We start from the raw sequence: 60,948 nt of genomic DNA, 5'->3' as shown, positions 1-60,948 counted from the left end.
AAGCAGGAGCTAGCCCATTTAATGATTTGAATACAAGTAGCAACGTTTTAAATTCTGAAGCTGACCAGAATGTATTGATGAATTGATGAGAGTACTGGCATAATGACTCTTTGTCTCACTCTAGCAGCGGCATTCTGAACAAGCTGTAGCTGTGTGATGAACTTTTGAGAGAGGCCAGTAAGGAGGCCATTACAATAATTCAACAATTTTTTTTTCTATCACAGGGGAAGAAGTGATGTAAATCTAAGCAGTTTTGTTGTCCTGCTGGATTTGGCCTAGTGGGAGCATGTAAAGGTTAAAGAGAAGCAGGACAAGAGTCGATCCTTATGAGACCCAACATCAGGGAGGTTTGCGCTGATTTTATAAGTGAACAACTCAGTCGTTTTTATTCAGAAATGTTTATTCCATATTAAACGGAAATAATGCATAGAATCAAAGTTAAAAAAAATCCTGATCATAGAATGTTACTGCAAAATTAATCTCCTAAAATGAAATGTGTTAAATTTGTACTTAACGCAATGATAAGAACCAATTGTTTAACACACAATGAGGTGTGTTAATCTGAAATCAGGCTGCACATACACATGTACATACATACACATGCAATTTGGAGACATACACATGCAATTTTGAACTCCTATCTCCCTTCAACCCCAAAGTACAGCTGGAAGATTTCACCACACCCCCTGTCACTGAGGAACTGGAAGAGCTGCCCAAGGTCCATATGATTGCCCCTGTTTCCATGAGGGTCAAAAATGGCTTCCTCGAAGCCGGCGAACCTTCGAAGCGAGTCCACTTTTTCAGTCTCACTGCTGCCGGCGACAGCCGGGTCCAGGGGAACATCCTCTCTGTGTCGAATCATGATCCTCTTCCAGGTCAAAACTTTCACCCTGTGCAGACAATGGTCACGTTAATTCATGTAGGCCGGTTGCTAAAGCGAGGGAGGCTCCACCATGCTGCTAGAGGTCCCAGCCTGCAGTTTAGACCCACCCATCACATAACATACCTCATCCTACTAAACGAGATCTTTAGGACCATCTAAAAGATCTGTGTCAGGTTTATTAGAGTTGGGTAAATCTCTAATAGAGTTGGATGTACTTGAAATAATTTTTAAAAAAAGACAGCTTGTAAATCTATGAGAGTATTGTTTAAAATCTGGGTAGCAAGTGATGCAAATTAAACTGTTGTTTGTATCATCTATCTGGCTAGTAACTTCAGGAACAAATGTCTTTAATGAATATACATATTTTATAAAACTATACAGTTCTTTACTTAAGAATGCCTGTCCATACCTGGCCCAGAACGCCTCACAGGCAGGATGCAGCCCCTCCACACACACAATGCCTGGCTTTCCCGGCATACAAAAGCCGGACAGCTTCATCTCCTTAGCCCATTCCAGAATGTTCTTTCTCTTGCTCTTATTGTAAATGTGATGGCTGTAGATCCAGAGCCTGGTGAAGGTTTCCTTTGTCGGTGCAGCGGCCGTTTCTTTCTCGGAGGCGTTACAGGTGGCACTCTTGCTGAGGTACTCGAGCGCGTGATCTTTAAGCCACTCCACGGCAGAGAGCGCGCACACGTCTCCGCTGCAGCTCTCGCGCAGGTAGGAGGTCAAACGCGCGACCAGGCGAGACTGCTGCGCCCGGCTAAGCTCGGTGCACCTACAATGCAACACAGACACGGATATACATGCGTTTAGTTTGTGGTTAAAGTTCTAATGACATTACTCTAGGTGTAATCAAAAAAAAAAAAAAAAAAAAAAAAAAGTAACAGTGTTAACAATAAATACCTGACGGCGATCTCTGGCAACACTTTTGGATAGTTGAATGGGTAGGTACAAGATAGTGTAATGTTAGTCTGTATAAAAGAAAACAATGGTAGGCTATGGATGCCAAGGACTCAGTGGTTGATTCACATTTAAAACCTTTATATTGCTAGTACTTCAGTGTGTTCACCTCTTTAATTGTCGAGGTGTCTACCTTCAGCTTGATTGAGAATTCCGGTCTTGTGCTTGGCGGAGTGTCGCTGGTTCCTTCCACATAAGCTCCAAGTTCTGCGTGGGCAAGCTGGTCAAATACAAATTCGTCTTCGCTTGGGAACATACTTCTCATAAGTTCTATTTCTGCTAGTTGAGCCTCTGCCTCCTCTGGACATGCCATGTCTGCATATGATGCAGCATTTAACAGCGACCAAAAGTGCAGCTTAGCTAACCGGCGACAAATAGCTATAACTATACTATAACTACGGTTATAGTGCTACTATAGTATAGTATAGAACTACTGTAGATGACTAACTAGGCTACCTTGGGCGTTACTAGCTAACAATTAACTAGCTAGACCACACGAGCAACGTGTCACAAATATAGCGAGGTAGCTTTAACTTTGCATATCTGCTAGTTATATTGAACAAAGTTGACTTAATTTGCGGCACATAAATGATCACATGTACACTGAATATAAAGTCAACGCGTGTAACTAACTGAACCTGAATAAAAATCTTCAAATCACTGTGTTATTATGCACTTGGGCTGTTCTGCAAAGAACCCAGATTACACTCGGGTGAAGTTAGCTATACCTAACATGACACTGCATAACATTTCCTGTTCGAAAAGTTAACGATACTTAGGAAAATAGAAATATCGTGATAACAGCTAGTAATTTCATTAAATAATATCTAAATATTCTAACATCGATTAACTATATAGAGAGTATATGAATAGATACCAAAGTTAAAACTTTATTTTACAGCTAAGTGAACAGAGCGAGAATTTAAAACTCTTATTTTGACGTGCGTGACGATTCTAAGTTGAAACCGGAAGCGGCCGTACGCATACACACGTTCACGGTTGTTGAACTTGTGTAGCATGGTAGCTGCAGCTATATATGCAATCAAATTTAGTTTAAGGGACGACGATCATAGCTAACCATTTGTTAAATTATTTTTCTATGTTATACGTTGCTCGAACCGGAGTATTTAGGTTGACATGTAACATATTAAAAGCTATGCAACTGGGAAGTCAGAGGAAGACTCCACATTCTATTCACTTCGATTAGCTAGCTAGCTAACCTAAGTAAGTTAACTGGTAACTAGCATGGACTCTTAGGTACTGTAGTTAAAGAACATTGCCTCGTCCTAGTTTAATTCACATTTCTTTTTGTAAGAGTGTAATATATTAATATTTGCAGTACTTCCTCTCTGACCATATTATCTGTTTAACCTACTTCATTGTTTCTTACAGTTGACCATATTGTAATTTTCGCGCTAGTATACGACAAAAATATTTCTTGATAACTATCACTTAACTAGAGTAGATAATGTAGCTATCTTGGTACTAGTCTACGAATGCCAAACTACTACTTCTGTCCTGTTACTGTCTCGTAGTCCGTGTCAGTTAAAGATAGTTTATTCGCGGAGTTATTGTGCCAAGTAGTTCATGACTTGACACGTAGTGAGTATAGTTAAGGTAGCTTAACGTTTTATCTGTGATTAGGTTAGGCGTCCATCGTCATACGCTGTAATGGGCAAAAAGCGAGCAAAAGACAGAAGTCCAAGAGAGGATGACTCTATGGACCTGTCAGGTATGTAACATCTGGCTCCCTTTTAAGCATGATACTTTGGTATCTTTAATCATAACTTGTGACTTTGTTTTTCATTATGTGTTTTAGGTGTTACCTGTACCCATGTCCGTAAAGGAATAGATCGTAGCTTGTTAAAAAAGACAGGCTTGGACAAGCACTGGGACACCTGCCAGGTGTGTTTAAAAGAGAGGGGAAGCAACCGTGACGCTGCGTCTGAAAAGAAGACAGTGCAGGAGTCACCAGCTGTATGGATGTGTCTCAAATGTGGGCACAGGGTAAGCACCGAAACCTCCCCGGGTCCTACTAGTGTCATAAAGTTAACTTGTGCTTTCGTCCTAGTGATTTCCTGGGTTTATTCATGTTGATCAGCAGCAGTGCAAGTATGATTTGTTTCTAATGTACTCAGGGCTGTGGGAGGTCATCTGAGGAAAAGCATGCCATCAAACACTATGAGAAGCCACACTCAGAACCGCATTGCATAGTGCTCTGCCTCGACAACTGGAGTGTGTGGTAAGAGCACAGATCAGACGTTATGTGCCTGTACTGATCTGTAGTTATTTTTTTTTACCCATGTTGTAGTAAATATTGTCTGACCCAGATGCATACTGATCTAAGAGGACCTATGCACTCTCTATGAGCTTTTGATGTTGGTCTCTAGATGTTTAAAGAGCACTTTGTGGGTTTTGCCAAGGTGTTACATCTGCGATGACAACGTGTACTGCTCCGTCACGGGGCAACTAGCTCAGCTGGTCTCCAGCATTAGGAAGCAGGTGCTGGCTGATTCAGACCACAAGGCTTCTGCCAGAGGTAAGTACCAAAGCTTACTGCAGTACAAGTCTCTACAGGAAGGGCATGGCACCTCTCACTTTAGTATTCTCATGCCCTTTTGGTTAATAATCAAGATCTTCATAATTACTACATTACCTGATGTAGATTAATCGGATAAGTCGTCAGTTCCAGTAAACAGAAGTAATATTGCTGTAAAACAGAGGTATTTAGCTCTGGACCTCAAATATAATTTCCAGACCTGGGCTTTGTAATCACAGTTAATGCAACTCATTTGTCATTACATGTGAATCTTAAAAAGAGGGTGGAAAATCTGCAGTACTTTGACTTCAGGGAATATCATCTGAACACCAGCATTTTGAGGCATAAATAACCTGACATTAATTTCAAAATCCAGATCAGGCTTTGAGGTCCAGTGTTTGAACTCCTCTGCTGTAAAATGTTTTGCTTTATTTATTTAGTCACTCCATGGTGTAAATGCTTCAGTAAATGATTAAATGAATCTAGTCACCTGTACCTGTCATGTTGCCATATAGTATCTGTAACAGAACCTTCTTCACATTGTGTTCCCATTAAGAGCTTGAGGAAGAGAGTGGCGATGCAGCTGTGGGCATGGCAGAGAAAGAACAGGAAAACGTGGCCAACCAGAAAGAGCGCAGGAAGGGCTCGAGGCAAAACGGCTCCCTGAAGGAACCCGCTACGGCGTCTACGGCAAACGCCGGTACCGTGGCAGTGCGAGGCCTCAGTAACCTGGGCAACACCTGCTTCTTCAATGCTGTGCTCCAGGTGAGAATCATCTTACCAGGCTAGGAGCGAACAACCCCACCAACCAGTCTAAGAGCAAGAAAGAACAAAGAACATCATATGCTGTCTGTGAAGCCCTTGAGTCACATTTTGGACAGCTGTGAAAGATTATGCAAGACTGTTATTGACGAGAATGGCCAGCACTGAACACAGATCCCTTTTGTTCTCAGTCCATCTTCTGTGATCACCAGAAAGTGATCACAAGCCTACTTTGTGGTTTCTGCACATGCGAATTCAATCAGGTAATGAACTCATAAACCTTCCCGCTTGCGGTTTCAGAATCTGTCCCAAACACGACTGCTGCGTCAGCTGCTCAGTGACCTGAGGGATGAGGAGGGGAGTCTGTTGCTGAAGCCAGTACAGTCCTCCATGCTGGTAGGTTGACACTGCCATTGTAATCTGTCCACTTCCTCTTTGTGTGGACACCATGCAGTGTTGTTGACAGGGGGACACTGTGGTGTTCCTGAACTAACGCACATTTCAGCTCCCGGAGGCCTTGGTAATTACCTTAAGTGTTAAAGACTGAAGCATCATCAAGTGCTAGTGTAGCTCACTTTTTAGAGTAGGTAGAGCAAGGTGCTAACAGCATTATCCAGGGAGAGCATGTTCTTTCATACTGTTAAAAATGTAATGAGCTCTGGATAGAAGTATCTGTCAAATGCTGTAAATGTAATGTAGTCCAGGACCGAGACCCCAGAATGAAACGGCACTTCCTGGGTATTGTTTCTATTCCAGGAGCCTTTGCAGGTGCGGTTGCCAAGACCCGGGGCCCTCACACTGGCCATGTGTCATCTGCTTAACGAAATCCAGGAGACCAAGAAAGCTGTCGTGACTCCTCGAGAGCTCTTCACCCAAGTGTGCAAAAAGTAAGGTCAAGCAGCCAAAACCTCCGCTGCTTTTATGAGCACAACTTTCTGTGTCTAAACTTTAATGCAGCTTGCAAGAAACAGCAGCCATATTTACTGTGCAGTCAGAAGTTCATGGATGGTTTCGCCAATACGTATTAAATACAGGTCTGTGAAGAAAATGGAAAAAAGTAGAATCTAAGATGGAGTGATTTTACATTTAGGCATTTAAAATGGTCAGTGAAAAATGATAATCTAGAATGTAGTGATTATATCTAGGCATTCTGGTTTTGACACCTGACCTACTAGCTCGGAGAGTGCGGGGTGCCTGTTTTGGAGTGATTAGTAGTGTATCGCTACCTGACTGTGTGTGTTTGTTTGTGTGTGTGTTTGTTTGTGTGTGTGTGTGTGTGTGTGTGTGTTTGTTTGTGTGTGTGTTTGTTTGTGTGTGTGTTTGTTTGTGTGTGTGTGTGTGGGGGGGGGCACTCTCCCTAGGGCAGCCAGGTTCAAAGGCTTCCAGCAGCAGGACAGTCAGGAGTTGCTGCGCTACCTGCTGGACGGCATGAGGGCGGAGGAGAATTGTGTATGTATGCTACTGCTAGCCCTCATGCGCTGACACTAGCTGGCATCAGACAGGCATAGTATGCACTCGTGCTAGCCTACATGCTAGTGCTAGCACTTATAGAGAGATTGGTATGTATTTGTTATTGCTATTAAGTGGAGCACTGTATATATGCTAATATTTTCCCTCAAAGTCCTATCCTTTATGAAAATCATTACATAGTATTATATGCTAATGCTAACCCTTATAAGTATATGTTAGTTAATGCTAGACTTTATGCTATGTATGCTAATAACAATTGAACAGTACCACCAAACACTGCTTAAAAGAGAGACTTTTCTAAAATGTTGGTGAAGATTGACAAGTAGCGGCCAAGAGATGATTGCATTTGTCATATTGAACACGGCATATCACGTTAGTTATAAACCTTTTATTTATTGTGCAGTGACCTCATGGCAACCTGTACACACTGTTGTACCTGTGATATTTACAGCGAATAACTGCTGGAATTCTGGAGGCACTGAAAGGTTCTGGTACTTGTTCTGACACAGAGCAGAAGAAATTAGTGAAAGGTGAGTTCTTACCTGCATGGAAAACTGCGCACAAATTGCAGACAGATGCACTTTCATCTGGGAAATCCTTACACAGTTTCAGAATGCTTAATGTGCTATTTTGAAAGCTTTGAAATTTGTTTTTTTAGCAGTGCTGAAATTAATATCTCTAAGCCTGAGTAGTTGACATCCATAAAGACACTTGAAAAAATTTTTTTCTTGCAATAAGCGATTCTGTTTGAAAATACTGTTTAAACATTTTTGTTTTCCAAGAGTATGAAAGAAACGGTGTAACCAAGAGCTTTGTGGACCATGTCTTTGGGGGAGAGATGACCAGCACTGTAATGTGTAAAGAGTGTAAGACTGTTTCCCTGGTAACTGAAGTGTTTCTGGACCTGTCCCTACCTGTGGCTGATGAGGTACTGCCTCTTGGTCGGGAATACATGGTTAATACGATGCTATAGGAAACATCCTTTCCATAACTGAAAGATGATACGCAAATGTTAGGATGAACCACTACATTTGAAAACACTTATTTAAGACATAAACATATAAACTAGCTATTCATTCCTTTCTCCATATGTACCTATGTTTAGTTAACACTTCTTGTATAAATTATTGGCTTAGAAATCAGTTATACATGTGTTATAAGTGTGTAATAAGATCCTAATTAAGTGTGTAATAAGTAGGCACCCTTAGTGTTGCTCTGAATATATAATACTGTTAAGGGTATCTAGTCTTCCATGGAACATGTGAATACTATTGTTCAGATGTCAGTGATTTATTAGGTAAAGGTGACACTTGTGATGAAAAGCAAGTGACCGGCTTCCCAAGTTTATGTTGACAAAACCATTAGAAAATAAAATTAAAAAATTGCTCCTAGGTCATTGATTGGGGAGGTCTTGGCCCTTGTAGGCTTACAGGAAGAAGAACCAGAAGAAGGGAGTTCAGCAGAGGAATAGTGTCTGTGAGGATGGTGGGCAGGACACTCCCCTGGTCAATGGGACTGAGGATATGCCAACTGGGGCAGGCAGCAAGTACCAGCAAAAGAAGGCCAAGAAGCAGGCAAAGAAACAAGCCAAGGTAAACAATCACACACCAGTGCATTATCAAACCATTTACTCTCAGCTGCAGATTTTCTGGGACCTTTGTCTGCACAACCTGATTGTCCCCATGTAAAAATGGATTGTGACCTGTATGTGTTTAACCTTTTTAATTTTGTAGAGTGTGTATACATGTGTGGTTATTGCTGTAGTGCACAAATAGCATGTCTAAACAGACAAATCTGATACACTGAAGTAAGATACAGGTCTGATTTGAGCATTATTCTCTGCTGCTGCATCTGTGTCTCTAAATGGACTGAAATGTGTAGTTCCCATTTGGCATAAATGGACCGGTATGCGTATGCTGATTGTTTTTCTTTGTTTTTGTTTTTTTGTTTTTTTACAGAACCAGAAGCGACAGCAGAAACAAGGAGCAAAGATGACACTGGACTGTCTGACCAATCAGAAGACAGGCAGCCCTCTGGAAGTTCCGCCTGTGGGTGCGGACGGACAGGTGTTCGCTGACACTGAAGGCGGGGAGGACCAGTTAATGACCCAATCCGTGATCACCGATCCTGCAGAGCAGGAACACGACAGGCCTGGTGAGGAAGAGGAGGAGGAAGAGAACATCCACGACAACCTGTCTGTACAAAGCACTGCCTCTACGAATGGTAAGTGCTTCAGCGCCCTGTCAGAGGAGAGAATGTGCCTGGACATGCCACTGGAGCAGAAGAGAGGAGAGGAAGAGGAGGAGGAGGAGGAAGAAAAAGAAACGTGCACGGGACTATGCGAGGAGACAGAGGAGTTAACGGAGGCCGTGGAGGCCCTGACGCTCCGGGCAACTTCCGAGATGGAGAGGCAGGGCAGGGAGGCGCTGGGCGACTCCCTAGAGTACATAGTGGTGAACCGGGACCCGGAGCTGGCCTTCCACGCACTGGCCAGCAGGCCAGTGCCAGACAAGCAGGAATGCTCAGTGGAGTCATGCCTCTACCAGTTCACAGAGGTGGAGCACCTGACGGAGAGTAACAGCCTGCTATGTTCAACCTGCACGAAAAGGCAGACCAGCCACAAAGCCTCAGACGGTACAGCACATGCCTGCATAGACATTGCATAAAATTAGGCCATTTCTGCACAGGCTGGTAGAGTCGCTACCGTGGCAGTTTAGGGGCTGCTAGAAAATGAGTGCAGGAGTTTCAGATTTCAGTCCTAGAAAGCATGCTGAAGTTTAATGCAGGCATTTTGAACCCTCAGTCCTAGAGGGCATTGCAGGGTTTTGTAATGGCAAGTATTGGCTTGTGTTGCATGTAGTACATCTCCTTGAGGTTCTAATTAATACTGAGTGGTGTTCACATTTCCAGGATCCAAAAAGAACATTTACAGAGATGCACTGAAGCAGATGTTAATATCTTCCCCTCCACCTGTGCTTACACTGCACCTGAAGAGGTTCCAGCAGGTAATTCCCCTGGCCCTGACACCACCCCAAAAACCAGAACACTCGGCTTAGCCTGAGCCAGGACATCGCACTGCACAACATGAGTTTGGCCCAACTCTAGCACCTATTTATAAATTAGGTGTCTGCCAAGAGTGTTTTTCTTCTGTAACGTTTCCTGAGTGGCTGTGTTCTCTGCCTGTGTGTGTCTAGGTGGGGTACAGTGTCTGTAAGGTCAACAGGCATGTTCAGTTCCCTCAGGTGCTGGATCTTGCCCCATTCTGCTCCCTAATTTGCAAGGTACCCCATGTTGTCTCCTGTCACCTCACTGACTCACTTATTCTCTGTTTTTCTGTCTGTCTGTCCATCTATCCTGTTTTTGGTTTTGTTTTTTTAATTTTTTATTTTACCAGTATGAGCCTTAGAAAATGGTTCATATAAAATCCATGTATTCATTATTCATATTATTCATGTAAACCAGTTTTTGCCAATTATTTTTGCTTGTGTGTTTTTGGTTGTAAGGGAATATAGAAATAATTTTACATGTATTTATTAATTTTAAGTGCAAAATCCAGGTGTAAGAATCAATGGTAATCTAATGTTTTAATACATCTTACACAAAGCTTGATAAGGCAGACCAGTGCAACCAGCATTATACACTGTACTGCACTGCACTGAGCTCTGACTGTGGGTAGCCAGCTTTTTGAAGTGTGTCCTATGATGTGTAGTTAGCTGTAAACCGTGTGTGTGCATGCGTTTGTATGCGTAGGGGGTTGAGGAAGGAGAAACACAAGTGCTCTATTCTCTCTATGGCATCGTGGAACACAGTGGCACCATGAGGTCCGGCCATTACACCGCATTTGTTAAAACGCGGCCACAAACGCAGACTACACTGCATAACGGAACTGCGGCAGGTATGAAACGACTGCATTCTGTGCACTCCTCCGTCAGCCACTGTTGGTCAAACTCCTGCTACTCATTACACAGCCATCTTAGAAGCCTAAGTTGAGTATGGTAAAATGGTCACAGCTCACTGCTATTGTTTATAAAAGAAGGTCACGTCTGTTCATGCATTTGACAAAAAATGGGTTGCACAGACATAAGATTTTAAACTTAAAAAGCAATATTTGGTAAGCTACCTTGTTTCTAGTCTCTGTGGTGCTTACTAAACTGAAAATGAATGTTATATCATAAATACAAGTTTTTGATGTGTAGGTGAAACAACACCAACTAAAGGATGCTGGTTCCACATCAGTGACAGCAGTGTACAGCCTGTTACAGAAGCCAAGGTGGAGAATTCCCAAGCCTACCTCCTGTTCTACGAAAGAATCTCTTAGATCACTTCAGTCAGGTCCATGATCTCTTTGATCACTGCAGTCTGCCACGTCTAGTCTCACAGGGTGATGTGCAGAGTCAGACATGACTGCTGCTGATTCTTTTACATGATGCTTCGCTGCCAGAGAGCTGATTTGTATTTGATGCTATAATTGTAGGAAAGGAAAAACGGTTTATTTTTCTGTGGATGGTGCTCTGTAGTGATGAAACATGTAATTAATAAGATTCCTGGTTTGAGATTTTGTAATGGTATGGAATATGAAAATAGAATTATGATGAACTGTGTTCAAATCTAAAAAGATGGTTACTGTTTTGTTACTAGTAGTATTGCCAAACCCTATTAAGAACTTGGGAGTGCCCCAGTGTTCAGCAAAAATGATCTTAAGAAAACCTCAAACTCAGAACATTCATTGGTTTGTTTACTTTTTATTAAGTTGGTACAATTTTGTCATAAATTGTTTAATACAGTAATTATTGATTTAACCCCATGTTTTCATTGTCTTGTATGATCTTATATGTTTGAAACATGAGTCATTCTCGTTCAGGTATGTTCCTAAATGTCACTATTTTTAGTTTACTATTTTATTTAATTAAACATTAAAAGTTTAATTACAGAATTAAACTGTTTGTGGCCATTTAAAGTGGGATTAGGATTTTACATATATGGACGACGGGATTCTAGTTCACTGACCTTTATTTTGAAGTGAACAGAGTCGGCTGGCTTCACAATACTCCTCCAGCGCAGAGTGACACCGGGCCGGTGTGATCATCCGTCGAGGTAGCGACCATGCCGACTGTCAGCGTTAAACGAGATCTCCTTTTCCAAGCTCTTGGAAGAACATTTAGTACGTTTCTTAAGACGGGATATATTATAGCTGTTTTAATGCGGAATGAAAGATTTTAGTAAACGGTCATTTCGATGTGAGTAAGCTAGCTTTCCAGCTAGCTAGAAATACAGTAGTGTAGCTAGCGTTTATATATATATATATATATATATATATATATATATACACAATTTTTTAAGTAACTTAATAAATATCTTTATACTTCAGTGTTTAAAAAAACACCTGGAATGTACAAACGTCTGATGGCTAAGATAAATGAACTAATTGGCGTTTGTGTTGGGGTGATTGCATCAGATAAACGAAAACCGAAGAAGCAGAGTCCAGATGAAAAAAAAATAGAATACTGTGTTCGTGTTCTTGTCGAGATGTGTGCTACTCCAAATGTATGTAGACATTGTAAGAACACAACATTGTATTTTGGGGTTTGTTGGTTGAGTTCCAATTTATTTCACAGAAGAGAACATTAGCTAGCTGTTGACGTAATCACAAAGCGCCAGGTGTAAGCATGGTTCGGTATGCAATGGTTTTCCGTTTTTAAAGCTGTCGCTGTGTTCCTGTGTCTTTTATAGCTGATGAAGAATTTGACGAGCTATGTTTCGAATTCGGCCTTGAGTTGGACGAGATTGTAAGTTGAGGAGCGGCACCGCTGGTTTTTATCACTGTTGTGGGTTCAAACAGTTAAGGCTGACATTGTCACAAAGTGCATACAGTGGTTGCAAGCATATTTCAGTTAATTTTAAGATGTCTGACTTGTCTCTGCATAGACCCATTTATACTATGAAGGTGGTTTCTTGATTGGGGTGTGGGTGCGTGTGCGTACGTCTGTCCTGTGCATTTAGACATCAGAGAAAGATATAATCAGCCGTGAACAGGGGGACCAGAAGGCTTCAGAAGCTTCAGATGTGGTTCTCTATAAGATTGATGTGCCTGCTAACCGCTATGACCTCCTCTGTTTGGAAGGCTTGGTCAGAGGCCTGCAGGTCTTCAAAGACAAGTAAGACACAGCGCTGTTTATGATTATGCTTTTGTTGTGTTTAGGGGTAGGATTTTAACAATAATTAGATTGACACACATCTTGACATAAACTAGATCATGCACTGTGTCATTGATACTTAATTGCCTGTACATATTGATGCTATGTTGGATGAAAGGCTTAATTTATTTGATTTAGGAAGGATAATATTAATTATCAAATAACAGGAAGTAGCCTGCTGAAAAAGTATTCTGACAAGATTGGTATAAATTTAGGTTTAACGTTACGGTGACGTTAACATGATGATACCTGAATATGGAACCAGCTCAAAATTAACTCATGAAGAACTCATAAGAATCCTGCCTCAGTGTATACACCTCAGCACGCTAGTGTGTTTGTACTTTCTGTGTAGTATTGTGATAATTACTGCTAGCTGTTAGCTGTGATGTAATAGTGTGTGTGTGTGTGTGTGTGTGTGTGTGTGTGTGTAGAATGGAGGCCCCACGCTACAGTCGTGTAAATCCTCTGAATGGTGATCCACAAAGGCTGATCATAACTGGAGAGGTAAGTGAGACTCTCTCTGCCTTGTAAGCCTGGCTTATTGATTCCAGAATATCCGTGGGGTCCTGATGTATAGCAGCTTTCCATCTTGTTACCTGAATATATAAGGGATCCTGATCAAAACTGGCTGTCCCTCTTGCTGTCTGTGCAGACAGCGTCTGTGAGACCCCATGCTGTGGCTGCAGTCTTGCGCAACATCACCTTCACACCGGAGCGCTATGACAGTTTCATCGAACTTCAGGAAAAACTGCATCAAAACATCTGCAGGCGAGTCGCACGTTTGAATACATCTCTGCGTCTACACAGCAACATAATGATGGTAGTTTAATGCATCTACCATAATGAATACTCCTTGGAGGTTTTCTCAGGTTATGCCCATCTCTCTGTAGAAGAAGGACATTGGTTGCGATAGGAACCCATGACCTGGACACCATCTCAGGGCCGTTCACCTATACAGCCAAAGCACCCGATGACATCCGCTTCAAGCCGCTCAATCAGAATCAGGAATATAGTGCCACCCAGCTCATGGGCTTCTACAAGGTTAGTTTGGATTCCTAATGAGTGTGAAAGTAAGCATAGTGTCTATTCACCTGTATTCTTTGGAAGGGCAGAATCAATGATAATCTATTACAACAATATTCAATAAAGTTCTCGGGTCATTTTTCAAATAAAATGTCCCATTAAATTTAGTCCACAAGTAAAGCTTGGTGTGTTGTTTTTTATGGTGTATAATGTCTTTTTATGAGTAACAAATAGGCATATAAACAATAGAGTTACGCAGTCGAGTACGAGGAACAGTTACATTCTCTGTTTTCCTTGATGATTTCTAAGCACCTCAGTTAACCCTTGCATAAAGAGCTCTGAGCAGTCCATGATGGTCCGGCTCAGCTACTCGGCTTATTGTGTAAACGAGTCAAAGTGGCAGTCCACTGAGACAGCAGCACAGAAAATGTGGTCGATCACAACAGCATCATTATTATTTTTCCACTGCAGTTAACCTACTGAGTCGTTTTGTGGATATGTTTTTATGTAGTTTTTCCTAAACAAAGGCCATTGTGGCTACAGATGGTAACTTCTGTGTTTGGAGTCTTGGGGCGCCACAGACGGCTTCTCACCGGGGCAAAACCCAAAGGACCACGATAAAGCCGCTACAGAGCTGTCGGCGAGAGCATTAACCGATTTCCTGAAGTCTTAACAACCATCATGTGATTGATGTTTTTCTTTTGTCCTCCAGACAGACAGCCACCTACGGCACTACCTGCACATCATTGAGGATGAGCCGCTCTACCCGGTCATTTACGACAGCAACGGGATCGTGCTGTCCATGCCGCCCATCATCAACGGTGAGGCTCCGCACCGTGCCCCCCACGCACTTGTCCGAGACGGAATACCCTTATATGTATTGTATTGCTGTTTGTTAATGGTTACACTATATGCATTTCTGGTTAGGCGATCACAGCAAAATCTCCGTTAACACGAAGAACGTTTTTATCGAGTGTACTGCCACAGACCTAACTAAGGTAGCTTGACTTTTTCATTTTAGTGTTGTTGTTGTTGTTGTTGCTTAATCATTTTAAGACATAACAATTAGCCCCTGGTGTGTGACATTTTGTTTAAAGCCATGTTCAGAATTCCATGAAAGAAGTCCAACATAACTATGTTACCTAAAGGACGTTGCCTAAAAAGAGGACAACAAACCAAACAAACTCTATAATTACACTTAACAAAGTATATTCACTGGCAATAATATAGTTGACAAATTAGCTTTGAACTTAAAACATTGTCATGTCTAAATTGGGAAGCATTCCTGGGCTTAATTAGAAAATGGGTTTTGGTTTTGCATCTAGCTCACATCTTTAATGTTGGTTCACGATATGTACTTATCTGAATACATGTTAATAGCATTTGTTTGCTTACTTGTAGGCAAAGATTGTTTTGGATATGATTGTAACCATGTTCAGTGAACATTGCGACCAGCCATTCACGTAAGTGCGTGCATGCGCATGCCTCTGTTTGATTTCCTGTATAAGCTTTGTTTTAACAAACACTCGGATCTGTTCCTTGTTTCCCGTTTGTCTGATTCATATCCGATGTTTCGCTAAACTCCAGTCACATCCAACCTTCACTTCTGACCTAAGTGCATTATATATGCATTATATACACTCAGTGACCACTTTATTTGGTACACCTATTCACCTTCTTGTTAACGCAAATATCTAATCAGCTAGTCACATGGCAGCATGTGTTTAGGCATGTAGACATGGTCAAGACGACCTGCAGAAGTTCAAAGAGCATCAGAATGGGGAAGAAAGTGGATTTAAGTGACATAGTTGGTGGTGCTAGATGGGCTGGTCTGAGTATTTCAGATCTGCTGATCTACTGGGATTTTCACACATGACCATCTCTAGGGTTTACATTACAGAGAATGGTGCAAAAAAGAAAATGTGCAGTGAGCTCCAGTTCTCTGGGCAAAAAATGCCTTGTTGATGCCAAAAGTCAGAGGAGAGTGGCCAGACTGGTTTGGGCTGATAGAAAGGCAACAATAACTCAAATAACCACTCGTTACAACCAAGGAGAGGAACATCTCTGAATGCACAGCACATCAAACCTTGAAGCAGATGGTCTACAGCAGCAGAAGACCACACCGGGTACCACTCCTGTCAGCTAAGAACAGGCAGCTGAGACTACAATTCACACTGGCTCACCAAAATTGGATAAAAGAAGATTGGAAAAACTTGCCTGATCTCATGAGTCTCAATTTCTACATTGGGATGATGGGGTGAGAACATCATGAATGCATGGATCCATCCTGACTTGCATCAATGGTCCAGGTTGCTGGTGATCTGGGGAATATTTTCTTGGTATAATTGAGCATTGAAATGCATTAAGATGCCATAGCCTATCTGAGTATTGTTGCTGACCATGCACTTCCCTTTATGACTGCAGTGTGCCCATCTTCTGACACCATGTCACAAAGCTTAAATCATCGTGAACATGACAATGAGTTCACTGTGCTTAAATGGCCTCCACAGTCACCAATAGAGCACCTTTGGCATGTGCTAGAATGGGATATTCGTATCATGGCTGTACAGCCAACAAATCTGTTGCAAATGCATGATGATATCATGTCAATATGGAACTGTTGGGGGGAATGTTTCCAGCACAGTGTTGAACCTATACCATGAAGAATTTCAGCAGTTCTGAAAGAAAAAGTACTGGGTCCAACCCAGTACTAGCAAGGTGTACCTAGTAAAGTGACCAATGAGTGGATACTAACAGTGTAATTTTACAATTTCACTCTGGCAGCAATTCTAAAACCTGCATAAGGATAATTTTTGCTACAAACAGAAACTTTGGATAGTACCCAAACCAAATATGTCCGCTTTAGTCAGCAGTTATCACGTGGATTTCCAGCTATTCCAGTGTTGGCTTGGACAAGGGACAGAAGGTTATGGGGAGGAGCTCATACCCTGCTGTGATCTGCATATTAAGTCACACACTGTTCTTGTGTATTCATGTTTGTACATGTATGTAATGGGTCTCCATATACAGATCAGAATAAATTGGGTCAGGTAATGGGGGAAAAAAAAAGCAAGAATAATACAGCTTGAACCAAGCCATAGGTAGACATTACTAGCCATTATTTAAAAATGAATTCTGTCTTTTCCTTCTCTCCCCTCCATCTCAGAGTTGAGGAGGCAGAGGTGGTCTATCCAGATGGCAGGATGGTCACCTATCCTGTATGTATCTATCTCTGTATGTTATTGAGACTCTGCATATGTACAGTTTTAATCAGTTGCTTACAAATAGTGCTAATAACACTTTTTGTTACAACAGATAGATTTGTTACATATATGTATACCCTTTTTCCAATAAGAGAGTTAATATACTTTTGGCTGAGGAGGTCTTTTGGGGGTAGCATTGCAAGTTGAATGGGAGTCTCAATGGCGTTGTGGCGTTGATTGATATTTAACCTTTCAAACCCTAGGAGCTGGCTTATAGGACAGAAACACTTTCAGCAGACTACATCAACAGCAAAGTCGGCATTAAGTGAGACACCCACCATCACCTGTTGTTTACCTCTCTCTCTCTCTCTCTCTCTCTCTCTCTCTCTCTCTCTCAGACAGACAGACAGACAGACCAAGTATTAAAGCTCACACTGTATTTATGCGTGCGCTCTCTCTCTCTCTCTCTCTCTCTCTCTCTCTCTCTCTCTCTCTCTCTCAGTGAGACAGCAGAAAGCATAGCTCAACTTTTAACCAGGATGTGTTTGAAGTCAGAGGTCACTAGCGATGGTGCTGAGATCCAAGTTGAGATCCCGCCCACTCGATCTGATGTCATCCATGCCTGTGACATCATGGAGGATGCTGCAATGGCGTATGGTTTTAACAACATCACAAGGACAACGCCACGCACATATACTGTAGCCAATCAGGTCTTCCCAAACACCAATCAGTATCTCTAACTTTAGAAGTATAAATATATTGTATATCTTGATAGTTTATGCATTTCATTGTGTGTGATTTTAGGGATGGGGTTTTGAACTGAATTGATATTTGAATGTTCAATTTTAAACAAGTATACTTTGAATGTCATTATGGGGTAAATTTTCATTGCTTGCTTATTAGAGAGCTACATCAGAATTTCTGTAATACCATTTGCTATTTGGTTTTGCTTTTTAATGAATGAATGTGTTTTTTGTGTGTGTACAGTTCCCTCTCAACAAGCTGACAGAGCTGTTGAGATTAGACCTAGCAACAGCTGGATTTACAGAAGCTCTAACCTTTGCACTGGTATTCATTATACTCGTCTCCCCCACGCACCCACACACACTGGACCTACCTTTACAAGGACACACACACACAGAGATAAAATGGATGTAATCTCTCTCTCTCTCTCTCTCTCACCAGTGCTCTCAGGAGGACATAGCTGATAAACTGCAAAAGAACCTCAAAGACACGAAAGCTGTACACATATCCAACCCAAAAACTGCAGAGTTTCAGGTACCATACAGAGACACACATGCATATGCGCAGACACATACCAGGGCAAGACATAGCACTACTGTTGCTTGGAAATATAACTGCATAACGGGCCCTACACCCTTAGTCTGTATCTCTTGTTTGTCCACTAGGGTGCACACACTTATTAAAAATCAATTATTTCATTGTAATTGGCTGAAACCATTTATCAGAGAGATTTATCAGGATTGAGCAAAATTTTATCCCCAGTCAGGGCTTTTGTGGATTCTTTGTTCCAATTAATCAAATATTTGGATGTTGCTGAAGTATTGGATGCAGGTTTGTTGAATCTAAACTGCAAGCTGGTAGATCTTCAGGACTGTGGGGACACATCCATATTAAATAATCCATTGTATAGTAAATAGTGTACACAATTTAAATAGGTAATAAATAGTGTAATTACTGTCATGTCTAAAGCTCGGAATAAGTTTCCAAAAACAAGTGTTGGTGGTTGTGCAGTCTAATTGAGCATGTAGTTAGTGGACACTTTGTGGGTGATTTACAAAGAAAACGAGTGAGTGACACCACATGCAGGCAGTATTTAGAATGTGTCTTTTAATTGTGGTAAATGTTATGAGCAGCTATGGTAACTTTGGATTGCAAACAATACATATCGAAATATGCACACTGTGGGTAAAACTAAAGATTACCTAAGGATAAGCAGGTGGCATAGAAAATATATGAGCAAAAGAAAAATAAACATACAATAAAACCAAAATAGCATTGCTGGATAAGATGCATATTTAACTTTTTTTTTGGACCCTTGACACAGTTCAGAATAATCCACTCCAGATGTTCACTAATTCTCCTTTTTCATAGCCTCTTATTTCATCACGACATTAGTAACACAGCACAGTGCCTGCTCACTGGCCGTATTAACAAATTTCCAAAAATCCTTTCAGCCTTGGGAATTTACATTGGGGGTGTAAATGAATCTGTTTGCGTTGACCACACCCATTGTTACATACGCTAAGGTGGAAGCAGCCCAAATTGTATATTCATTAAGGAAAACCAGCCAAACAAACAATACTTATTTTTGCACAATTGAGATGCAATCCTTTGTTGATCCTGTTAGATCAGCTTCAACAATTTTTTTTCAGGTGTTATCAAGTTTGCAAGCATTTTTATACATATAAACCAGGGCCCAAGTGTTCAGTAGACTTATGTTTCATGCGTAGTTGATCGTATTAAGACGTGTTGTTTTATATCTGTGTTATGTACCAAGTCTGGTGTTCTGCATCTAGGTGGCACGGACCACGCTGCTTCCTGGGCTCCTGAAGACTCTAGCTGCCAACAGGAAGATGCCCCTTCCCCTCAAACTGTTTGAGATCTCAGACGTGGTACTGAGGGACGAAAGCACTGGTTAGTGTGTGCATTCGTCATTTTGCTCTGGCATGTTCAATGGATGTTTTGCTGAAACTATAGTCTACAGAGAACTGCATTGGCCAATTTCAGGCAAAGGGATAGTGGCGTGTGTGTGTGTATTCCACATAATGCATCAGGCCTTGCCATTGCAGACACAGCTTTGAATAAATGCTGATTAAATTTAACAGGCACTCAATATAATGCTATAAGATTTAACATAATGCTATTAATGTATGGCTATGTAGGAATGAGGCAGTTATAGCACTGATATGGGAAACATTTGGTTTTTATCATCAGCAATTATGGTGGATCCTGGGGGAAAAAAAATTCAGTATTCATTTTGCATGTCAAGGTACACAGGGATTTTGTCCATGTCTCTGTACATAAACTTTAAGCCCAGTTATGAGCATTTAGACAACTTGTCTCCTGAAGGAAGATGAATTTTGTAGTCTATTAAGAACTATTTTAAAATAGAAACATGAAAATCTCTACACGTCATTAAATCGAAGTCTTAGGCTGTTAAATATTTATGCTTGGTGTGTGTGCGTCAGATGTAGGTGCTCGGAACAGTAGGCGTCTGTGTGCGGTGTATTACAACAAAACTCCAGGCTTTGAGGTGATCCATGGCCTTCTAGACAGAGTCATGCAACTGCTAGAGGTCAAACCAGGGCGTAACCATGGTTACTACATCCAGGCAGCAGAAGGTAAGTGTTATTACGTTTGAAGCTCTTTAACAAGATATAAACTGTATGGTGTACAGAGAGATGGTTCATAGTGCAGTGGAGCCATATTTTACTATATGATGTTTTATAAATGTTTGTTTAATAGTAGATATGATTTATTTATAACATTTACAGCATTTGACAGACTCCTTTGTCCAAAGCACCTTACAGAAGTGCTTTATCTTTATCATATCCTCATGTTGTCATAGATAGTTTAGTGTCGACCATACAGTGAGGCCGACGTGCTGGCTAAAGTGAGAAAGAAGACAAAGGAGTGGGAGCGAGAGGCAGGCCGAGAGACAGCGAGCGAGAGAGAGAAAAACAAATAAGGAGATCAGAATAGACCTGCTAGACTCTGTCCCTCCTCCTCTGTCTGTCTCCCTCTTTCGCTGGCACTCTTGCAGGCATGTTCACTGACACATGCGCACACAATCTCTTGCAGAGGTTTAGTCAGACTGACTCTTTCTCCCACCCGCGTCTCTCTCTCTCAGATTCCACCTACTTTCCCGGCCGCTGTGCGGAAATCTTTTCTCACGGTAAAAGCATCGGACGCCTCGGGGTCCTTCACCCTGATGTCATCAACAGCTTTGAGCTCACCATGCCCTGCTCTGCCCTTGACATTGATATTGAGCCCTTCCTGTGACCTTGTAGCTTAAGCCATTCCCGCATAAGTAACTATGCCTGCCAGCTACACTCATAAATGATCATTATTGGCTCCTGGTGGTTACACCCCCTTTAAACCCACACGAGGCAGTGGGCGGAGTCTGCATTCTGTTCTATGTTGAAATTGTGCAGAACATCACTGTTTCAATAAGGCCCCTTTATAGACAGTCCAACTGAATGCATATTTAATCATTTGTATACAGCAGGTTTGTGTTTATGTACAATACATGGAATTACGTCTCACATAAAATAAATATAGATGAAAACAGCCAGATGTTGGTCTTTGGTTACTAGACTGTTGAAATTGTTCTTAAAGAAACGTCTTTGTCAACTGAATCTGATTCCCTTTATTTGAGAACTATACTGGACATAAAGAACATGACTTTTACACCTGTGTTATGCTCTGAGTTATCATTACCCAAATTGTGCTGAGATGGGATGTAGATTGCTCTTAAATTTTCTTTGTCCTAGGAAGTTGGAGGGGCTCTGCTGACATTTATTTACTTAGAACATGTCAGCTACAACCGATGACTTGTTGGGAGTTTCAGAATGCTAATATGACTTGTGTATTGGATAGTAATAGTAATCTAATCAGTACTGAAATTATGTATGCATCGATGTTACGTCCAGTATTTTCAAACACTCAGTGTTGCAAAGTAATGAGGGATGTTGATCCAAGTCAATTTTGTAGGTGTGTTGAAAAGTTTAAAGCCAGAGCACCTTAATGACATTACAGCCACAACACCCAATTGTAAAGGGAAGATGACCAATAGGAGACTTGGTTTTGTTTCCTTTTTTATTAATTCTTGTCAACTAGAGTAACAAGACATTTTAAATCCAAAAAAATAAATTTTTATAAAAGGCAGAGGAGCTGCAAGAGCAGGCTTTCTGTTAAAGTTGTGATTCTGATGCTACTTTTCCTTTGTGACGACTTCACAGAAGAGCAAAATTCTGCTAATTCCTGCAAAACGATATATTTACAACGGGTTATGTGTTACACAAGTTATATGTTAAACAGTTTATATGTGTGAGATGTAAAATAAGAGCTGACTCCATCTTACTAGGAAAATAAATCGGTTTCTTTCCATCTAGTCATATCTTAACTGTAATGGTAGTTCTAGCATGCCACGGACGTGAATAAATAACTTGAATTTCATATGGAGTTCCTCTGTACAGCGCAGCAAGACTATGTAAACATTTGAATGTGTCTCAGCTTAATGACATCATGAGCCATGTCCCACATGGATATCGTCACATCACTGTAACGTGGGCTTGGAGTCACAGCAGTCTCACGAGTGAGAACACTCGGCAGACGGCCATGCTGTTTACCAGTCCAATGACCAAGTACGTGCTGAACTTGTATGGAACTTCGATCTCCTTCCGCTGACGGGCAACAATGTCGCTATGTGCTACTCCATAGCAACGACAGAGCAGCCGCAGACTAACCCACTTCGCTGTCTGTCGTGTAAGGACCAGGATGGCCAGACCCACCCCAAACCGTGTGACACCAAGTGCAAAGGTCACAGCGTTCATAGGCGGCAGGGTCACCGGAAAGGGTCCTGTGGGTTCGAAGGTCTGACCTAGTTGGTGATTCACCCAGTAACCCACTGAGCAGCCTGCACTCACAGCCATGATGATGGTAGTGTCCCCTCGTGTAGTGCTGTAATGGTCTAGCTCAGGGTATTTGTAGCACAGATAGAGGGGAAGAGCCAATGCTACAGCAGGGGAGAGGGGGCTATTGAGTTGTAGTGAGTCCAGAATGCTCCAGTGTGGATAAATTATTCCCAGAATGAGTGCAGATATAAGAATTCCACAGATAACATCCTGAGAGAATAAGAAAGAGTGATTAGTCCATCAAAGTTGCACTATAGGGCATGTAGTCATATGCAACTGATAATACATTAAGGGCCAGGTTTCTGGACATGGATAAATCCTACTCTAGGACTAAATGGAAATGCCAACAGTGAATCACCATTAAAATTCTATTTAGTCTTAGGCTTAATCTGGATCTGGTAAAGTGAGCCTAAGTGGTTTCATAGCATCCCAGTGTTACAGATATGCTTAGTTTATGGATAAAATGCAGTCAGTTTCCAGCACTGTACATTTGGTAGATCTGACAGAATCGACAGGCATAGCTGCTAATTCCACAATGATGAAATACAAGCAAGATGACCTCTCCCAACCTATTTCCCTGGTAAGTAGCTGACACTCATGGCTTGATATAGCTGAAAAAAGAAACTCACTGTGCGGTCAGATCTAATGTGCCCCACTAGCCTGTGTGTTCTAGGCGAATGGGAAAAGAGCCAAACTGTGTGCAGTCTAGAGGTTTGCAGGCTGCTGTCCACAAAGACGCAGCTACAGCAAATAACACACCCGATTAGGGTTATATTTCAGCTCAGACACACTGGGCCAAAGTGCACAGTACTTCCTCTGTTTTTAATTAATTTGCTCTCACATGCACACACACACACACACACACACACACACACAGTGTTTTCTTTTAGATCTTACCAGTGCGGAGTGCATGCCCGTGTAGAGGCGACTGAGACACACCAGACCTGACAGAACCACAGCCAGGACTAAACCCACCTCGAACGTGAACTAAAAACACACACAGAAGCACAGTGCTTAGGGCTATATACACAGCTGGGGTGATTCACTATTGTGTGCACATTTAAATCGTCGTGTTTTTTTTTTTGTCTCCCCTACAGTGGAGTGTCTTTATATTTTGTGATTAAAATAATAATCTCAATGTCAGATGGACTAATTCTTGTTATATAATGGTGTGGGTTGAAATGATAAGACCTTTGCACCGGTTGATGTCCTAGGTGTATGTAGCCGTACCCCATCTGTCCTGTGCCCAGACAAACCCAACACAATACCGCACCTCCCACACAGTGATTGACTGGTGGGTGCGGTCAGTGGAAGGGGACACAGAGGGTTGACTGATGAATCTCTGTGTTGAATGCCTCTCTCAATCTCTCTCTTTTCCTTCTGTCTCTCTTGTTCTGCTTTTTTGGTTCACTGTCCTTTGTTTCTCAGCTGAAGAGTTCATCCCTTTTTCCTGGACCATGTCTTCATGTCATCCATCTCTTCTTCTGTTTTCTTCTTCCTCTGCTTGGCATACTGTCATCTTTTATCATCCTGTTTTTCTCTTTCAGTCTCTCTCCCTCCCTCTCTCTCTCCCTCACTCTCTCTCACTCCCTTGCTCTCTCCCTTCCTCACTCTTTCCCTCTCTCTCTCCATCCCTCTCTCTCCCCCTCTCCCTCCCTCACTCTCTCTCTCTCTTCCTCGATCTCTCACTCCCTCGCTCTCTCCCTCTCTCCCTTCCTCACTCTTCCTCTCTCTCTCCCCCTCCCTCACTCTCTCCCTCTCCCTCGCTCTCTCCCTCTCACTCCCTTCCTCACTCTCCCTCTCTCCCTCCCTCACTCTCTCTCACTCCCTCGCTCTCTCCCTTGCTCTCTCCCTTCCTCACTCTTCCTCTCTCTCTCCCCCTCCCTCGCTCTCTCCCTCTCCCTCGCTCTCTCCCTCTCTTCCTCACTCTCCCTCTCTCTCCCCCTCTCTCCCCCCCCCTCTCTCTCCCTCTCTCTCTCTCTCTGCCATTTCTTCTCTTTTCATTTGCTTTTCCCTTCCCTTGGTTAATCAGTAACTGTGCTTGTCCTTTCATGTACCCTTTTCTTTTTTCTTCCCACCCTTGCCTCTCTCCCTCGCTCCCTCCACTGGGGATCCTCCACAGTAGGTAATGAAGACAATATATCAATACCATCAATGGATGCTGAGACGACAAGGCATGGGTATGACTGGGAAGACAGTGATCCCTTCAGAGTGTTTCTCTCTTTCTTACACACACAGTTCAGTTCATTTCTGAATGTGTAAACTCATGTCCAGTCTCCAGGGTTCCTAGCACACTGTGGAGTGTGATGGATTGGTTCATCTCTGAGTGACACTGAATGCTAATTTTTACTGAGGGCTTTTCACAGCATCTCACAAGCAGCTGGGTGGGTGTAGCCATTTGTGATTGATAATGGCTGACTGATTGCCTTTGCTGCAAGGACCATTTATAAACACTCTGCTTGTGTGTGCATGCATTGAATAAAGTGAAGTGAATGACTGTCCATACTACAGTGTACACTATCAATGTATCCCTAAACAGAAAAATATATGTGTTCTTACAGATTCTTCTGTATCAGTCTGTGTATATCTTACCCGCACTTTTCCCTGCATGCGTCTCTCTCCTTTGTGCCGAACAGAAGTGCACTATACCTGTGTGTGTCTGTGTGTGTATCAACAGCCTGTGCATTAGCATATGCATGTTTGTTTGTGTGTGTCTGTGTGTGTGTCTGACCTGAACTCTCTCTTGAGCACTGAACAGCAGTGTGAATGATATCGCAATAGCTCCCATCGCATGGGTGGAGGGCATTCCATATTCTGCATGCACGCGCTGCTCCAATTTAACCACAGGGGGCACTGTTGGCCGAGGCAACTTCAAAATGTCCTTCATTACCTGCCCTATATACATCACCACCTAGCCAGAGTCAGACAGAGGGATATGAAATGTAATGGGGATCATTCTTTCATAGGGGAATAGAGACAAATGGATGCAAATAAATGTAAACAGAACAGGCACACACACTGTCTCTCTCTGATGGGTGGCGATTACTTTCTAAAGAGTGCTCTCATTTTGAAGAAGAATGTGATTTGACAGATGTATATGCATGGAAATCTTTTATAAGAGATTGAAACTGTAAGAAGTGAAATTGACACTGGAATTTAATTCAGATGAAAATATAATTGTTTAATTTTATTTAAAGTTATCAAAGAGTTGCTGATGTTCTGTCAGGCTGTCGACATTTTTACTTTTTCTTTCAATGTGTGCTAGAGTAGAAATGTTGAGAGAAGAAGAGATACCTGGTACAAATATCATACAAGACTGCAATAAATATGCTTGTGCTGTCATTACCCTTACTCTGTGTGTGTGTGTGTGTGTGTGTGTGTGTGTGTGTGCGTGCGTGTGTGTGTGTGCGCGCGCACGTGCATATGTGTTTCCTCTCACAGCCCACATGTTGACAAGGCGTCGGCACAGGAACGGATCCAAGTTCCAGTGGATACAGGGCAGGAAGGAAATGTAAAAAACTTCACTTCCCAGTGCTGCGGACACCACAAACAGGAAGTAGAGAGGCCAGTTTCTCACCTCATACTGAGTACTGGCATGCTGAAAGGAAAAGAACGCCAGTTAAACTTGGCTGCCTTTTTATCTGCAGCATTTCAATGACCAGTGGTTCTCAAACACTTTATGCTCATGTGGTGGTAGTGATGATAAAGACATCACAATCCAAGTGCCTAAATGTGCTCCTGGTGATCCACATACGCCCTGCAGAGTTTAGTTCTAACTCCTGGAGCTCTACCTTCCTGTAGAAATAGTTCCAGCTCTGTTCCTTAATGTCTAAGGGCGTTTTCAAACTTGTTCCGGAAATCAAGGATCGATTCTAGGCTCGTTTTGGGGACGGGCTCATGATCGCTGGTTTGCTTCACAGAAGAATGTCATTCCGAACCGTGGATCCATTACCTAATTCTATACGTCACTTTTCTGCGTGCAGGTTTGCAAAATGTTAGGCATTAGGTTTATCCGTTGTTTTATTATTTATTTATTTTTATGATTTCCCTTGGATACAAACAAATCAAACTCAAGCGGCGAAGAACAAGGCCCTTTAGATTTATTGCATTTCACCGTGAAGGAGCACATGCTAACAAGGAGTAGTTCTCGTATGAAAAAGGTTTCAGCCATTCAAGCCAGCATGAGACTTGCAATTTTTTCGCTATGCTCCCAGTACACACGCTCGCTCCACAAAGCTGAGCCTGTTAAAGTAATCTTGCTCCAGTCCTAGGAAAGTGTGGCAAATACTGATGCAAAAAAGTGATGACATAGCCATATGCTGGTCCCATCTTACGTCTGCAATCCTTTCCGCGTAATGACGCGTTCCGCGCACAAGCGGCGCCGAGAGCACACGGCTCCCAAACGCGCAGCGACCCGCACCACAGTTCACAGGAAGCGAACTCCAGATGACCTATTCTAGGAGAACCAGATACCGGTTCGCTCGAAAACATTCACACTTGACCAAATGTACTTAACAAACACAGCAATCGGTGCTGGGTCCGGGGGAAAAAAAAAAAAACTAGTAATACAAAATCCTAAATATTTGACTGCTTTTAATATGACCACAGGGACCTATAAAACCATTCAGTTCAAAATGGATCCTGTCTGATGATGTATAGTGCTAAAACCATTAAGACTGAATTTGCCTTACCAGACATACAGGTCTGAGGGCAAAGTTAAGTCTTGTTTATTGATTTTTCCCAAATTTCTCAGAATAGAAAAAAAAATATTTTAAAGTTGTTGAAAAGCACACATAGTCTCATTCAAGCACTGGTGGGAAAATGTCTTGTATCTGAAGGTGTCTTTAATCTCTAGCAGTACCATAAGACATCACTTGCGTACGTGAACTTTACAGCCTTAACCAACCCGACGAGCGGGAAAAGCCTGTTTTTTTTTTCCATTTCATTTCATTTTTCTTCTCATATTTTGCCCCGTTTCTGTATGTAAAATGGAACTGATATGTGTGCAGCAGCGATAATACATTGGTGTATAGTTTTCATAGATATGCCCGTCACCATTATTTACTTACGTTAATTTTGCAGTCATCTGCGGTGTGGTTGTAGTTTGAGTTATCGTCCTGTGACAGCGATCTCCCGTTCGCGACCAAATCTCCTTTTCGGTGGTGAACCTTCGAGGCGGTCAAGTTACTGGGCTCATGCTCCCGTACTTGTCCCGTTTCAGTGGTTTCTGGCGCCGGATACAAACCGCATGCCTGCTGGAATGTAGCAACCAGATTCGAGCTGTTCAAATACGATATTAACCACCACATCACCGCACGCTACTACCTGCTACACCTACTTCTGAATACGCGCTTCCGCGTTTAATCCTCGCCACACGCGCGAGCGGGTAGACAGATGCGCACAGGTACATCTTGTTCATTACACCGGCATGGGTCTGACGTAGGTAGTTAGAACTAACCTATTGGGCATCAAAAATGATTTGCCCCGTCTCACAAATTGCCTGTTTACTTATTTATTTATTTGGCTCGCTCTGCCATTTACTGGCCTATTTTTGTGATGCATAGATCATGGCTTACATTATTTAGCAAGATGTGTGTGTGTGTGTGTGTGTGTGTGTGTGTGTGTGTGTGTGTGTGTGTGTGCGTGTGTGTGCGTGCGTGTGTGTGCGTGTGTGTGCGTGTGTGTGCAACTAAAATATTAAAATTCTGATGATATGGCCATTTTGTAGGTTTTTCTTTTAAACACCAAATACGGTTTTATCTGTAAAATTAAAATATTCTGAATATTTATTATCGGTACTTAAAGTTAAGACTAGAGATTGAATTAAAGTGTAGGAAAAGCATTAAGTTACAGCGATGCAAACCGCAAGACACCTTTTCTTTCTCTCTCTGTCTCTGTCTGTGTGTATGCGCGCATTAATGAGCTGCTCAATCATTAATGAGTCATAGCCTATTTAATATATCCGCACACTGTGTCGGATGCCCACCAACTTTGAGGATAACAGTACATGACGATTACATTTTCCCGCATGTGAGATTTTTCCAATTAACATTTTGATATGTTTTTCAGGTTATGGGGCATTGTGCATTTTTATTCATTGGGTTATTGACTCAGCATCTGTATCCACGGAAAGCGGAATTAGGAGAACTCCGTGGTCCCGCTCGTTCTAGAGGTGACGTGGGCAGACGGACTTGAGTCATAAGATGGTGGGTTTCCATGACAACGTCGATAACACAGCTGTTGTTTGGGTCTATCTATGCCATATGCCAATTAGTCTATAAATGGGCTAATTAAATGGGGTTTTTTGTTGTTGTTTTATGTGTTTATTTCTTTTGATTGTCTGATCGTAAAATAATCATAACTCAAGACAGCACACAGAACATATGTAAACAAGGACTTGCAAATAGTACTGAAGTAAACAGGAAGAACATTTCTCAACTTTGACCTTTTCCAGCGACGCGTGCCGTTTGACCCGGCGCGCGTGTCAGCGTCTTGCTTTGATTTCGCCGCACGGGCTCTTTGTCTAATAATGCACGGCGTGACGGGGCCGCGCGCGGAGTGATTCTCCCTCCCGCATCTGCCTGGAGTCCCAGCCGCTCCCTCCCTCCTCTGCGGGCTCGTCGTCGGTAGAACGGCGGATCGAGGGAGTGCAGGCAGCGAGAGCTACGCCGCTCTCCGCTAGACCCGGGGACTCTCTCGGTCGACGTTTGCGTTTCGGCGCCTGAAAAAACAACAACAACCCCACAGCCTTTTGCGGCCACCATGACATCACTACTGCTGCCCGAATAGCTTAAGACTGCGTTCGTGTTTCAGTCAGAGTGGACCAGATTGGAGGGACGCGAGACACAGTGTATCTCAACTGAATGTTTTGAAATCTTTTTGTTAACGGCGTGACACAGTCGTTGTGTGTGGATGTTTTTATTTTTTATTTTTACAGGAGAATGGCCTTTTCATTAAGGGTGTGAGGGGGGGAAAAAAAACAACAACAACTCATCACCGTCATCCCGCGTGACGGGAGACTCATTGTGTTACTGAGGATGTGAACAGCGCGAGATGCTATGGCAGAGGCGGATGTAGCAGCCAACGGTTTGGAGCCGCCTGGGCTCGCCGCCACAGCGTTTCCGTATGAGGAGTATGAGTGCAAGATCTGTTACAATTATTTCGACCTCGACCGTCGCGCTCCTAAGATCCTGGAATGCCTTCATACGTTTTGTGAGGAGTGTCTCTATGCGCTGCACCTGCGCGAGGAGCGGCCCTGGCGCATCAGCTGTCCTGTGTGTCGGCACAGGACTCCCGTGCCGGATTACCGGATACAGAACCTACCCAATAATACCAAGGTCACAGAGGACTTCCCCCTCTATATAGACTCGGACCCTCTGCCTCAAGATGCATTACCGCCGCATCCGCCGCCGTTACACCCCGCACTCGTTGCTCTCAGGCGCGAGGAGGCATCCGGGGCGTCCACCACGAGTCAGGCCACACCGTCAACTACCGTGTCCACTGCTACCACACTGTCGCAAGACTCGGTGTCGCGCTACGAGAGCTGCCACCACTGCAAGCGGCTGGCGCTCACCACCGGCTGCGTGTGCGTCGTCTTCTCGTTTCTGGCTATGCTCGTGCTGCTCTTCATGGGCTTGATATTTGTGCACAGCCACAGTGGGCCGCCGTCGCCCGCCGGACCCATCTGCCTGTCGGTCGCAAGCATCCTCGCCATGGTGTCCGTGGTGGTTACGTGGCTTATCTGCTGGCTGAAATACAGACCTGAGCACGAGACAGGCCGTCCTTCAGCCACAAATAACGGCAGCAGGAGAAACGCCTGATCATTAGATATTTACTGCTAGTTGGTGTACGTGTGTGAGCGCGCGTGCGCTCGTCCACTGTAAAAATCACTGGTTGACTTGGAGTGTTTTGGGCCCTGCTTACAGTTAATTTAGCAGTAATTTTATTTGGTATGCATATTCATTATACCCCCCGCGCTGTGCTTTTTCCCCCCTGTAGCCGTAGGCATGTTGTTTGGCCTTTAAAACTATTTCCAAGAGCGCTGAGCAATAGATTTGGGTCACTAAGAAACCACCTCCTTTGCTTCTCATCGACCCTATGCATAAACACGGTGTGACCGTGCCACAACCGACAATCGCTATAAGCGTGACACGCTAGCAGCATTCGTGGTTTCGTGGGCTTTTCTGTAAATCGTTACTCACGTAAGTATCTAGGCTGTAAAAATTAAGGTGTGGCTCTTTCTAACTGCTATTTTAATACCCAGAAATCTGTGACAGATGTGTGTGGGCACAACGCGCCATAGCGCCTTCCACCTGTAGCCTCCGTTTAGTGTATGTTATAAATGCGCACTGTGATGCGTTGTTTTGAGGTTGTTAATATACTGGACAGGAAAACAAGAACATTTAGTTCGGTCTGGCATTTGTTTGGCACCGTGCATTAAGCACGTCATACGACCAATAAGCTACAGAACTAAATATAGCCTAAAGCACTTGATACAATTTTTAATTTCAAATTGTATGACCGATGAATTATTCAGAAAAAAACGAACAATGATTTTGGATTAAAATCATTGAGTCTGTTTCAAATTTAGTCCGTCGTTTCACCTGGTTAGCCTAATTATACAAGGTTTCCTGTTTCTCTGTTCAAAATGAGCAGAAGTGTGTCTAAACGAGGTTGTAGCGCACGGACAATACAACCTCAGCGAGGTCCTTGACACCCCAGAAACGTAAATCCAGAGATTCGCAAACGTGTGTTTCTCTGTGAACATTATCTATAAGATAACTAATGAACTGGAAGTACTGGGGAGGATCCAGTTTACGTAATGAGATAGAAAATCAGACTGAACGTTGTTTCGGGCTATAAATGTTATGGCGGATAGCTTTTTTATTTCATTTCTCTGAAATGGTAAGAAACGTTTTTGATGGCTATTCTGTGCCTTTTTCTTTATATTTATTTGTGAGTACTAAGCTCCACCAATATGTTTTTTTTAATTTCTGCTAATTGTTTAAACAAGGTTTAAGATCACTAGACAGGTAATTGCACTGGTCATAGGGTGAGAAGTTTCTTTCAGGTTTGCGCTGCCCCCTAGTGGCGTATTCATGCAATGCAGGAGTAGTTTACATGTAGTGATTTGAGCAGCCCACGCACATACACACGCGCGTGTGTGTGTGTTGTATGCATGTGTGTGTTTGCGTCAGTAAACATCCATATAAATATGTATTGAGTGGGTGTAGAGTGGTCTCCATGCATTGTGTGTATGTGTGTGTGTTTGTGAAGGGATGCTGATCTGGTTTGGACAGTCATGAGTGTGTTTAGTCTCTGTGACAATATAGCATACTGTTCAGAGGCAGGAGTGAATTGTATCTGTGCAGGAAGCTCAGTACTGCAGGGATCTAGTGACCAGCTTTACTAATTCTACCTGTATGTCATTGCAGTCGAACTCTGCCATTTACAGCACATAAATAGTGACTCTGCTATTACATCTTCAAAGCAGTGGAACATTTAGGATGCATGTTGCCACTCCCCAGATCTAGAGACACACCTCTAGGAGCAAGATCTGACAGTCAGGAACCTGAAGAAACGTGGTTTGAAGCTCTGAGCACTTTGTTTGCACATTTCTACTTTTTTTTGTAAACAGTGGTATGCTTTATATGTACTTTGGACTACAAAGATTCTCTGAGTTCTCGAAACATCTAAAAGGAACCATATTCACAGTCGACAACAGTTATAATCAGTGAAGCTGATGAAAACAATCATGTAGTATAGCTTTAAAGGCAATTTAATGTGTGGGTATGTGAGCTTCTGTGAGGAGTCAAAAGACTCCAACCATTCTTGTTTTTCCCCTACAGTTCTCCATTCTTTCATCAGGAGTCTGGGCAAGGCAACAGTCTTCCTTTGTCTTTCTTTTTCTTCTTCCAGAATCATTTAAAACTGCTGGAGGACTTAAACCAGGCCCCAGACATCTTGGCTTTATGTCCAACTAAAAACAAAACGATGATGAGCGATACAGAAGAGAAAGAGAGAAAAGACAACTGAAATTGTTTTGTTAAATAATTTAATCATTTAAACAATACAAAAACATAAATAGACACTAAATGCTTGTTTGTATTTTATATTAAATTTGTAGTAAATGAACATACACAAAATATTCTGTGGCATTTTCCATGGCAGCTCTGATGAGCCCCATTGTCTTACTGCCCTTCAGTGCAGCTACATGTCTGGAAGTGTTTGGTCTAAAGTTTGTGCTTCTCATGTCTGAAGTGTTACATGACTGACCCACACACACACACACACACACACACACACACACACACACACACACACACACACACACACACACACACACAAACAAACAAACAAACACTGGCCCTAGCACCATCACCGGGAGCTTTGTGTTCAGTACACTCATTGCACAGACATGCAGGAATGACAGTAGTCTTCAAACATAACCCATATATATTCTGCCCTATTGTCTATTTAGAGGTTAGACTGGTTTTTATTCTTTATAACCCAGAGATTAGATTGTGTGTGGTTTTGTTTATTCTTTATGACTCAGACATTGTTGTGAACCATCTCTGACTTGTACTTTGCACATGGAAATGGTTTGTTCTGTTTATATACATAAAAACACATTTACTTAGAGAATTAAAAGACTGAATAAATATATACTTTTGTTGTTATTCATAAAGACATCCTGAAAAAAGTGCCCCAGAGAGAGGGACACAGTGAGAGAAACATTTATTCAGATTTTGTTACTATTTGTAAATGTTTACTAACACTGTAGTACTGTACTACAGTAGTTATCCTTGACTGACATTTTTATCCAGTGGCGTAGGATTTTATCATTAAACTATCCCGGTTGGGATGGGGGGTGGGGTGGGGGGGGTCACTGTTCAGACCACACAGCCTAACACATAATATGAGTAGTGTAAACAGGTATTATTGGGGAGGACACCGTTCACACCATCCAGCCTAACACATTATATGAGTAGTGTGAACAGGTATTATTGGGGAGGACACCGTTCACACCACCCAGCCTAACACATAATATGAGTAGTGTGAACAGGTATTATTGGGGAGGATACCGTTCACACCACCCAGCCTAACACATAATATGAGTAGTGTGAACAGGTATTATTGGGGAGGACACCGTTCACACCACCCAGCCTAACACATAATATGAGTAGTGTGAACAGGTATTATTGGGGAGGACACCGTTCACACCACCCAGCCTAACACATAATATGAGTAGTGTGAACAGGTATTATTGGGGAGGATACCGTTCACACCACCCAGCCTAACACATTATATGAGTAGTGTGAACAGGTATTATTATATGCCTATACCCATGCCTATCAACAGGCAAGATATAACAAGACAAATGTAATGCAGATAAATTTAGTTACTCAAATTAACACAAATCAAATAATGTATTTATATGAAAGAAGTCATTATTATGTTTCTGTGTTTAGGATCTTGCTCTTTCTCCTCTGATAGAACTGTCATAGTCTGAACATTCACTTTAACTTTATATGTTGCCAGTCATCCAATACTGCCATCATTACATATTTCAATAATTTAAAACAATTATATAGGAAAGGAAATTACGCATTTGGTTACTGCATTTACTGTCAGGCCGGTAACAGGGCAATTTATTGTCAGCCGAGTAACAAAAACACCCTGTAGTGAATTCTTCCAAGCTGCTTTTTTTTTGTTTGTTTGTTTTTTTTGCTCGTTTTGTTCTTTCCCTGTCATGAGGATGTTAGTGAGCAATGTACTTCATGTACTTCATTACTTTTTTTTTTTTTTGGTGAGACTTGACAAAAAAAATAAAAAATTTTGCTGTTGAATTTAAGGTTCGTTTAAATGAAAAATATTTAACTAAAATGTTCATCAACAAGCCATCTAGGTGCCACTGACAGAAGTTGACATTAGTCATCTGAAACACACACACACACACACACACACACACACACACACACACACACACACACACACACACACACACACACACACACTTTTGTTAACTTCTCCAGCTCGTATACATTTGTAGAGTCTGTATCCTACGGGACCGGTCTATTTATTGAGTTGATTTAACTCTTCAAGGAGAGAGAATAATGGGCTCTTTTGCACGTGAAAGAACCCCCGTTTCCCCTGCGTATTTTCCGTCCTGCGTGTGTCCCATTATGCCCGCAATACGGCACAAAGAAAACATTTGAAGTTTCTTTTCATATCAACAAAAGAGCCACATGTCATTGAAGTCTCTGTGCACTAACGCTTAGACGCTTGTGTGTGTGTGTGTGTGTGTGTGTGTGTGTGTGTGTTAGAGAGAGAGAGAGAGAGAGAGAGAGAGAGAGAGAGAGAGAGAGAGAGAGAGAGAGAGAGAGAATAATTAATAGTTCTGATTTGGGTATAAAGAAATTATTTGTTTTATTCTAGCGAAAATCCTTACAAATTAATTATCAAATGTCCAACAAAATACGAGCAAAGTTACACTGTTAATCTATTACACTATGAGCACATATCTCAGTAAAATAGCCTACATTTTCTGCCTAGGAGTAAATTTTCAAGTATCCTAATCGTTATTATTACCAAAGACTTGCTTCTGTTTCTTTTCATTTATTTATTAATGTATTTCTATGCATCTGTGTAATTTAGATTAACTTCAGTAACACTGACTTTAAATTTTACTGAATGAAACGTGTTCAAGTTCGATTACATTTTTTGTAGTAATTGTATCAATTTTTTTGCCTACACTTTAACACCACATCGATCATCACATAGCGCGGTTCGATATTACTGTGTCATGACTGTCTCACCTCTCACTCACTTTTGCATGTTCCTGGAAAACAGAGAAAGTTTACATACTTCACCAATCAGCGTGCAGCTGTGAGACTCTGTTGTCCAATCAGAGTATCCTAACTGCAGGGACTAGTGGACAGAGGGATATAGCTAAACTCATACATGTTCCACCAGTTTGGGAATACATTCTCAGTCGTAACGCTTGTAAGTAACAACAACTACAACAACATCAGTATTAAACCTAGGCGATGATAACATCGGTAGCTTCGTTTTTCGATTAGGATACAGTGATCCATCTTTACAAACAGGACTATCTGAAGCGTGCACATTTTATCCCTCAACTCCATGACCACTATTTCTGTGCGAGACACCCATATAACTCCTCAGTAAGTAAGACTTAAAACTCGCAATCTCAAAGCGTGTTGGATTTTTTTTTTACCGTTACATTTTGTGGTCGCCAGTCCAACGAACTCTGCATACCAAAGTGTACTGGAGAAGCGAGCGGTCTGACAGGGACCGTGCCCAGAATGATGCGTCCTGCTCTGCCTCAGAACTATCCACGCGGCGGATTTCCCCTGGAAGGTAACTTGATCGAAAACTTTTGAACAAAAACGTAGCTAATTATTACATGTTTAAGAGAAATGGACACATCGCGTTTCTGGGTGTACATTAAAATTTTAAATTAATTTGTGAGAATTATAAAATAAAATGTTCTAAATATGTCATTTATGTGGCTGTAATTTGCAATAAAGTATATGTTGTTCCACGAATTTTGGGTGGGCCCCACGTTTCTTATTGAAAACAATAATATTTCATAAGGCAAAGCCAGTTGCTGCCTGATGAAGACTCTGAAACGTCAAATATTTGTCTTTTTTTGCCACGAGCACAAGAGGTCAGCAAATTATTGAATTATAAATATTTAAATGAAGGCTACTTCTTAAATGTTTAGCATAAGTTACCAGTATGTTTTGAAATGCTTGGTTTGTCGACTGAATTATGCTTTGCCTTTTTCTAATCTATATCTCCATATATGTGCTTCTCTTGCTCGCAGTCTCCACTCCTCTCGGTCAGGGCCGCGTGAACCAGCTCGGAGGAGTTTTCATCAATGGTCGCCCGTTGCCCAACCACATTCGACACAAGATAGTGGAAATGGCCCATCACGGCATCCGTCCCTGCGTCATCTCACGCCAGCTACGGGTGTCTCACGGCTGCGTCTCCAAAATTTTGTGCCGGTACCAAGAGACCGGATCCATTAGGCCCGGAGCCGTTGGCGGGAGTAAACCGAAGGTGAGCCCTCTAGATCAGGATGCTGATCCATCCGCAGTCTAGGACATCAAAAGTTGCATTTGGTGATTTGCACTGATGTGCTGTGGTTCCGACTCCTCAACTCCTGTCCCCGAACAACAGGTTGACTTCAGACTGAAAAATACTGATGGGTCTAAAGAGGTCTAAATCTCAGTAGCAACATTGTTGTGCTTTTCTTTGAGCAGACTGCATCTCCTGACGTGGAAAAGCGCGTTGACGAACTGAAGCGGAACAATCCTGGAATGTTCAGCTGGGAAATACGGGATGCATTGATTAGAGAGGGTATCTGTGAACGCAACAGCGCGCCTTCGGGTAGGCCTACGCGTGCGGCTGCGTGCAATCTCAGCAATTTCATGTTATTTCTTTGAAACTTTTGAAATGCTTATTATTGACTCATAAAAGCTTGGACTATGATTGGAAATGCTTGGATTGGAAACGCACATTCATTTTAATTATTTGTAGTGCAGTAAATTTCACATTTCCATTTTCATTTGTGGTGTGCTGTTGTATTTAAAGATTTTTATGTTTTTAAGATTTAAAATCAAACGGAATGGCTAAGCAAGGGTTAGAGCTACTTTATCTCCAACTCACGTAATTATTTATTTCTGATGTATTTCTGTGGAATAGTGAGCACCATCAGTCGACTGATGCAAGGGAAACCCGACGTTAGGGGAGATGACGAAGATGGAGACGAAGATGAAACGGAGAAGCGGGAACAGGAGGAGCACGCGCGCAGGGCCAGACACAGCATTGCGGGAATCCTGGGTGATCGATGTGAGTACAGTTTTGCTGTGAATTATTATTTTGATAGTTGTTATTAATATGTCCCTTTAAGTGAACTCATGGGAAAATCTTCACAATTGTTTTAAAGAATTGGAACAGGTGCGCAACGTTCCATTAATAACCTGTTCCTTTACATCAGTGCTTCCCATTATGGAGGACCCAGATGCTATACGTTTCCTCGCCGGTGACTATATTTTGTGAGAAATGGGAACTCTATATCTTAAACAAATGAAAGTTCATTTTCGATTTGATCTAATAAAATAATCTGCACCATCACCATTGTCACCATCTTCAACAACAACAAAACTATTATTATTATTATTATTATTATTATTATTATTATTATTATTATTATTATTACGGATGCTAGCCAATATCTTATATTCAAACAGGATAAAGAGAACGGTCCTAATACTGTGTTGTGGTACATATTACCGCAATACTACATGTGGGAAAAAGAAACCAAAACTTGCATATACATTATTAGGCTAACCTATTTGCACAACAGTGCTTGAGCGCTCAATCGGGCTCTTGAGCATGAACTTGAGTGACAAAAGCGCGCGAGTCCATTGAAACTCGAGTCTTGCCAGCACGCGGACAAAAGCTCGCAGCTCTTAAGCAGGGCTACGCACACAAAGAAGAAACTGCGACTTTTTTATCAGTCAGAATTACGGAAGAGAAAAATCCATTGGAAAGACGTATACCCAGACAGATGAATTATTCAAAAAAATTTTAAAGGAAGTTTAGACTTGAAATGGCCGCGTTTCACAAACAATTGCTTTTGGGATCTTGGTACATTTAGACTTATTGCAATACAAATTTTTATATTATGAATTACCATTCATAAGTGTTCATTTAGATTCTTACATTAGACTATTTTGAGGGGACAGAAACAAAGCGATAATGTGATAATTAAGAGTTATGTTGAAAGTTACAGGAGATAGACCGAGAGGCTGTATACTGCAAATAAATTCTCCTATTTTTATTCGACCGGTCGTTAGGCTATATGCTGCGATCTCATTAAAATAATATAATAAACACATTTGTTACAAATAGGCCCCTTCATGTTATCAGCCTTTGTAATGATAAACTAATGAGATAACATCTTGTCCTTGCGTGACTAATCTTCGTGAATGTGATTCGGGTCTCCTTAATGCTCTGTTAGTGCCGCCGAAATTATCTAAATGGTTCTGATTTTCGCGCAGTGTCACATACAGCAACGTTGGGAGTTTATTAAAGACCGTTTGAGTCAATGGCGACCACTGTTCTCCTCAGCGAGACGTGCCTGGCCTCGAGCGCCGGTCACAATGGGGGCACGCCCTTCGTCATACGCGCAGCTACAATACCCGTCCGTCACGCATTGCCCTTCTCGTGCCCCAAGACCAAGAAAGAAATATCCTCGGGCAAATTAGATCGAGGTCTTTATTTCAGTTTACTTTCATCTACGAGTCGAACATGCCCCCACTCTTCTCTTTCACTCCCGTTTCTATTTTACCCCGAGGGACATATTCGTTTAATAATTCTGCTGTGGCACGTTGTCCGCTGGTTCCACTCCGAGAGGCTTTTCAGACAGGCAAGTTGAGTTCAGTATTTACGATGCACGTCTGGATCGGCTGTAGTCTTATATTTAACCTCAGTCTTCCACACACTCTCTATAAATCGCATCAACTACGTAGAAGCTCGTAAAATGTCACATTTTCCTTGAAAGTGTGCTTTCCAAAACAAACCACTTGTTCGTTAATACGACGGATTTGTGACCGTAGTTAAGTATAACTTTATATATAACCTTTGCGTAATAAATATCCAGATATAACTAATAATTGGGAAATATTTTAGCTTCGACATCTTGCCCATACAATGCAGTTAAACCCAGACTTTAGGTTGAAATCTTTTAATTGTATTAGGACCAGAGTGGTAGTGCTGAATGGTTGATGTTGTACCATGGAGTGTGCAGTCAACAGCTCATAATCCAATCTCAGAAAATGCACACACACACACTCTAAAGAGAGAGAGAGAGAGAGAGAGAGAGAGAGAGAGAGAGAGCGAGAGAGCGAGAGCGAGCGAGCACGAGAGAGAACTAGTGTGATGTGATTTTAAAATGTTAGAACCAAACAACCAGAGACCAGATGACAGTGTGTGCTGAGGTGGCCCTTTCTGTGTATATTTTCTTGTATTGATTCATTTCAGGCCTCAACTGTGAGGGAGTGCATGAGAGAGAAACAAAGAGAGATGAGTACAAATAGTAAATGGGGAACCCCCGAAATGATAGCTGCCCTAGCCAATAGACAGTGGAATGTAATAGCTCGGGTCCAAGCCTGCAGGCACTTCAGATACGGGGGGTGGATGAGGGGGGACAGTAACAGAAAGGGTTTTATTGAAAGGAAGGGTATGAAGAATAGTTGGGAAATCTCTGGAGTGAAGTAATAATGATGTGATGATGATGATGATGATGATGATGATGATGATGGTAGAATTAATAGTGATCAGGGATTTTGCATCCATTTGAAAAGTGGACAGAAAGCCACTATACAACCACCATAATTACAGCTTCCTGTTTTTTCCACCAATATCCCCGTACCTGTAAATTAGGTGTGACAAGTAATCCGGTTCTATAGTTTTTAGGTAACATATAGAACTTATACATTTAATTAAAATATAGTAAGTAAAATTAATTTATAAAGATAATTTTAAACAACAGCAGTTGACTTAATGCCATGCTGTAAACAAGATAAAATGTTAGAACTAGATAATCAATAAATATCAATTAGCTGACTCTGGACAACAAAATTTGAAAAAAAAAAAAAAATCAATAAAATTGTTTCCCAAGATAAAATAGGTGGACCTTGTAGTATGTTTTATGCTGAATTCATTTTTTTAGATCTTTTCTATCACATATGGGTTTTAAGTGATAGGGCAATTGCATTTTACATGAATTATATATTACCTATTCATAAATAAGGCTTTTATAGCATTTAAAAAAAACCATATCTAAAATGTACAATAAGGATTTTTGCCTATACTTGACCTCAGGACTATACTTGACCTCTTCAGTGTACAGCAGTAGTCTGCCAACACAGAGAGGATCTACTTTCAATAGTAATAAAATAAATAAATAAATATAACATTAATTAATATAAATTATATCAGTAAAAAACAAATTTAAAAAATGCTAGTGTTGAACTGTGTGTTTTATGTTTCAATTTAAAAAATGGTAACAGATGAGCCATTCGTAACATTTAGAGGTAGTTGGTTTCAGTGTCTCAGTGCTACAACCACTGAAGTTCATTCACCTCTCAACTGAGATGGAGAAGTAGCCAAAAGGAACTGAACTGAAAACGTCAGAGACCTAGAAGGACTCCAAGGGTTAAGCAAGTGTTCACTGTAGGCTGGAGCTAGCCCACAGAGAGCTTTATAAACAAATGAAAGGATCTTAAACTTAAACTGGATCTTGTAATAAACAGGGAGCCAGTGAAGAGACGCTAGAACTGGGCTTGTGTGAGCGCTTAGTCCAGCAGCTACATTATGAAGTGTCTAAAGGAGAGCTAATGACTTATTTAGTCCTGTATACGGAAAATGACTATAATCAAGTTCATCTAAAACAAATGCCCAATTTACTTTTGCTATTTTGAAAAGTATTGGTTTGATTTTTGAAATTGTTTTAAGTTGATAAAAGCGAGCCCGACTACAGACATGATTTGCAGGTCAAATTAGAGGTCAGGATTAGAAATGTAATTGAGATTTTTCACACATGGCTTTGCATATAGTGAGAGTGCTCCTGGGTCTTTTGTGTGATTGGGAGAGTCAAAAACAATGATAGCTGTTTCATCTTCATTTGGTTGCAAAAGATTGTTGATCATCCACCTTTTAATATCCTCCAGACATTTTAGAGAGGAGGTTTATTGGTCCTTTAGAGGCAAATAAGAGTTGCCTGTTATTGGCATAACAATAAAATTATATTTTATACTTCCGAACGATGTTACCCAAGGAAAGCATATACAATAACAAAAGGATAGGTCCTAATCTTAAATGGTGGCAGACTCAGTAGTAGCCAGTAGTGGCCACAAAGGAAAAACAATTACCAACATTATCTGAAAAGGTTCTTCTACACATAAAATTTAACCCAGTCTAGAACTGTTCCGGACAGTCCAATGATGTGCTCAAGACATTCAGTAGGACTGTTGTGATTAAAGGCACTACTGAGGACTAATGGGGTGAGGAGAGCACAGTTTTCATAAGGCAGACTTTGCTGAGGAGGGCTTTAAAACCAGACTGAAATCTTTCAAGGATATGATTTGTAATCAATTGAGGGCACAGTTGTGCAGGAGTGTCCTTTTCCATAATCTTAGAGAGAAACTGCAATCTTGAGTTGAGCTGAAAAGTACTGAGGATTCCTGCATCAAGATTTGATTTTTGAATGTGGCTGTTGCACAAGCCAGAATTCTAAAAACATACACACAAAAACAGTAGGCACTCAGTTCACGCTCAAGTCCTTGGTTCAATAGTAACACTAACCATTAACCTGGTTAGCAAGTCAGATCCTACACACATTAACTAACAAGCTATTGAACTTATGTCTGTAGCAACCTGTGTCTCTGGATGCAGAACACAAACCTACAGCAGAAACTTTGTCCTAATGTTTACAAACGAGAAGCTATAATGTCAGTGCACTATTATGTTAGTTTTATGTTAGGTTACTTTTACATTATGTTACAGCACAGCACATTTATAATTCACTCCACATGGATGACTGACCCAGTACCTTTTACAATTAGGGTCTAACTACATAAATTTACATTTACATTTACATTACATTACATATACATTTAAATTTACATAAACTATCTTATGTTCCTCACTGACATTTTTACTAAATCTTTCTCATTTATAGTTTCATACAAGAACATTTACAAATTTCCACAACACTTTCCAAATGTGTTGCTTGACAAAACACTGTTTGGGAGAGAAGTATGTGTTTGTACGTGTGTGTGTGTGAGTGTGTGTGGGTGTGTGTGGGTGTGGGTGTGGGTGTGTGTGGGTGTGGGGGTGTGGGTGTGGGTGTGGGTGTGGGTGTGGGTGTGTGTGTGTGTGTGTGGGCAGGGGTACCCCTTGTGTCCCATGCCTGTGACGTCTCTGATGATGAGCACGCTGTCATGGCTTCAGAGATTATAGACTGAGAGAAGCTCATGGTTATTAATAACTATTATTATATTATCATTAACTACTATTATTATGTGTCACAGACAGATATATATATATATATATATATATATATATATATATATATATATATATAGTTATTTATTTATTAAATTATGAATGACTTTATAAAGATAAACTTAATGTTCTATTTTATAGCATATGTGTGCACCAGGGTGAGGGTGAGATTACTAGCTCTTAACCCTCAGTAAAGGAATGCTAAACTCCCTGAAAAGTGCAGCAAGTCTTTTTTTCACTGGACCATGAGTGGTTGAGACAACATTCATTAATCCATCCATTATGCTTTTTCCTTCTTCACGTGCTACCCTAAACTGTTATGCCATTCCTCAAAAATAAGGAAATGTCAACCATGAGGGGGAAAAACCCACAGAAGGAGGAGGCAGTATTGAGAGTGAGTCGGGCGTAGCGCTGGCTCAGTGTTTTTGGGACAGCTGTAGGGGTCAGGACTGCTCTTTAGGAAGTCAAGTGCCCCCCCAACCCTCTCCACCCCCAGCCAGCCCCCAGCTAAAAGCCTGAGGGGCAGATGGACTATTAACTGTCACTCATGCTTTCTGCTGCAGGCATCTGCTGGAGTCCTATGCACTGTTTAATACACTTGGGGAGTCACTCAGCCACCCGCAAGCTGAAAAAGACCACGAATAGTCTCCCGCCCTTCCAAAAAAAAGGGGTTTTTTCAGGCTTTTGTGTGTGTGTGTGTGTGTGTGTGTGTGTGTGTGTGTGAGTGTGCATGTCTGTGTGTGTGTGTGTGTGTGCGTGTCTGTGTGCGTGTCTGTGTGTGTGTGTGTGTGTGTGTGTGTGTGTGTGTGTGTGTGTGTGTGTGCGTGCGTGTGTGTGTGCGTGCGTGTGTGTGTGCGTGCGTGTGTGTGTGCATGCGTGTGTCTGTGCAAACGCGTGTGTGTGTATTTAAAAGGGCACATGTCAGAGCGTCTATTAACCCTCTTCATTACCTGTCCCCTGGGGTAACAGAACTGGCCCCTGGGATAGCAAAACGGCCCCCACTCTCCTACTCAAACACTCCTATGCTGATAAAAACACACATATGGTCTGGGCTTGACTTTTCCTGCTGGGTTTTAAGCCTGTTTGCCAGAGAAGACGTATGAGCACAAGCAGCCTCTCCATCTCTCACTCCCTCTCTGCCTCCTCATGTCTCTCACTTCCAGGTTGGCTTGCACACTTGGATGCACACTTTGCTACATCCACCTGTTTGCCTGTCTGTCTGCCTGTCTGTCTGGCTGTCTGTCTGCCTGTCTGTCTGCACCCATGTCTGTGTGTATTTGTATATCGGTCCATTTTTCAGCATATTGCTGGATTTGCTGGTTTGATTGCAGTCTGTGTGTCTAGTCAGTATGGTAGTTGGGGACAGAGTCACTTTGTGCTGCTTGCTGTCAGGGTAGTCTGGGGGTAACCGAACAGTGAGACAGTTGTTTTGTGTGTATGTTTGATCTTATCGGCTGTACTTGAGAAATTAGGAAGTAATTTCTGTCTTTAACAGATTAAACATAATAATCTTTGCTGGTTTTATACACAGTCCCCCTGTTTCAGGGGACCATCAATAATATGACAAATTAAGGCATTTAAAAATATATATGTTTAATACTTAGCTGCAATGACTACCTGTAACTCCTGCAATCCACTGGCATCCGCAGATGTTCACTATCTTCACTGGGGATGATCTGTAATGTAATATCATTATGTTTCTGCTTGTTTTGGGTCTTCTGGCCTTCTGCTTTGCTCTCAGCAAGTGAAACACATGCTCAGTGGGTGAAAGACCTGCTCAGAACACTGCACATTTTGGCCCTGACTTGTTTTATTAGAGTGTTTCGGGCCATCATCCTACTGTAAAGTGAAGCACTGAACACATGTCTAAGACTCTCTTTTGGCCCACACACTCCTCTGTCCATTGTACTACATGTAGTCATTATCTCTTCTCTCATTATCCCAGAAGCCTAAAAGTAGTTGATTTTGACACGTCTAATGTATAATGTTTAGGTTATGAACCATTGTGCTGACACAGCATTAACTAAAGAAGCAGGCCACTGGCCAGTAGCCCAGTTACTTTCATTCACTTAAAATGAGTGGAATATGTATTAAGAAAAGGCTGTAATCCTAACAAGCAAAAGCAAAATGCACACAGTCTGAAACTGAAGTGGGCTCCCTGCACATTAAATTTAGAGTCATTGTCTCATTTCAAATCCAGTGTGCTTACAGCACAGAACCAAAGGAACAAAAACTCTGCCACCGTTTAATTTCTCAGAGACTGCATTGTATATGTGAGGACTCCATAGTTTTAGGGTTATGATCGCAGATATGGTTTGTATATGAGACTGTTGGGTTTGGAAAGCAAAATTGTGTTTGCCTAAGAAATTGAATTTGAGAGAAGAAGAAAAAGTGGGATGTGGATGCTTTTAGTGACCACACCGTTTACATAGCTGAGTGCCACACATACACACATACAGAACTGAAATGTCCGCAGGTTAGACTGCATATGCTCCTCCTCAGTGGGAGACTTAAGTCTCACTGGCTTTCACTGTTGCTTTGAGGTTTGTGTGTTTATAAAGCAGAGATCGGCACACTGCAGCTAAAGGAAACGTGAGATAGACAGGCTTCACTTCACTACTGTACATTCACTGGGTTGGCTAAGCTTACAGCTGACCAGAGCTGAATATGACTGTGTGTGTGTGTGTGTGTGTGTGTGTGTGTGTGTGTTTGTGTGTGTGTGTGTGAAGGTTAAAATCTCTGCTGTTTGTTTGTGCCTCTGTCTAAATAAGGACATTTTGGCTGTATTTTCAGGTATGAATGCATCCATACACACACACTGTAATATTCGGTGCATCTGTAGTCGCCTCAGGGTTGAAAAGATCAGTTGGGTTGGGGAGATTAGTGGAAGTTTACCAGCCCATCATTCTCCATGGCTCTTTACCCGTCTATGTCTGCCTCCAGTCCCCCCCCACCGGGCAGGTGATGGCCCACTCTGGAACCCCCCACCACCATGACCAATTCCACAGATGGAGCATGCAAATCAGCTCAACAAAGAGAGGGAGAGGGAGAGAGAGACAGAGAGAGAGACAGAGAGAGAGAGGGAGGACTCACTGCATAAGAAGAGAGAAAAAACTAATTTTAGTTTAAACCTGTCATACGCTTTCCTAGTTTTTCTTGTGTATCACAATGTTTTATTCGTTACAGTAATGGTGGGCCAAACTGGTCATTATACTGAAAAGCAGTTGAAAAGCACAATCAGGCAGGTTAGGTACAAAAAAGGTTTTCTTTGAATATGGTGTGCCTGGAACAGTGCTACAGTACTGCAGGTGCTAGGGCATGTTTCCTAGGCATCTTTACCTACAGCAATTCAAAGGAATACTCATAAACTCCAAGTGTGTGTGTGTGTGTGTGTGTGTGTGTGTGTGTGTGTGTGTGTATGTGTGTGTGTGTGAGAGAGAGAGAGAGAGAGAGAGAGAGAGAGAGAGAGAGAGTGAATGAGTGAGTGTGTATGAGTCAGAGTAACAGAGATTGTGTTTTATTTAGAGGATTGGTTTCTCAGATGGTGGTGGGGGCCTAAACTGTTGCTCTGTTGTTTCCCATCTCTTGAGGGAATAAATACAGTGTGACACACAGCCTCTACTTTCCCAGTGGGGAATTTATTGCATGCACGCACGTGCCCCTTGCATTCACGCATACACACACACACACACACACACACACACACACACACACACACACACACACCCACCCACCATGGATTTGGGGATGTTGGGGGATTGGTCTAACAAAGAAGACCAACCCCCCAACACCTCACAGTAGCAGAAATACAAAGAAACCATGCTGAAAACTGTCAAGTCAGGTTTGTTACCAAATTCACTCAGTCATTAAGTCCCCATTTGTGTGTGCATGTATGAGCTCTTACATCAGTTATCTATCTCTGTATTATTAAAGGGCCTATTCTTCAGTGTTTCAGTACCTGTTTTCAAATCAAAATCAAGCTCACATGCACGAACCTTTATTAACTGTGAGCAATAGTGTGATGTGTGTCTGTGTGTTTGTGTGTGTGTACATGTATGTGTACTATAGGCAGCATGTCTGACGAGGGCTCGGATGTAGAGTCGGAGCCAGACTTACCACTGAAGCGTAAACAGCGTCGTAGTCGGACCACTTTCACCAGCCAGCAGCTGGAAGAGTTGGAGAGGGTGTTCGAGAGGACTCACTACCCTGACATCTACACTCGTGAGGAGCTAGCCCAGAGAGCCAAGCTCACTGAGGCAAGGGTGCAGGTACACACACACACACACACACACACACACACACACACACACACACACACACACACACACGCACGCACGCACACAAAAAATATCTGAACATTTGGAGCAAAATGTTCTTAGCACAGACAATCAATCACCAATGAATAAGTATAGTTGAATGTACACATACATGCACACAGTTAAACAACAATTCCACTTATAGCCCACTTTTTTGTTGCAAATACTAAAAGTATTATAGAGCACATGTATGTGTGAGCCTCATTTCGAAACTTACCGTTTGTTAACTTTCATAAGTGTATTAGTGGCTAAAACAAAATTAGGAAAGAATCAGATTGATAATATCAGTCTCTTTGTATACTTGTTAGGTCTGGTTTAGCAACAGACGAGCCCGATGGAGGAAACAGGCAGGAGCCAATCAGCTCATGATGTTTAATCACCTGATCCCTGGAGGATTCACACCCTCAGCCATGTCCAGCCTGTCACCCTATCAGCTTTCAGAAAGCCAGTACGCGCCCACGAGCCTTCCTCAGGGTAACGCCCAGATTACAACAATGGAATTTTACTGGATGTTTTTAAATGCCTAAAGATATTAATTTATGCAGTTTACACTGCAATTGTGTGATCACTAGTAGCTAACTGAGCAGTTAATGCAGAGGTGTTCAAAGTCCTGGAAGTCTGGACCATATAAAAATTCTACCTGCCCTTTGCCTTGGAGGCAGATGTAATGAAAAAGCTACTTAAAAATGTAATCAACTGTTCAATTATCTACCAGTGATTACAACATCCAGGATCAGGTTTGGTTTCGAGGGTCAGAGATGACCACTGCAGTACACTGTAGTATATGTATTGAAGAAAAGAGTTTATATAAAAGTATGCAGAGTGACAATAATTATATCTGTACTTTGTTCGAAGATTCCAGCACAGTCTACAGGCCCCAGCCCCTCCCACAATCATTGCCCCCATCTTCAGCCCACCACACAATTGGAGGGGTAGATCAAGAGGGTGGAGCCCCATACTGTCTGTCAAGTCGTCATGGTTACACTCCGTATTCAGAAGGCTTTGCCACTCACAATGGCCACCACACTTCAACTATCAATAACAGACTATCCTCACAGGTAGCGCACACAGTCACAATCTCACACACACACACACACACACACACACACACACACACACACACACACACACACACACACACACAATTAAGAAAGCAAAGAAACACTAGGCTATTTTTTATTTTATTTATTTATGAACTGCACCTATATGAAATTCTAAAGTCTAGTATAAATGTTGTAAATAGTGAAACAGCCCCAGTGTTTTTTTGGAAGAAAAGCAGGTGTCTGCTCTAATGAACTGTTCAGGGTGTGCTCTGTTGAATGCTGTAGTGAAAATTCTAGTGAGTGCTTATTGTGTGCTGTAATGACTGCTCTAGTGAATTGCTGTAGTTAACTTTCTAATGAGTGCTTTAATGTGTGTTTTAATGAGTGCTTTAGTGAACACTGTAGTGAACATTCTAGTGAGTGCTTTAATGTGTTCTAATTAGTGCTCTAGTTAATGCTGTAGTGAACATTCTAGTGAGTGCTTTAATGTGTTCTAATTAGTGCTCTAGTTAATGCTGTAGTGAACATTCTAGTGAGTGCTTTAATGTGTTCTAATTAGTGCTCTAGTTAATGCTGTAGTGAACATTCTAGTGAGTACTTTTTAGTGCGTGCTTTAGTGTATACTCTAGTCTTTGCTCTTGTTAACAACTCTTTTTGTAGTCTCGTGAGGGAATTTCTGTGTAATCTAGAAAACATGTCAGTGACTGCTCCAGTAATCATTCTAGAATATGCTCTAGTTTTTGCTCTAGTGAGTGGTATAGTGAGTTATGTGTCAGTATTAGCACATTAGCACATCTTTAATGCACACTAACCACTTTCCTGCCCTGAAAGATGCGGTGGTTGACATCCATCTGTTTTCCATTTTTAAACGAGCATACTAATAGTGGAGTGCAGGTGTTACATCCCCTGACAAGTCAGCCTAAGTTACTGTGTGGGTGTTTGTGTAAGTGTACATGGCTCAGGCATGTCTGTATTGTTCTTTGGGCTCATATAGATAGCTCAAGAGCTTAAATCAATAACTTCAACATTATTCTTTTCTTTCTATTTCATTATTTCTTTTATAATTAGTTCTTTGAAATCACATACCCACACTCCCATCCCCACACACTACTGCAGGATGGGGAAAAAACCTTTCCTAATATGGCAGGATTGTGTGCTGTCTCTCACTGGCGTGTGTGAGTAGAGGATGGAGAGAAAGCGAGAAGGAGGTTACAGAGAGAGATGGTGGTAAGAGAGAGGGAAAAGAACAGAGGGAAAGGAAGAGAGTTGGTGTGTGTGTGTGTGTGTGTGTGAGAGAGAGAGAGAGAGAGAGAGAGAGAGAGAGAGAGAGAGAGTAGATCCATCAGGCTGTTATGCATGAGCTCCATGAAATTCTCTGTTTTAGTTGCTGGTTTCAGTTGGTTTAGGTTTCCTCTTTAAACCAGGCAACTCCAAACTCTGATAATTTTTTGAGAAAATGCTTCTGAGACACAAGAAATGCAACTCCAGCCATATTCATCTGTGGGGAAATAGTTTAAGCAAGACCATATGCATGTGTTGTGTGTGTGTGTGTGTGTGTGTGTGTGTGTGTGTGTGTGTGTGTGTGTGTGTGTGTGTGTGTGTGTGTGTGTGTGTGTGTGTGTGTGTTTCTGTGTGTATGTACTTTTATAAGAAATGGAGACTAAAACAGGTCATATTATCAGTGCCTATGTGAACATAACAATACGTTTACTTTGATAATTTGCATTTTGATAGAGAAAAGGAGAGAGTGAGATAGTTGTGCCTTGTGTATTTAATTATTCCGAAGAGTTATTTTATGAGACAGAAGTGCCTTGTTTCAGGACTTCATTAGACTGGGAGACAGGCTACATTACATTTTAATTGATGTTTACAGAATATTACTTTTTTCCTTTGCCACTAAGTTGTATTCAGAGATAAGAACCATTTTTGAACACAGCATGACTATAACATAAAACAGCATTTTCGAAGTCTGTCTGTCTCCTTCTCTTTCTCTCCCCCCAAACACGCATACACACAGGTCCCGGGGCCAGATTCTTTCCCAAGAATCAGATAAAATGATCTCTAAATTTAATTATCTCTCCTTTAATCAATTGCAGGTCACATAGATCCCACTAGATACAACCATATGTGTGCTTGTGTGTTTCTCTGTCCATGTATGTGTGCATGTGTGAGACCAAAGACAGGAAAAGAGAGTATGAAAGGTGATATTATCTGACATTATCGGTCTGCAGTGTCCTTATCTATTATTGGTCTGTTTGGATTACTTTTATTTATGCAAAATCAGACATCCCAGACAAATATTTTTTCATAGTAATTTTGACTAGATAAAACAACACAATTTCTCTCCCTCTACCTTCTCTCTCTCTCTCTCTCTCTCTCTCTCTCTCTCTCTCTCTCTCTCTCTCTCTCTCTCTCTCTCCATAGGTCATGGGGTTGTTGGCTCCTGGAGGCGTTCCCCACCAGGCCCAGGGTGAGTACACCCTCTCCCCGCTCTCCGGAGCCCTGGATACGGGTCCTGCCACGGGCTGCTCTCCGCGTGTGGAACACGTGCCCAGTGTTGGCCCTCTGGGGCCTGGCTCACAGCCCTACTGCCCCTCTGCCTCCTACACCCCAGCCCCCTACCGGCCAGAGCACAGCGCCACCTACCAGTACAATCCCTATGCGCAGAGTAAGGTCAATAGCCACGCTTAACAACTTACAGTCCAAGTATTCCAAAAAAAGGGTTTGACTGTCTTCTGTGTCCTCATACCTGAAACCTGTTTTTTTTCTTGTTTTACAACAGCTACATTTTCACTCTTAGTATAGTGTTTTGTTCAATGTTGTTTCTTGTTTTATTTTTTACAATACATACGTGTCAGATGTGTAGAAATGTCTGTTTTTCAAATTTATACTTCCTTTGTCCTTTGTTTTTGCTGTTTAATGTAGGCGCATATATGTTTTAAAACAGACACACACACACACACACACACACACACACACACACACACAGGATTTTTATTTCATCGGAATGGCAGACATTTGCGTTTGCATTAATGTTTTACAGACATGCATTTAGCCTTCAAAGAGATGTCATATGTTTGATTGTAATTGAGGCTTCTGAAGTTTCTAATTTTGGTCAGCAGGGGGTGACCCATCATTCTTGTCCTTCATAACAAACTCTCTCTGCACTCTCTGACATCACACAAGCTGTCCAATCAGACTTGCGTTATGCCCTTCACCTCACCTCGCAGCCAATCAGCTGCAGCATGACATTAGGAATGGAGAAAAGATGATACATACAGTACACACACTGAGTTAATTGCTGTATGTCAGTGATCTTCCTGCTCTATTAAGTTGCTGCTTGGTTTTTAGTCAAATGTGGGTGATATTGTGTGTGTATGTGTATAAGGCAAAATATGGGGCTTTGTGAATGCATATGCCTGTGTGTGTTTTCATCTATGTGCATACATGTCTTTGTGTGTGAATGTATTTTTATGGCTATGAATGTGCATGTATGTGTGTATGTGTATGTGAATGTGTTTATATATGTGTGCGTTTCATGTGTGTGTGTTTCATGGTTGAATAATATCCTCTGGCAATGTCAGGATTAGAAACAGGTGTGTAGGCAACCATGTCACTGCTCACTCTGCTCCCAGCACACACTCACCTGCAAGGGACCCAAGCCAACTGCTCTGCTCTGGGGTTCAGGCTGCACGTGGCCAGTACTGTATTGGGGTTCAGGCTGCATGGGATCAGTTGTATATTGAGGTTCAAGCTGCTATAGGTCAGTACAGTACTGGCAATAGTATTACACAGGGTTAGGGCTGCTTTGGGGCCCAAGGCCCTGACACCCGTGACTCTTCTTCTCTGAGGTTTGAGCTGCTGTCACCACCTGAAATGTCACAGAGGCATGAGTGTGTTCCAGAAAGTTTGATCTTTTTAATAAACCAGAGTGTGATCAGACTTTTTACTGATGCTTCATATCTCCAGTGAAGAAGCATATCAAAACTGTAAGCAGGATCACTGCTTATTATCAGTTATCACATGGTCACAGACTGTCAAATATCTTGTAACTTTCGTCAAAATCATAGGTCGTGGTGGGGCTTCACTGACTGTCAGAAACACTGTCTGCTGATTAAGGTGGCACTCTGTGCTCATGCCTGCAGCACAACACAGTCATAGCCTCGCTGCCCTGTGGTAAACTCTCAGCTCCAGACTGCTGAAGACACCGGGCTCCTCTGGGTCTACACAACGTGTCCACATCTTTAAACTGTCCCTTTGCTGAGGCTCCTGGAAAATGCATTCCTCCTCATTTCAATTACTCTAGGTTAAGTTAACTGCATATTTGGCACGTATTTGTACAGCCAAAGCAAAGTAAAAAATAAGCATAAGCTCTAAACGTGATATTTCATGTGCTCTTGTATATATGGGGTTACAGGCAGTAGTTTTCCATGGACTGCTGAGTAAAAGTTGGCTAAAATGGAGATGAAGTTTATTGGTGTGGAAAAATATTGCTTGCAGGCCATGTTTAGAATATTCTCACATGTATTTATTTGTGTTGCTCAGTTTTAAAGCCTTTTTGTGCACAAATCCAGTGAAGTGGCTGAGTGCCTTTCCTATTTAGTCACTCAAGGTCTTCATGTTATTCACAAATTTAAATCATAACGAAAAATTTAAACAAATACATTTAATTGAATAACTCAATCTTTCAACCATTTGTGAGTTTAAAGATTAAGACGAGCTTTTGTGAGTTTATAGATTAAGGATTGATACGTCTCTGGTTTTTTTTAGCCTAATTTGTTTACAAATGCACTCAGTAGCACTAATGTCCCAATCCAAAGTGAACCATCATTAATGATAGTTGCTCTCTCACCTTATACTCTAATTTTCTCTCTCACTTTCTTTTCTCTTTCTCTCACTCATTCATTTCTCTTGTTCTCTCTGCAGGGTCCCTGCACTGTCTGAAGCCTGAGATCGCTTGAGCTGATTGGCTGTACTACAAGAACTCTGTGGCAGTGAACCGGAGCATGGCTATGTGTGCCCCGCATTCAGGATGCTCAAGGGAACAAGTGGAAGTCGGAACGTCATGATGTAATCTTTACTGAAGAACACTGCCCAAGTTGGGGCGTGGTGTCATACTGCCATGGTGTGAGCAAAATCATCACACACACACACACACACACACACACACACACACACACACGCAGACGCACGCAAATAAAGAACTTGGATATACATATAGACATACAGCTTTGACTCGGTGAGGATTGTGAGAAAACAGAAACACAGAACCTTCTTCTAGAACCTTCTCTTGAAGAATTCCTCCAAGTCATGGTTGCTTGCCAGACCTCTTCAAAAGACGATTTGTATGAAAGACTCTGATGGTGCAGAGATTTAATTAGTCAAAGATGAATCAGAGTGCAATATATAAAAATGTAAGTCTGTATGTGAGCACTATGTAAAATGGAATCAGAACTGTCGCTGTGGACAGACTCCCTGACTGCCCATGGTTGGGGGCCACTGTGCTGGGTCAGATGGAGACACCACTGATAGCAGTCGCCCCATCCCCGTCTCTGGGTTGAAATGAAAGCAGACGTTTGTATGATGTAAAACAAAGCGAGTGCTGGATTTGATCCCCCCTCAGTTCACCCACATGCTTTAAATAAAAGACAAATGGCAAAAAGGAATGGCTAGTTTTTGTTTTTAAGATGGCTTAAAAACCACTCTTTTCTTTCTTTCTGCACATTCTGTCCTGTTTTGTCGTTTGTTTTTTCCCCTTAACATTGTTGCTGTGAAACAAGAGGTGCATCTTGAGTCCAATCAGGATCCCAGCTGCAACCTTTCCATGGCCAGATTTCTAAATAATAAAGCTCCCCCTAGCCAGGTGATGAGATGATGAATTAATCCATACCGTTTTTATTTACGTCCCTTTTGTCTGTTTGCTCCGATTTCACTGGTGCTTCCCGTTGCTGCTGTTGTCTGATAGTACATCTGACCTGGGAGAATATCATGCTGTGAAGCACACTGTGAAACACAGCACAAGCTAATGGCTGCTAATGGCATCACAGCATCCACTGCTACCTTGCTGGTCCATGACTTGGCTGGTTCATGAAACAGGGGGCACTACTGCACTCTAACAGCAGTGCCTTTGCTTGAAGAGATGCTTTGGGGTTATCAGAGCTGTTTTGCAACATCTATCCATGATGCCACGTCCAGTATTCAATAGGGATGAAAATATGAGCCTGGTGTTCTCTGTTCCTTTTGTATTTTTCAGTAGGAAAATCTGAATGGTGAGTGAAAATGGAAAACAAAACGCAGGACGTTTGCATTTCTGCATTTAATAAAAGAGATTAAGAGCTGAAATCATGCTGCCTTAATTGAAAGAAACATTTTCAAGCTGTTACCATTTTGTTTACATGATGATAAATCCTTACATACTGGCATGAAACATATTCTTTGACTTCTTCAAGCATCAAGAAGAATTCAGCTTAAGCAATAAATGTGCATTTACAGTAAAGCTTATGTCATGTAATCAGGGTGTTTTTTAAAAACTACACTCTTGTTTTAAACTTGCCTAGCTGAGATTTGTTTCCTGCAGTCTATAGTACTTTCAAGAAAACATCTGTTTGAGAGGGGAGTTTATTTCAGGTAATTTGTACACGCAATTTCACAAGATTCCAATATCACAAGATCCTCCGTGAAAATCACAAAAATATTTAGAAAGAAAGGCTCTAATCACACTTGTTCTGAAAGAGCATGTCCTTCTTTCCAAAGAAGTATGGAAGGGTGTGTCATGGAAGGTTATGTGGAGTGGAGGGAATAAACACATGGAGATCAGCCCTCTGGAACTTCCATTCCTTTTGGAAGATGTGTGTAAGGCAGGACCCAGTGCCAGAAGCTCTCTGCTAGCCCCTGGTAATGATGTTTCATTCGTAAATGCCTGATTTCTGAGGACTCGTCTTTTCTCAAAATATATTCTCTACTTTGCAGGATAAAAAGCTCTGCTGGGCATTTAAGAAAGTATTTGGAAACTGTTTCACACAGACAGGTGTTGAGCAATGTTTGTGCAAACACCTGTCATTTTTCTGTTAGTAAAAACTAGAATAAAAGCTTTATTATAAGGCAGAATGTATTTTATTTTACATAAGCACATGATTGGAAACAGCATGAAATGTATGGGTTCAAGGACATTAGTCTAAAAATGTCATGTATCGTGTGTTTCATTAATAGTGACAGACCACACACACTAAGTAGGGAAATCAACACTATGATTTCCATGTGGTTTTAAAGACCTTCAAAGACCTCCAGAATGATTTTCAGTTCAGTTCATCTTGAGCTGTTCCAACACTAACCATTTTACATGGAATAACTCTGTATAGTCTCACAATGCAGCCTGCGTGTGTGTGTGGTTGTGGGTGTGTGGATGGAAAAGATAGAGAGAGTGAGAGAGAAGCTAAATGACTCTCTTCATATCCCCCCCCCCACCTTTTTACTTTCAGAATCTTATTTTGACTCTGAAGGTTCCCCTCTCCATCCTAACTGCTTCAAACAGAGTCTCTTCAACCCTGCTCTTACAGCCTGTGGCACTGCAAAGGTCAAGGGTCACTTACAGCTCTATCCCAGTTCTGTAGATAGGCAGACAGAAAGGAATAAAAAGGTCATCATAAAAAGGTATTCCAAAATACTCTGGCACTTCCAAATTTTCTGTGCTTTTAATTATCAGCAAAATGGTTCAGATTGGGATTATTAAATATAAGATGTAGACAGGATTCTATTATTGAGAAAATCACATCTTATCTTTCAGGAGAGCACAAGTCATCATGACATGCCGTTTGTGGCAAAGCAACAAAATAAATAATGCGATATATTGATCAAAGGCTCCAAAGATTTCTGTTGTCTTCTGACGATGACTTTTGAAGACTTTTGTTATCAACAAAGCCTGTATATATCACCACGGAGCAGAGCAATGATGTGGTTGAGAATGGAAAGCGTTATTATGTTTAAAAAAAATATGACCAGATGCACAGGATTAGAGTATAAGTGAGATCAGTATACGTCCAGTAGAAAATCCCAACTCTTTTCCTGGTTTGCTTCAGTGGGCTGCCTTGGTTATTTTAAAAAAACCAAACAAACAAAAAAAAACATTAACCATGACTATTCACTGAAGGATCATAAAAATACATCTGTTAAAATCCATTAAAAGTATTTTAATTTGCCCCATATTCCTATTTATCCTTTATATCAAATGTGCAAATTTTGTCACTGGTATCTGTTACATTTTAACATGGAATTCTTTGCTCATACAGTATACAAAGGTTCAATATTACGCTGGTATTTATTTAGCTCATGACCAACCTCAAATTTGCTGATGATAAAATGATGCATGGATGGCGTTCTTGAGTGAGGGATCTGCCACCATTTTTGCAAATACAGCATATGTGGGACTGAAAAAATGTGAATATGCATAATCTTTGCAGTATTGCCATCTACTGGTGGATAGCTGCACTTGCAGGCTTCTCCTCTCTCTTCCACAGAAATGTTTCAAGTTTCAAGTTTGGTTTATTTGACACATACAAGGTCATACACAATATAACTCGTAGTGAAATGGTTGAGAGTGCTCTGTCCAAACTGAGGAAAAAGAAAACAGGGGCGCATAGAGGAATATATATTCTATATACGTACAAAAATATGGTTCACAGTGCCTTGAGATAACTGCAATTTCTTAGAGCCTGTGGAAAGTTACTAACAAAATAATCTTATTGTTGCATTTGTGAGAGCACATTTATACTTTGCTAAATTTAAATATGTCTATATATATATATATATGTGTGTGTGTGTGTGTGTGTGTGTGTGTGTGTGTGTGTGTGCCTTCTTTTGTCTTTCTGGACAATCTGGGATTTGTGATCCCATATGCATCCCAAAATGTTGAATCTGCAGGACTGAATTAAGGCCGGATTATATAAATAATATAGTCTGAAGAAACCAATAACGATAACGATGTATGTAATGCTTAAGATGTGATTGACAGCAAAGCTGTAAATGGGTTGTCAACATGTTAGACAAACGAACAATAGTTTTAAAATTTAAATGCTTTATAATGAACTGGCATCAAAAATTGGCCAGTTCCTATTGTAGCTTTTATATATTAAAGTCAGATTTATATAGTGGTTCTTTCTTTTTTTTAACACAACAGCCATTGTTACAAAGCAGCTTTGCAGATGCCTGAGTCCAAAATTCCAGTGAGCAAGCCAAGAAAAACTCCTTAGCGCATGAGGAAGAAACCTTGAGAGGAACCCAGACTCAAAGGGGGGCCCATCCCCCTCTGGCCAACAACGGACGTTATAATAGCAACAATATAAACAATAAGGAGCAGAATAAGTAGTGAGATATAAAAAAAATAAAATTTTAATTAATTAATTAAATAAATAAATAAACAATCAATGTCTAGTCAGGTTTTCTAAAAGTCCTAGTCTGCTCTTGAAGGTGCATGCCCGAAACCCATCCCGCAGGAGAACTTTCATCACGTGCAAAGGAGAAGTAGTTGACTGGGGCGGAGGTGTGGTGGCCTACAGCAGGTGGCATCAGGGGGTGGTTGGAAGAGCCATGGCGGCTGAGACGGGTTGAGGCTCAGTGCCAACATGACATCAGGGGTAGGTGTACCTCGGCAGAAAGAGAGAATAGATTTTAGGCATTTCCAGGGCATGTCCAGGTATGAGGGTGTGTAAATTAGGGAACTATATTGTGCGACGATGGACTCGAGCAGATCTAACTATGGCAACACAGCTAACAGGATAGAGCCAGAAGGAAATACAGGCATGAGGGAGCCCTGAAACATCAGCACTCTGCCGCTTTTAGTCAACAAACTTGAGTGACAAAATAGAGGTGAAGTGACTGCATCATGCCCATGGACCCATAGATCTACACCTTTACCTAAGATGGGAAGTAGTTATTAAAATGCCTGACGGTGCAGATATGTTTTCAGCCTAGCCTTAAAGATTGAGACTGTGTCTGAGTCTCGAACATTTACAGTAGGTTATTCCAAAGTATGTGGTAGATTTTCTTATTCTTGGTACTAGAAAAGAGCCTGCTTTCATCTAAGCAGATGTAGTGGTTCATCAGCGTAGCAGTGGAAACTAGCATAATGTTTATGTATAATGTGATCTAGAGGTAGCATATATAAAGAAAAAAGCAGAGAACCCAGAACAGATCCTTGTGGGACATCATAGCTAACGTTGTATGCTGAAAGGTCTCCATTTATGTTAACAAACTTAGCAATCAGCTAGATAAAATTTGAACCAGGAAAGGCTATACCCAAAATCCCAACATTTCTGAGTTTATCTAGTAAAATGTTGTGATCTATAGTGTCAAAAGCTGCATTCAGATCAAGCAATATAAGCAAAGAAACATAGCACTGGTCAGAATCCAACAACAGGTCATTAGCTATTTTAATTAGTGCTGTCTCTGTACTATGAGGAGGCCTAAACCCTGACTGAAAGATATCATGTATCTGGTTCAGATTCAGGTATAAGCTACATCTTTTTCTAGGATCTTGGAAATTAAAGGAATGTTTGAGATCAGCCAGTAGTTTGACAGCTGACGTGGGTCGAGGTTGGATTTTTTTTGTTAAGTCGTCTGATTACTGCTAATTTGAATGATTTAAGTATGTAGCCAATGTTCATGGAGGAGTTTACTAAATTTAGTAAAGGTTCAATTACTTCAGGTAGGATTTCTTTAAGAGTGTGTGGGCAGTGAATCTAGTAAACAAGTGGAAGGTTTTGAGTGTGAGATCAGAGATGTAAGCTCAGGTTCTTGGATAGGAGTAAAGGCTTCTAGAGTCTTTTTTGGCTTGGTTGTTCTGTTCTCTAAGTAGCTGCCCAATACCATGTTAGTACTCTAAATGTTATCTTGAATGTTCTTAATTTTCTCATTGAAAAAAAAAATCATGAATTCATTACAACTATGTGATGTTGTAATCTGCACATTGGTGTGAGTTTTATTTCTAGTTAGATGTGCAATTGTACTAAATGAAAAACTAAGATTTTGTTATTTTCTATCAGGGTCTAGAGATAACATGTTCGAGTGCTAATAAGTGACTTTATATACTTGAGAAGGCTCTCTTTCCATGTGAGCTGGAAGACTAGGAAGTTTAGTGTGGCACTATTTACGTTCTATTTTTCGAGTGTTCTGTTTTAAATTGCGAATGTGATCATTATACCAAGGTGTGCCTGAAAAGCACATAAAAAAAAACTACAGAATTTAAAATAAAATTCAATTTTTTCATCACAATATTAAGTCCATTCATTTTGTATTTTGTTTTGATCAATTTGTTGAAGATATATCAGTAATTTGCATCAATACATTTTATTGTATTTTTGCCCATTTTTATTATGATACATACTAACTCTTTAAATTATTCTGTGGCATCTTCTGTATTACTTACTAATATTGCTCATAAAACAGTGGCTAATATTATGCTTGAACTCTTCAGAATCCTCCAGGGTGATGTAGAGCCTGCATCTCTTTTTAAGGATCCTCCTACAGACAAGACAACATCAAAGACATGCTCAACAAGAGAGAGATAAATGACCATTCAGACAACAACTGTGGTACTGTAGCCTGCAACCGCTCTAGATGTGCTACATGTACATTTATTAACACAGCCGCTAAACTAACTGGCACAAAAGCATCAATTGTCATCACCCATTCATCCTCATACATTACTGTGGGAGTTGCCTCCTGTATTTCTTGTAAGAGATGTAATCAGGTTTATATTGGAAAAACCAAGAGAAGGCTTGCTGATCTTTTTGTTGAACAACTTTAGACCATCAGAAATAAGGATTTGTTGTTTCCAATGGCATGGCATAATACTAATGGACACTGCAATGACATATCATTGCTATGGCAGCAATGAAATGAGGAAACTCAAAGAAAAAGAACTCATCTACACTCTTGGAACTTTAGAATCCATGGAAAGAATGTTTTGATTTAAACATCTACTTTTATACTTTTATAAACTGGTTCCTCTTCCTACAAATTCATAAGCACTTCATTGCACAGCTAATGAAGGACATCTGTCTGAAATGTTCGGTTTCTTTGGAAAATCTGTATTTTAGTACAATTTTGAATCTCTCTCTATACGAGTAGAATGAGTAGTAGCTCATGAGTAGTATCTCATGCCAATACGCTTGGCTTTAGTCCAGCAGGTGATGGATTCAGTTTCAGCTTCAAACTTACATTTACATTTACATTTACATTTATGGCATGCAGCAGATGCTCTTATCCAGAGCGACTTACAAAAATGCTTTGTCATTTACTCATAGAATGCATCCTAGCCAGTACAGTAGGTTATAGTCCAATATAACAATGATCTAGAATACTGTAGAAATACAAGGATCAATGCTGATGCCTAGAGGTACAAAATACATAAGGTCTATCTTAGACAACCTTATAGTTTTATCTAGATTGACTTGTGTTTTTTAACAGCATTAACCCACTCAGCCTGTATGCTACACTATTCTTGATTCCAGTGCTGGTTGGATTTGGTTCCCCAAAAGCTCACTCATTCTTGTGCCTTATCTCCTCTTTATTTCACAGTGCCAGCAATTCTGTATCAATTACTTAGTAAATAATGTACTTTTCATTTCACAGCAGCTTTTTATTGATATGTGTAGTAAATGTATTAAATCACAGTTTTATAATTATTAAGGGTCTGGGTCTGTGAACTGGAATTACATTTGAAGTTGTTACTATTTAGTTCTATTTTTGCAGAAGCTCTCAGTTGCTGTGTGCATGCACTGCTGTTGGGCCTCTGTG

General features: G+C 41.3%; 6 protein-coding genes across 13 annotated transcripts; 4 read left to right on the top strand and 2 right to left on the bottom strand.

Moving 5' to 3' along the window:
* Window positions 1–366: 366 nt before the first annotated feature.
* On the bottom strand, window positions 367–2,692 carry rwdd2b (RWD domain containing 2B). The gene is made up of 4 exons (XM_027012161.3): window positions 1,953–2,692; window positions 1,787–1,854; window positions 1,293–1,658; window positions 367–890 (listed from the first exon to the last, which is right to left on the bottom strand). Exons 1-4 carry the CDS (start codon window positions 2,154–2,156, stop codon window positions 638–640), a joined length of 891 nt encoding a protein of 296 aa, XP_026867962.2. The 5' UTR covers window positions 2,157–2,692; the 3' UTR covers window positions 367–637.
* A 131-nt stretch (window positions 2,693–2,823) lies between these two features.
* On the top strand, window positions 2,824–11,413 carry usp16 (ubiquitin specific peptidase 16). Of its 2 annotated transcripts, XM_027012150.3 has the most exons (17): window positions 2,824–3,067; window positions 3,488–3,575; window positions 3,663–3,850; window positions 3,982–4,085; window positions 4,267–4,382; window positions 4,939–5,147; window positions 5,445–5,540; window positions 5,901–6,031; window positions 6,506–6,593; window positions 7,066–7,144; window positions 7,397–7,542; window positions 8,039–8,206; window positions 8,573–9,248; window positions 9,525–9,619; window positions 9,809–9,895; window positions 10,365–10,509; window positions 10,811–11,413. In XM_027012150.3, exons 2-17 carry the CDS (start codon window positions 3,515–3,517, stop codon window positions 10,930–10,932), a joined length of 2,511 nt encoding a protein of 836 aa, XP_026867951.2. In that variant the 5' UTR covers window positions 2,824–3,067; window positions 3,488–3,514; the 3' UTR covers window positions 10,933–11,413. The 2 variants fall into 2 exon arrangements, with proteins under 2 accessions (XP_026867951.2, XP_081556012.1); XM_081699886.1 differs by lacking the exons at window positions 7,066–7,144; window positions 7,397–7,542.
* Window positions 11,414–11,634: 221 nt separating this feature from the next.
* Window positions 11,635–21,348, top strand: farsb (phenylalanyl-tRNA synthetase subunit beta). 2 transcript variants are annotated; one of them, XM_027012151.3, is made up of 17 exons: window positions 11,635–11,775; window positions 12,345–12,400; window positions 12,615–12,769; window positions 13,240–13,312; window positions 13,461–13,576; window positions 13,699–13,849; window positions 14,544–14,652; window positions 14,759–14,829; window positions 15,233–15,294; window positions 16,998–17,049; window positions 17,298–17,359; window positions 17,537–17,744; window positions 18,022–18,102; window positions 18,220–18,312; window positions 19,575–19,692; window positions 20,247–20,399; window positions 20,909–21,348. In XM_027012151.3, exons 1-17 carry the CDS (start codon window positions 11,718–11,720, stop codon window positions 21,058–21,060), a joined length of 1,770 nt encoding a protein of 589 aa, XP_026867952.2. In that variant the 5' UTR covers window positions 11,635–11,717; the 3' UTR covers window positions 21,061–21,348. The 2 variants fall into 2 exon arrangements, with proteins under 2 accessions (XP_026867952.2, XP_026867953.2); XM_027012152.3 differs by having other exon boundaries at window positions 11,736–11,851.
* Window positions 21,349–21,862: 514 nt separating this feature from the next.
* Window positions 21,863–28,112, bottom strand: sgpp2 (sphingosine-1-phosphate phosphatase 2). 3 transcript variants are annotated; one of them, XM_027012155.3, is made up of 5 exons: window positions 27,764–28,111; window positions 26,272–26,292; window positions 25,426–25,605; window positions 23,592–23,681; window positions 21,863–22,904 (listed from the first exon to the last, which is right to left on the bottom strand). In XM_027012155.3, the coding sequence occupies exons 1-5, from the start codon at window positions 28,001–28,003 to the stop codon at window positions 22,359–22,361; spliced, it is 1,077 nt and encodes a 358-aa protein (XP_026867956.1). In that variant the 5' UTR covers window positions 28,004–28,111; the 3' UTR covers window positions 21,863–22,358. The 3 variants fall into 3 exon arrangements, with proteins under 3 accessions (XP_026867956.1, XP_026867954.1, XP_026867955.1); XM_027012153.3 differs by having other exon boundaries at window positions 26,134–26,292; window positions 27,764–28,109; XM_027012154.3 differs by lacking the exon at window positions 23,592–23,681 and having other exon boundaries at window positions 26,134–26,292; window positions 27,764–28,112.
* A 1,046-nt stretch (window positions 28,113–29,158) lies between these two features.
* rnf228 (ring finger protein 228) lies at window positions 29,159–33,359 on the top strand. Of its 2 annotated transcripts, none has more exons than XM_081699889.1 (2): window positions 29,159–30,895; window positions 32,613–33,359. In XM_081699889.1, exon 1 carries the CDS (start codon window positions 29,753–29,755, stop codon window positions 30,512–30,514), a length of 762 nt encoding a protein of 253 aa, XP_081556015.1. In that variant the 5' UTR covers window positions 29,159–29,752; the 3' UTR covers window positions 30,515–30,895; window positions 32,613–33,359. The 2 variants fall into 2 exon arrangements, with proteins under 2 accessions (XP_081556015.1, XP_081556014.1); XM_081699888.1 differs by having other exon boundaries at window positions 32,543–33,359.
* Window positions 33,360–35,689: 2,330 nt separating this feature from the next.
* Window positions 35,690–53,813, top strand: pax3b (paired box 3b). 3 transcript variants are annotated; one of them, XM_081700422.1, is made up of 10 exons: window positions 35,690–35,881; window positions 35,957–36,077; window positions 36,547–36,782; window positions 36,986–37,112; window positions 37,428–37,574; window positions 46,866–47,065; window positions 47,422–47,587; window positions 47,969–48,171; window positions 50,581–50,824; window positions 53,083–53,813. In XM_081700422.1, exons 2-10 carry the CDS (start codon window positions 36,023–36,025, stop codon window positions 53,115–53,117), a joined length of 1,413 nt encoding a protein of 470 aa, XP_081556548.1. In that variant the 5' UTR covers window positions 35,690–35,881; window positions 35,957–36,022; the 3' UTR covers window positions 53,118–53,813. The 3 variants fall into 3 exon arrangements, with proteins under 3 accessions (XP_081556548.1, XP_026867960.2, XP_026867959.2); XM_027012159.3 differs by having other exon boundaries at window positions 35,690–36,077; window positions 50,581–50,626; XM_027012158.3 differs by having other exon boundaries at window positions 35,690–36,077.
* The last annotated feature ends 7,135 nt before the right edge of the window (window positions 53,814–60,948 follow it).

This window comes from Electrophorus electricus, chromosome 17 (assembly GCF_041902795.1).
Source record: "Electrophorus electricus isolate QZ-2024a chromosome 17, ASM4190279v1, whole genome shotgun sequence".
Taxonomy (NCBI): domain Eukaryota; kingdom Metazoa; phylum Chordata; class Actinopteri; order Gymnotiformes; family Gymnotidae; genus Electrophorus; species Electrophorus electricus.
This window is presented reverse-complemented; position numbering and strand designations above follow the sequence as displayed.

What these genes read in the sequence shown, in the direction of transcription:
- rwdd2b (XM_027012161.3), bottom strand. Translation starts at nt 2,156, where the DNA reads ATGGCATGTCCAGAGGAGGCAGAGGCTCAACTAGCAGAAATAGAACTT. An exon ending in ACACCTCGACAATTAAAGAG is followed by an intron (nt 1,855 to 1,952) that starts GTGAACACACTG and finishes TCTTTTATACAG; the next exon opens with ACTAACATTACACTATCTTG. An exon ending in TTGCCAGAGATCGCCGTCAG is followed by an intron (nt 1,659 to 1,786) that starts GTATTTATTGTT and finishes GTTGCATTGTAG; the next exon opens with GTGCACCGAGCTTAGCCGGG.
- usp16 (XM_027012150.3), top strand. Translation starts at nt 3,515, where the DNA reads ATGGGCAAAAAGCGAGCAAAAGACAGAAGTCCAAGAGAGGATGACTCT. An exon ending in TTCACCCAAGTGTGCAAAAA is followed by an intron (nt 6,032 to 6,505) that starts GTAAGGTCAAGC and finishes CACTCTCCCTAG; the next exon opens with GGCAGCCAGGTTCAAAGGCT. An exon ending in CAGCCACAAAGCCTCAGACG is followed by an intron (nt 9,249 to 9,524) that starts GTACAGCACATG and finishes TCACATTTCCAG; the next exon opens with GATCCAAAAAGAACATTTAC.
- farsb (XM_027012151.3), top strand. Translation starts at nt 11,718, where the DNA reads ATGCCGACTGTCAGCGTTAAACGAGATCTCCTTTTCCAAGCTCTTGGA. An exon ending in AGCTCTTGGAAGAACATTTA is followed by an intron (nt 11,776 to 12,344) that starts GTACGTTTCTTA and finishes TGTCTTTTATAG; the next exon opens with CTGATGAAGAATTTGACGAG. An exon ending in AGCTCATGGGCTTCTACAAG is followed by an intron (nt 13,850 to 14,543) that starts GTTAGTTTGGAT and finishes TTTGTCCTCCAG; the next exon opens with ACAGACAGCCACCTACGGCA.
- sgpp2 (XM_027012153.3), bottom strand. Translation starts at nt 28,003, where the DNA reads ATGTGGTGGTTAATATCGTATTTGAACAGCTCGAATCTGGTTGCTACA. An exon ending in CAGATGACTGCAAAATTAAC is followed by an intron (nt 26,293 to 27,763) that starts GTAAGTAAATAA and finishes TTTTCCTTTCAG; the next exon opens with CATGCCAGTACTCAGTATGA. An exon ending in GTGCTCAAGAGAGAGTTCAG is followed by an intron (nt 23,682 to 25,425) that starts GTCAGACACACA and finishes GTGTGTTTTTAG; the next exon opens with TTCACGTTCGAGGTGGGTTT.
- rnf228 (XM_081699889.1), top strand. Translation starts at nt 29,753, where the DNA reads ATGGCAGAGGCGGATGTAGCAGCCAACGGTTTGGAGCCGCCTGGGCTC.
- pax3b (XM_081700422.1), top strand. Translation starts at nt 36,023, where the DNA reads ATGATGCGTCCTGCTCTGCCTCAGAACTATCCACGCGGCGGATTTCCC. An exon ending in GCCCACGAGCCTTCCTCAGG is followed by an intron (nt 47,588 to 47,968) that starts GTAACGCCCAGA and finishes CTTTGTTCGAAG; the next exon opens with ATTCCAGCACAGTCTACAGG. An exon ending in GTACAATCCCTATGCGCAGA is followed by an intron (nt 50,825 to 53,082) that starts GTAAGGTCAATA and finishes TTCTCTCTGCAG; the next exon opens with GGTCCCTGCACTGTCTGAAG.